This window comes from Heterodontus francisci, chromosome 11, assembly GCF_036365525.1.
Source record: "Heterodontus francisci isolate sHetFra1 chromosome 11, sHetFra1.hap1, whole genome shotgun sequence".
Taxonomy (NCBI): domain Eukaryota; kingdom Metazoa; phylum Chordata; class Chondrichthyes; order Heterodontiformes; family Heterodontidae; genus Heterodontus; species Heterodontus francisci.
Window position 1 is genome coordinate 31884576 of NC_090381.1, and position 72089 is coordinate 31956664.

General features: G+C 47.9%; 1 protein-coding gene across 4 annotated transcripts; it reads left to right on the forward strand.

Annotated features, from left to right (window-relative positions):
- The first annotated feature begins 309 nt into the window (after positions 1-309).
- klhl24a (kelch-like family member 24a) lies at positions 310-50760 on the forward strand. 4 transcript variants are annotated; one of them, XR_010975941.1, is made up of 7 exons: positions 310-641; positions 18699-19663; positions 20461-20645; positions 28009-28127; positions 36260-36448; positions 41341-41606; positions 42261-42343. XR_010975941.1 is itself a non-coding variant. In XM_068041932.1 (7 exons), exons 2-7 carry the CDS (start codon positions 18744-18746, stop codon positions 43749-43751), a joined length of 1800 nt encoding a protein of 599 aa, XP_067898033.1. In that variant the 5' UTR covers positions 310-641; positions 18699-18743; the 3' UTR covers positions 43752-50760. The 4 variants fall into 4 exon arrangements, 3 of the variants coding, with proteins under 3 accessions (XP_067898033.1, XP_067898035.1, XP_067898034.1); XM_068041932.1 differs by lacking the exon at positions 41341-41606 and adding an exon at positions 43554-50760 and having other exon boundaries at positions 42261-42449; XM_068041933.1 differs by lacking the exons at positions 310-641; positions 41341-41606 and adding exons at positions 18203-18287; positions 43554-50760 and having other exon boundaries at positions 42261-42449.
- The last annotated feature ends 21329 nt before the right edge of the window (positions 50761-72089 follow it).

Consider the following 72089-nt stretch of genomic DNA (forward strand, 5'->3'; position numbering starts at 1 on the left):
GAGTATTTCCAGCATTTCTTGTTTTTATTTCAGATTTCCAGCATCTGCAGTATTTTGCTTTTAATTAAGGCAGTGAATACTACTGCTCACGGCTCCAGGGGGCATGTAGCAACCAGCCAATCTGCAGACCTGACTCTCTGTGGCTAGACAGTGGCCTCCACACTTCTTTGCCTGATACCTGCAGGTAGGGAGCCTCGGCTGTGTATTGGTGGGGGAGCAGGCTCACCTATGTTGCCCGCTGGGATTTGTAGTCTTTAGCCATCTTTAGGCAAATGGGCGGGGTCGGGGGCGGCCCCAGTCTTGGGACTACAACTCCCAATTTGCGCTTGCTGATGCAATGTGTAGGTGCTGATGTTGCTGCTCTTTGTTCAGATTCAGAGTGAGAGCCGGGAATGGGAGAAGGGAATTGAGTAAGAGTGGCTGAAGCACTGTAACAACCGTAAATAGACTGTAACAACATCAAATATATATACACAAAGAGAGAAATCAACATTATACATAGTGGCACAATCTGTGAGTAAAGTGGATTAAAATTTCCGTTCATCTGGAAATCAACAAATAAGTACGAGGAAATTAAACAGGAAATTTATCACTGTCTGTTGGGGAGAGTGGTTTGTGGACGAGATCATCGCCCTTTATCGGTAAGAATTGGCTATTGTTTACAGATTTGGAATGTCTGATATCTACAAGTGAGTGAACGGTTTCAAAACACGAGGCGAGATTTTGTACATCGACTGGTTTGGGTTAGAACCGGGGGGTTGCGCAGAAATAAAGAAGGATTTTGTTCTCTCTCCAACACATGGAAACACATTGTTGTTACAAAAAAAAAAACGCAAAACAAACGAGAGCTTGTGAACGGTTTACCGGATCGTCGGTTCAGGAAATCCTGTTTGGACTGATTGCCGGCAGGAGAGAGAGCAAACATCTGATTGTATAAACCCTGAAGGTGACCCTCTCCAAGGGTCTGTCATTAATTGGGAATTGAGGACGGCGGTTTGTTTTGTGGAGCGTTTACCCACCTAGACACTGAGAGGAAAGACACACACAAGAAAGTAAAGATGGTGCTGACGCTGAATGTTATTGTTCCTTCCATGTGATCGGGGAGAGTTTTGTTTACATTGTGTTCAAGAACACGTTAAAAATGATTAAAGTCCCTGGATAAATAAAACTTTGGGGAGAAACACAAGCATCGAGGAGCACAGATTTTCCCTATAATGATCGTTTTATTCTTTTTGAAAATAATGTTAGTAGATAAACTCAAATTTTTAAAAAAACAAAGCGGATCTTTAGCTTGTGGCATTCCTGGGATGATCAAGAGAGGGCGCATAGTCTCTGCTGGAACTGGCATTGCTCTTTGTTTACCAGCTGACGCTCAGTTTCCAAACGGATGTGATGGGGTTTTTATGCCCTTTGCTGACTCGAACTCTCTCCCAAGTCCAGAACAGCTGATCCCTTCTCCCAGCTGGCGTCAGGCAAGCCTCCGGAGTTTATATGTCCCAGGAACTCCGCAGCCCCTCAGCCTCAGCGTGTGTCTCAGCATCGAGTTCGCTCCCTTCTTTCTTCAACTGATTTACCGGAGTAAGCCTTTTTGCACTGATCGAGTTGAGGGCCGGCAGTGCTGGAGGAATAATAAAAAAATCTGTGTAAAAAAATAAAATGCCGGTCTCCAAGAACTGGGCAGCAACGGATTAGTCAGACGCAGGGCCAGTCCTAATCTGAAGTTGACATTTGATGACAGTAAAGTTGAAACGTGGCTAATTCTGAACGTGTAGGAGAGGTACTGTTTAGGAAGCGTTTTTCCAAGAGGCATCGTTCTCCTGGTTGTCTGTTGCTGGGAGATTGATGCTTCCTGGGATCGGTGGTGCATGTTTTAATGCACCATCTATAAAAGCACGTATGTTTCTACTTACGTTGTTAAACATGTTAGGGGACCCTGCCTGACAGCAACAGGGAATTTCTAACCGTGAAATTGTTGTCAAATGTTGAGTGTCTAATTATGTTTATATGTGTGTAGTTCTGTGTGTAATTATGTTTGTGTGTCGTTCTGTGTAATGTTTGTGTGTTGTGCTGTGTGCAGGTCCATTCTGTGTGTAATGTTTGTGTGTAGTTCTGTGTGTAGGTCATTCTGTGTGTAATGTTTGTGTGTATTGTTTGGGTGGAGTTATGTTTGTATGTCGTTCTGTGTAATGTTTGTGTGTTGTGCTGTGTGTAGGTCATTCTGTGTGTAATGTTTGTGTGTTGTGCTGTGTGTAGGTCCATTCTGTGTGTAATGTTTGTGTGTATTGTTTGGGTGTAGTTATGTTTGTATGTCGTTCTGTGTAATGTTTGTGTGTTGTGCTGTGTGTAGGTCCATTCTGTGTGTAATGTTTGTGTGTATATACGTCATGTGATCAATTACTGGCTTGATTGATGCTGCAAGTCAACGGTGAAATTTACGCACGCCTTATGAAACACTCCCCTACAATATGACCGTAATTATAACTGAAATAACGAAAGTGCTCCCAATCCCACCCTTGTGGACCCCTGCAGATAGATAACATAAATGCTGTCACAAGAGTTCAACTGGGTCCTCGTGTATAGTAGTTCATTGTTAGGAAGCTTATGCAACATTTCCTTGTTTCGTAACAGCCTTGTTATTTTTCCTGTTTGGACTGATTTAAATCGCAGCAGTATCAATTCGTAAACCCCACCCCCAATACAGATATATATGCCTCTATTAAATTAATATATATGGCAACCTCCCCATATAAATACGGACAATGCATTAAACAAACTTAGAGCTCCCAGTAAAAATGAAATCACAGCTGCCCTCCCACAACTCAGCTGATATCATTGAACAGTGCATAACAAAAGGGTCCTGGGCAGTGTTCAATTAATTCATGGAATGTTATAGCACAGAAGGAGACCAGTCAGCCCATCATTTCTGTGCCAGCTCCTTGGCGGGTCCCACACCCATTCTCTTTCCCCATGGCCCTGTAAAGCTTTTCCCTTCGAGTATTTACCCAGTTCTCATTTGAAAGTTACGATTCAATCCACTTCTATCACCCTTGCAGGCAGTGCATTCCAGATCATAACGACTCGCTGTGTTTAAAAAAAGGTTCCTCCTGTTTGCCTCTGATTCTTTTGCCAATCACCTTAAATTTGTGTCCTCTGGTTGCCAACCCTTCTACCACTCCTCATTCTTCATACCAAAATTTATCTCAGCTGGGACAGTGGTGATGTGATAATTGGTCTCACTGCCCTGAGGTAGGAGAGAAAAATATACTGGACCACCAGCCTCTATTCAGAAACCAGGAAAATCTTCTGGAAATGGGACAGCATGGATTTAATGTGCCAAATTGCCTCTTCTGTGCCATAATGACTATAAGTATGGAATTTGGGCAACATTGTCCTATAAATCCAGCGGTCACCAGCTAGGAATACATTAACGCCCAGTGGAGTGAAAGGAGACCCGGTTACAGACATGGTGTGAGGCTACAGGCGGAATGGAGCATGCAGCAATAATCTGCTCAGCTCAATCATATGGCCACTCCCTGAAAAACCCATGAATCAGGGGGGTAACAGACAGGACAGAACCCAATGGAAAATCAGCTGCTCCAGGACTGTACTCATTAGAGAATCAGATCCTCCAGGACTGTACTCATTAGAGAATCAGCCCCTCCAGGACTGGACTCATTAGAGAATCAGATCCTCCAGGACTGTACTCATTAGAGAATCAGCCCCTCCAGGACTGTACTCATTAGAGAATCAGCCCCTCCAGGACTGGACTCATTAGAGAATCAGATCCTCCAGGACTGTACTCATTAGAGAATCAGATCCTCCAGGACTGTACTCATTAGAGAATCAGATCCTCCAGGACTGTACTCATTAGAGAATCAGATCCTCCAGGACTGTACTCATTAGAGAATCAGCCCCTCCAGGACTGTACTCATTAGAGAATCAGCCCCTCCAGGACTGTACTCATTAGAGAATCAGCTCCTGCAGGACTGTACTTATTAGAGAATCAACCCCTCCAGGACTGTACTCATTCGAGAATCAGCTCCTCCAGGACTGTACTCATTAGAGAATCAACCCCTCCAGGACTGTACTCATTAGAGAATCAGATCCTCCAGGACTGTACTCATTAGAGAATCAGCCCCTCCAGGACTGTACTCATTAGAGAATCAGATCCTCCAGGACTGTACTCATTCGAGAATCAGCTACTCCAGGACTGTACTCATTGGAGAATCAGCTCCTCCAGGACTGTACTCATTAGAGAATCAGATCCTCCAGGACTGTACTCATTGGAGAATCAGCTCCTCCAGGACTGTACTCATTGGAGAATCAGCTCCTCCAGGACTGTACTCATTAGAGAATCAGCTCGTCCAGGACTGTACTCATTAGAGAATCAGATCCTCCAGGATTGAACTCATTAGAGAATCAGCTTCTCCAGGAATGGACTCATTAGAGAATCAGCTTCTCCAATACTGTACTTATTAGAGAATCAGCTCCTGCAGGACTGTACTCATTAGAGAATCAGCTCCTGCAGGACTGTACTTATTAGAGAATCAGCTCCTGCAGGACTGTACTCATTAGAGAATCAGATCCTCCAGGACTGTACTCATTAGAGAATCAGATCCTTCAGGACTGTACTCATTAGAGAATCAGATCCTCCAGGACTGTACTCATTAGAGAATCAGCTCCTCCAGGACTGTACTCATTAGAGAATCAGATCCTCCAGGACTGTACTCATTAGAGAATCAGATCCTCCAGGACTGTACTCATTAGAGAATCAGATCCTCCAGGACTGTACTCATTAGAGAATCAGATCCTCCAGGACTGTACTCATTAGAGTATCAGATCCTCCAGGACTGTACTCATTGGAGAATCAGATCCTCCAGGACTGTACTCATTAGAGAATCAGATCCTCCAGGACTGTACTCATTAGAGTATCAGAGCCTCCAGGACTGTACTCATTAGAGAATCAGATCCTCCAGGACTGTACTCATTAGAGAATCAGATCCTCCAGGACTGTACTCATTAGAGAATCAGATCCTCCAGGACTGTACTCATTAGAGAATCAGATCCTCCAGGACTGTACTCATTAGAGAATCAGATCCTCCAGGACTGTACTCATTAGAGTATCAGAGCCTCCAGGACTGTACTCATTAGAGAATCAGAGCCTCCAGGACTGTACTCATTAGAGAATCAGATCCTCCAGGACTGTACTCATTGGAGAATCAGATCCTCCAGGACTGTACTCATTAGAGTATCAGAGCCTCCAGGACTGTACTCATTAGAGTATCAGAGCCTCCAGGACTGTACTCATTAGAGAATCAGAGCCTCCAGGACTGTACTCATTAGAGAATCAGATCCTCCAGGACTGTACTCATTAGAGTATCAGAGCCTCCAGGACTGTACTCATTAGAGAATCAGATCCTCCAGGACTGTACTCATTGGAGAATCAGATCCTCCAGGACTGTACTCATTAGAGTATCAGAGCCTCCAGGACTGTACTCATTAGAGAATCAGATCCTCCAGGACTGTACTCATTGGAGAATCAGATCCTCCAGGACTGTACTCATTAGAGAATCAGATCCTCCAGGACTGTACTCATCAGAGAATCAGCTTCTCCAGGACTGTACTCATTAGAGAATCAGCCCCTCCAGGACTGTACTCATTAGAGAATCAGATCCTCCAGGACTGTACTCATTGGAGAATCAGATCCTCCAGGACTGTACTCATTAGAGAATCAGATCCTCCAGGACTGTACTCATTAGAGAATCAGATCCTCCAGGACTGTACTCATTAGAGAATCAGATCCTCCAGGACTGTACTCATGAGAGAATCAGATCCTCCAGGGCAGTACTCATGAGAGAATCAGCCCCTCCAGGACAGTACTCATTGGAGAATCAGATCCTCCAGGACTGTACTCATTTTAGAATCAGCTCCTCCAGGACTGTACTCATGAGAGAATCAGCCCCTCCAGGACTGTACTCATGAGAGAATCAGCCCCTCCAGGACTGTACTCATTAGAGAATCAGATCCTCCAGGACTGTACTCATGAGAGAATCAGATCCTCCAGGACTGTACTCATGAGAGAATCAGATCCTCCAGGACTGTACTCATGAGAGAATCAGATCCTCCAGGACTGTACTCATTAGAGAATCAGATCCTCCAGGACTGTACTCATGAGAGAATCAGATCCTCCAGGACTGTACTCATGAGAGAATCAGATCCTCCAGGACTGTACTCATTCGAGAATCAGCCCCTCCAGGACTGTACTCATGAGAGAATCAGATCCTCCAGGACTGTACTCATTCGAGAATCAGATCCTCCAGGACTGTACTCATGAGAGGATCAGCTCCTCCAGGACTGTACTCATGAGAGAATCAGCCCCTCCGGGACTGTACTCATGAGAGAATCAGATCCTCCAGGGCAGTACTCATGAGAGAATCAGCCCCTCCAGGACTGTACTCATTGGAGAATCAGCTTCTCCAGGACTGTACTCATTAGAGAATGAGCTCCTCCAGGAGTGTACTCATTTTAGAATCAGCTCCTCCAGGACTGTACTCATGAGAGAATCAGCCCCTCCAGGACTGTACTCATGAGAGAATCAGCCCCTCCAGGACTGTACTCATTCGAGAATCAGCTCCTCCAGGACTGTACTCATGAGAGAATCAGCCCCTCCAGGACTGTACTCATTGGAGAATCAGCCCCTCCAGGACTGTACTCATTCGAGAATCAGATCCTCCAGGACTGTACTCATGAGAGAATCAGATCCTCCAGGACTGTACTCATTCGAGAATCAGCCCCTCCAGGACTGTACTCATGAGAGAATCAGATCCTCCAGGACTGTACTCATTCGAGAATCAGATCCTCCAGGACTGTACTCATGAGAGAATCAGCTCCTCCAGGACTGTACTCAAGAGAGAATCAGCCCCTCCAGGACTGTACTCATGAGAGAATCAGATCCTCCAGGACTGTACTCATTCGAGAATCAGATCCTCCAGGACTGTACTCATGAGAGAATCAGATCCTCCAGGACTGTACTCATTAGAGGTTCAGATCCTCCAGGATTGTACTCAGTAGAGAATCAGATCCTCCAGGACTGTAGTCATTAGAGAATCAGATCCTCCAGGACTGTACTCATTAGAGAATCAGCCCCTCCAGGACTGTACTCATTGGAGAATCAGCCCCTCCAGGACTGTACTCATTAGAGAATCAGCCCCTCCAGGACTGCACTGATTACAGAATCAGCTCCTCCAGGACTGTACTCATTAGAGAATCAGCCCCTCCAGGACTGTACTCATTAGAGAATCAGCCCCTCCAGGACTGTACTCATTAGAGAATCAGCCCCTCCAGGACTGTACTCATTAGAGAATCAGCCCCTCCAGGACTGTACTCATTGGAGAATCAGCCCCTCCAGGACTGTACTCATTAGAGAATCAGCCCCTCCAGGACTGCACTGATTACAGAATCAGCTCCTCCAGGACTGTACTCATTAGAGAATCAGCCCCTCCAGGACTGTACTCATTAGAGAATCAGCCCCTCCAGGACTGTACTCATTAGAGAATCAGCCCCTCCAGGACTGTCCTCATTGGAGAATCAGCCCCTCCAGGATTGTACTCATTAGAGAATCAGCTTCTCCAGGACTGTACTCATTAGAGAATCAGATGCTCCAGGACTGTACTCATTAGAGAATCAGCCCCTCCAGGACTGTACTCATTAGAGAATCAGATGCTCCAGGACTGTACTCATTAGAGAATCAGATGCTCCAGGACTGGACTCATTAGAGAATCAGCCCCTCCAGGACTGTACTCATTAGAGAATCAGATCCTCGAGGACTGTACTCATTTGAGAATCAGATGCTCCACGACTGTACTCATTAGAGAATCAGATGCCCCAGGACTGTACTCATTAGAGAATCAGATGCCCCAGGACTGTACTCATTAGAGAATCAGATGCTCCAGGACTGAACTGATTAGAGAATCAGATGCTCCAGGACTGTACTCATTGGAGAATCAGCCCCTCCAGGACTGTACTCATTGGAGAATCAGATCCTCCAGGACTGTACTCATTGGAGAATCAGCCCCTCCAGGACTGTACTCATTGGAGAATCAGCCCCTCCAGGACTGTACTCATTAGAGAATCAGCCCCTCCTGGACTGTACTCATTGGAGAATCAGCCCCTCCAGGATTGTACTCATTAGAGAATCAGCCCCTCCAGGACTGTAATCATTCGAGAATCAGCCCTTCCAGGATTGTACTCATTGGAGAATCCGCTCCTCCAGGACTGTACTCATTGGAGAATCAGCCCCTCCAGGATTGTACTCATTGGAGAATCCGCTCCTCCAGGATTGTACTCATTGGAGAATCCGCTCCTCCAGGACAGTACTCATTAGAGAATCAGATCCTCCAGGACTGTACTCATTAGAGAATCAACCCATCCAGGACTGTACTCATTGGAGAATCCGCTCCTCCAGGACTGTACTCATTAGAGAATCAGATCCTCCAGGACTGTACTCATTAGAGAATCAGATCCTCCAGGACTGTACTCATTAGAGAATCAAACCATCCAGGACTGTACTCATTGGAGAATCAGCCCCTCCAGGATTGTACTCATTAGAGAATCAGATCCTCCAGGACTGTACTCATTGGAGAATCAGCCCCTCCAGGACTGTACTCATTAGAGAATCAGATCCTCCAGGATTGTACTCATTAGAGAATCAGATCCTCCAGGACTGTACTGATTAGAGAATCAGCTCCTCCAGGACTGTACTCATTAGAGAATCAAACCATCCAGGACTGTACTCATTGGAGAATCAGCCCCTCCAGGATTGTACTCATTAGAGAATCAGATCCTCCAGGACTGTACTCATTGGAGAATCAGCCCCTCCAGGACTGTACTCATTAGAGAATCAGATCCTCCAGGATTGTACTCATTAGAGAATCAGATCCTCCAGGACTGTACTCATTGGAGAATCAGCCCCTCCAGGACTGTACTCATTGGAGAATCAGCCCCTCCAGGACTGTACTCATTAGAGAATCAGATCCTCCAGGACTGTACTCATTGGAGAATCAGCCCCTCCAGGACTGTACTCATTGGAGAATCAGCCCCTCCAGGACTGTACTCATTAGAGAATCAGATCCTCCAGGATTGTACTCATTAGAGAATCAGATCCTCCAGGACTGTACTCATTGGAGAATCAGCCCCTCCAGGATGTACTCATTAGAGAATCAGATCCTCCAGGACTGTACTCATTGGAGAATCAGCCCCTCCAGGACTGTACTCATTGGAGAATCAGCCCCTCCAGGACTGTACTCATTAGAGAATCAGCCCCTCCAGGACTGTACTCATTGGAGAATCAGCCCCTCCAGGATTGTACTCATTAGAGAATCAGATCCTCCAGGACTGTACTCATTAGAGAAGCAGCCCCTCCAGGACTGTACTCATTAGAGAATCAGATCCTCCAGGACTGTACTCATTGGAGAATCAGCCCCTCCAGGACTGTACTCATTAGAGAATCAGATCCTCCAGGACTGTACTCATTGGAGAATCAGCCCCTGCAGGACTGTACTCATTAGAGAATCAGCCTCTCCAGTACTGTACTCATTGGAGAATCAGCCCCTCCAGGACTGTACTCATTGGAGAATCAGCCGCTCCAGGATTGTACTCATTAGAGAATCAGCTCCTGCAGGACTGTATTCATTCGAGAATCAGCCCCTCCAGGACTGTACTCATTGGAGAATCAGCCCCTCCAGGACTGTACTCATTAGAGAATCAGCCCCTCCAGGACTGTACTCATTGGAGAATCAGCCCCTCCAGGATTGTACTCATTAGAGAATCAGATCCTCCAGGACTGGATTCATTCGAGAATCAGCCCCTCCAGGACTGTACTCATTGGAGAATCAGCCCCTCCAGGACTGTACTCATTGGAGAATCAGCCCCTCCAGGATTGTACTCATTCGAGAATCAGCCCCTCCAGTACTGTACTCATTGGAGAATCAGCCCCTCCAGGATTGTACTCATTCGAGAATCAGCCCCTCCAGGACTGTACTCATTGGAGAATCAGCCCCTCCAGGATTGTACTCATTCGAGAATCAGCCCCTCCAGGACTGTACTCATTGGAGAATCAGCCCCTCCAGGACTGTACTCATTCGAGAATCAGCCCCTCCAGGACTGTACTCATTGGAGAATCAGCCCCTCCAGGATTGTACTCATTCGAGAATCAGCCCCTCCAGGACTGTACTCATTGGAGAATCAGCCCCTCCAGGATTGTACTCATTCGAGAATCAGCCCCTCCAGTACTGTACTCATTGGAGAATCAGCCCCTCCAGGATTGTACTCATTCGAGAATCAGCCCCTCCAGGACTGTACTCATTGGAGAATCAGCCCCTCCAGGATTGTACTCATTCGAGAATCAGCCCCTCCAGTACTGTACTCATTGGAGAATCAGCCCCTCCAGGATTGTACTCATTAGAGAATCAGCCCCTCCAGGACTGTACTCATTGGAGAATCAGCGCCTCCAGGACTGTACTCATTGGAGAATCAGCCCATCCAGGACTGTACTCATTGGAGAATCAGCCCCTCCAGGATTGTACTCAATGGAGAATCAGCTCCTCCAGGACTGTACTCATTGGAGAATCAGCCCCTCCAGGACTGTACTCATTGGAGAATCAGCCCATCCAGGACTGTACTCATTGGAGAATCAGCCCCTCCAGGATTGTACTCAATGGAGAATCAGCTCCTCCAGGACTGTACTCATTGGAGAATCAGCCCATCCAGGACTGTACTCATTGGAGAATCAGCCCCTCCAGGATTGTACTCAATGGAGAATCAGCTCCTCCAGGACTGTACTCATTGGAGAATCAGCCCCTCCAGGACTGTACTCAATGGAGAATCAGCCCCTCCAGGACTGTACTCATTGGAGAATCAGCCCCTCCAGGATTGTACTCAATGGAGAATCAGCCCCTCCAGGACTGTACTCAATGGAGAATCAGCTCCTCCAGGACTGTACTCATTGGAGAATCAGCCCCTCCAGGACTGTACTCATTCGAGAATCAGCCCCTCCAGGATTGTACTCAATGGAGAATCAGCCCCTCCAGGACTGTACTCAATGGAGAATCAGCTCCTCCAGGACTGTACTCATTGGAGAATCAGCCCCTCCAGGACTGTACTCATTGGAGAATCAGCCCCTCCAGGACTGTACTCATTGGAGAATCAGCCCCTCCAGGACTGTACTCATTAGAGAATCAGCTCCTCCAGGATTGTACTCAATGGAGAATCAGCTCCTCCAGGACTGTACTCATTGGAGAATCAGCCCCTCCAGGACTGTACTCATTGGAGAATCAGCCCCTCCAGGACTGTACTCATTAGAGAATCAGCTCCTCCAGGACTGTACTTATTAGAGAATTAGATCCTCCAGGACTGTACTCATTAGAGAATCAGCCCCTCCAGGACTGTACTCACTAGAGAATCAGCCCCTCCAGGATTGTACTCATTGGAGAATCAGCCCCACCAGGACTGTACTCATTAGAGAATCAGCCCCTCCAGGACTGTACTCACTAGAGAATCAGCTCCTCCAGGACTGTACTTATTAGAGAATTAGATCCTCCAGGACTGTACTCATTGGAGAATCAGCCTCTCCAGGATTGTACTCATTGGAGAATCAGCCCCTCCAGGATTGTACTCATTAGAGAATCAGCTCCTCCAGGACTGTACTTATTAGAGAATTAGATCCTCCAGGACTGTACTCATTAGAGAATCAGCCCCTCCAGGATTGTACTCATTGGAGAATCAGCCCCTCCAGGACTGTACTCAATGGAGAATCAGCTCCTCCAGGATTGTACTCATTGGAGAATCAGCCCCTCCAGGACTGTACTCATTCGAGAATCAGCTCCTCCAGGACTGTACTTATTAGAGAATTAGATCCTCCAGGACTGTACTCATTAGAGAATCAGCCCCTCCAGGATTGTACTCATTGGAGAATCAGCCCCTCCAGGATTGTACTCATTGGAGAATCAGCCCCTCCAGGATTGTACTCATTAGAGAATCAGCCGCTCCAGGACTGTACTTATTAGAGAATTAGATCCTCCAGGACTGTACTCATTAGAGAATCAGCCCCTCCAGGACTGTACTTATTAGAGAATTAGATCCTCCAGGACTGTACTCATTAGAGAATCAGCCCCTCCAGGACTGTACTCACTAGAGAATCAGCCCCTCCAGGATTGTACTCATTGGAGAATCAGCCCCTCCAGGACTGTACTCACTAGAGAATCAGCCCCTCCAGGATTGTACTCATTGGAGAATCAGCCCCTCCAGGATTGTACTCAATGGAGAATCAGCTCCTCCAGGATTGTACTCATTGGAGAATCAGCCCCTCCAGGACTGTACTCATTCGAGAATCAGCTCCTCCAGGATTGTACTCATTGGAGAATCAGCCCCTCCAGGACTGTACTCATTAGAGAATCAGCCTCTCCAGGACTGTACTCATTATAGTATCAGCCCCTCCAGGATTGTACTCATTGGAGAATCAGCCCCTCCAGGATTGTACTCGTTAGAGAATCAGCCCCTCCAGGACTGTACTCATTAGAGAATCAGCCCCTCCAGGATTGTACTCATTGGAGAATCAGCCCCTCCAGGACTGTACTCATTAGAGAATCAGCCTCTCCAGGACTGTACTCATTAGAGTATCAGCCCCTCCAGGATTGTACTCATTGGAGAATCAGCCCCTCCAGGATTGTACTCATTAGAGAATCAGCTCCTCCAGGACTGTACTCATTAGAGAATCAGCCCCTCCAGGACTGTACTCATTAGAGAATCAGCTCCTCCAGGACTGTACTCATTAGAGAATCAGCCCCTCCAGGACTGTACTCATTAGAGAATCAGATCCTCCAGGACTGTACTCATTAGAGAATCAGCCCCTCCAGGACTGTACTCATTAGAGAATCAGATCCTCCAGGACTGTACTCATTAGAGAATCAGATCCTCCAGGACTGTACTCATTGGAGAATCAGATCCTCCAGGACTGTACTCATTAGAGTATCAGCTCCTCCAGGACTGTACTCATTCGAGAATCAGCCCCTCCAGGACTGTACTCATTCGAGAATCAGCCCCTCCAGGACTGTACTCATTGGAGAATCAGCCCCTCCAGGATTGTACTCATTAGAGAACCAGATCCTCCAGGACTGTACTCATTCGAGAATCAGCCCCTCCCGGACTGTACTCATTAGAGAATCAGCCCCTCCAGGACTGTACTCATTAGAGAATCAGATCCTCCAGGACTGTACTCATTAGAGAATCAGATCCTCCAGGACTGTACTCATTCGAGAATCAGCCCCTCCAGGACTGTACTCATTAGAGAATCAGCCCCTCCAGGACTGTACTCATTAGAGAATCAGATCCTCCAGGACTTTATTCATTCGAGAATCAGCCCCTCCAGGACTGTACTCATTGGAGAATCCGCCCCTCCAGGATTGTACTCATTCGAGAATCAGCCCCTCCAGTACTGTACTCATTAGAGAATCAGCCCCTCCAGGACTGTACTCATTAGAGAATCAGCCCCTCCAGGACTGTACTCATTGGAGAATCAGCCCCTCCAGGATTGTACTCATTCGAGAATCAGCCCCTCCAGGACTGTACTCATTGGAGAATCAGCCCCTCCAGGACTGTACTCATTAGAGAATCAGCCCCTCCAGGACTGTACTCATTGGAGAATCAGCCCCTCCAGGACTGTACTCATTCGAGAATCAGCCCCTCCAGGACTGTACTCATTGGAGAATCAGCCCATCCAGGACTGTACTCATTGGAGAATCAGCCCCTCCAGGACTGTACTCATTGGAGAATCAGCCCCTCCAGGACTGTACTCATTGGAGAATCAGCCCCTCCAGGATTGTACTCAATGGAGAATCAGCTCCTCCAGGACTGTACTCATTGGAGAATCAGCCCCTCCAGGACTGTACTCATCAGAGAATCAGATCCTCCAGGACTGTACTCATTCGAGAATCAGCCCCTCCAGGACTGTACTCATCAGAGAATCAGATCCTCCAGGACTGTACTCATCAGAGAATCAGATCCTCCAGGACTGTACTCATTAGAGAATCAGCCCCTCCAGGACTGTACTCATTAGAGAATCAGATCCTCCAGGACTGTACTCATTGGAGAATCAGCTCCTCCAGGACTGTACTCACTGGAGAATCAGCTCCTCCAGGACTGTACTCATTAGAGAATCAGATCCTCCAGGACTGTACTCATTGGAGATTCAGATCCTCCAGGACTGTACTCATTAGAGTATCAGCTCCTCCAGGACTGTACTCATTCGAGAATCAGCCCCTCCAGGATTGTACTCATTCGAGAATCAGCCCCTCCCGGACTGTACTCATTGGAGAATCAGCCCCTCCAGGATTGTACTCATTAGAGAACCAGATCCTCCAGGACTGTACTCATTCGAGAATCAGCCCCTCCAGGACTGTACTCATTCGAGAATCAGCCCCTCCCGGACTGTACTCATTGGAGAATCAGCCGCTCCAGGATTGTACTCATTCGAGAATCAGCCCCTCTGGGACTGTACTCATTCAAGAATCAGCCCCTCCAAGACTGTACTCATTAGAGAATCAGCCCCTCCAGGACTGTACTCATTAGAGAATCAGCCCCTCCAGGACTGTACTCATTGGAGAATCAGCCCCTCCAGGATTGTACTCAATGGAGAATCAGCTCCCCCAGGACTGTACTCATTGGAGAATCAGCCCCTCCAGGACTGTACTCATTGGAGAATCAGCCCCTCCAGGATTGTACTCATTGGAGAATCATATCCTCCAGGACTGTACTCATCAGAGAATCATATCCTCCAGGACTGTACTCATCAGAGAATCAGATCCTCCAGGACTGTACTCATCAGAGAATCAGATCCTCCAGGACTGTACTCATTAGAGAATCAGCCCCTCCAGGACTGTACTGATTAGAGAATCAGCTCCTCCAGGACTGTACTCATCAGAGAATCATATCCTCCAGGACTGTACTCATTAGAGAATCAGCTCCTCCAGGACTGTACTCATCAGAGAATCATATCCTCCAGGACTGTACTCATCAGAGAATCAGATCCTCCAGGACTGTACTCATCAGAGAATCAGATCCTCCAGGACTGTACTCATTAGAGAATCAGCCCCTCCAGGACTGTACTCATTGGAGAATCAGCCCCTCCAGGACTGTACTCATTAGAGAATCAGCCCCTCCAGGACTGTACTCATTGGAGAATCAGCCCCTCCAGGATTGTACTCATTAGAGAATCAGCCCCTCCAGGACTGTACTCATTGGAGAATCAGCCCCTCCAGGACTGTACTCATTAGAGAATCAGCCCCTCCAGGACTGTACTCATTAGAGAATCAGCCCCTCCAGGACTGTACTCATTGGAGAATCAGCCCCTCCAGGATTGTACTCATTCGAGAATCAGCCCCTCCATGACTGTACTCATTGGAGAGTCAGCCCCTCCTGGATTGTACTCATTAGAGATTCAGCCCCTCCAGGACTGTACTCATTAGAGAATCAGCCCCTCCAGGACTGTACTCATTAGAGAATCAGCCCCTCCAGGACTGTACTCATTGGAGAATCAGCCTCTCCTGGATTCTACTCATTAGAGAATCAGCCCCTCCAGGACTGTACTCATTAGAGAATCAGATCCTCCAGGACTGTACTCATTGGAGAATCAGCCCCTCCAGGACTGTACTCATTAGAGAATCAGCCCCTCCAGGACTGTACTCATTGGAGAATCAGCCCCTCCTGGATTGTACTCATTAGAGAATCAGCCCCTCCAGGACTGTACTCATTGGAGAATCAGCCCCTCCAGGATTGTACTCATTAGAGAATGAGATCCTCCAGGACTGTACTCATTAGAGAATCAGATCCTCCAGGACTGTACTCATTAGAGAATCAGATCCTCCAGGACTGTACTCATTAGAGAATCAGATCCTCCAGGACTGTACTCATTAGAGAATCAGATCCTCCAGGACTGTACTGATTAGAGAATCAGATCCTCCAGGACTGTACTCATCAGAGAATCAGCTTCTCCAGGACTGTACTCATTAGAGAATCAGCTTCTCCAGGACTGTACTCATTACAGAATCAGCTTCTCCAGGACTGTACTCATTGGAGAATCAGCCCCTCCAGGACTGTACTCATTCGAGAATCAGCTTCTCCAGGACTGTACTCATTAGAGAATCAGCTCCTCCAGGACTGTACCCATTGGAGAATCAGCCCCTCCAGGACTGTACTCATTAGAGAATCAGCTCCTCCAGGACTGTACCCATTGGAGAATCAGCCCCTCCAGGACTGTACTCATTAGAGAATCAGCTTCTCCAGGACTGTACTCATTAGAGAATCAGCCCCTTCAGGACTGTACTCAGTAGAGAATCAGCTTCTCCAGGACTGTAGCCATTAGAGAATCAGCTCCTCCAGAACTGTACCAGGTGGAGATTCAGCCCCCACTGGGCACTACCCAATGGACTATCAACTCATTCAGGACCCAATGGAAAATCAGCCCCTCCAGCCCTCTACCCAATGGGGAATCAGCTTCTCCAGTACTCTACCCAATGGAGAATGGGCCCCTCCAAGACTGTACCCAATGGAGAATCAGCATCTCCAGGACTGCACCCAATGGGGAATCAGCTCCTCCAGGACTGTACCCAATTGAAAGTCAGCCCCTCCAGGTCTCTATACAATGGAGAATCAATCCATCCAAGACTGTACCCAATGGAGAATCAGCCCCTACAGCACTCTATCCAATGGAGAATCAGACCCTTCAACACAGTACCCAATGGAGAATCAGCTCTTCCAGGACTCTACCCAATGGGGAATCAGCTTCACCAGGACTCCACCCAATGGGGAATCAGCTTCTCCAGTACTCTTCCCAGTGGAGAATGGGTCCCTCCAAAACTGTACCCAATGGAGAATCAGCTCCTCCAGGACTCTACCCAATGGAGAATCAGCTTCTCCCGGACTCTACCCAATGGGGAATCAGCTTCTCCAGTACTCTACCCAGTGGACAATCAGCTCCTCCAAGACTGTACCCAATGGGGAATGGGTCCCTCCAAGACTGTACCCAATGGAGAATCAGCTCCTCCAGGACTCTACCCAATGGGGAATCAGCTTCTCCAGTACTCTACCAAGTGGAGAATGGGCCCCTCCAAGACTGTACCCAATGGAGAATCAGCTCCTCCAGGACTCTACCCAATGGAGAATGGGCCCCTCCAAGACTGTACCCAATGGAGAATCAGCATCTCCAGGACTCTACCCAATGGGGAATCAGCTCCTCCAGTACTGTACCCAATTGAAAATCAGCCCCTCCAGGACTCTATACAATGGAGAATCAATCCATCCAAGACTGCACCCAATGGAGAATCAGCTCCTTCAGGACTGTATCCAATGGAGAATCCGCCCCTACAGCACTCTATCCAATGGAGAATCAGACGCTTCAAGACTGTACCCAATGGAGAATCAGACCCACCAGGACTGTACCCAATGGAGAAACAGCCCCTACAGCACTCTATCCAATGGAGAATCAGACCCTTTAACACAGTACCCAATGGAGAATCAGCTCCTCCAGGACTGTACCCAATGAAAAATCAAGAACTCCAGGACTGTACCTCGTAGAGACTCAGCTCCTTCAGGACTCTACCCAATGGGGAATCAGCTTCACCAGGACTCCACCCAATGGGGAATCAGCTTCTCCAGTACTCTACCCAGTGGAGAATGGGTCCCTCCAAAACTGTACCCAATGGAGAATCAGCTCCTCCAGGACTCTACCCAATGGGGAATCAGCTTCTCCCAACTCTACCCAATGGGGAATCAGCTTCTCCAGTACTCTACCCAGTGGAGAATGGGTCCCTCCAAGACTGTACGCAATGGAGAATCAGCTCCTCCAGTACTCTACCCAATGGAGAATCAGCTTCTCCAGTACTCTACCCAATGGGGAATCAGCTTCTCCAGTACTCTACCAAGTGGAGAATGGGCCCCTCCAAGACTGTACCCAATGAAGAATCAGCTACTCCAAGATTCTACCCAATGGAGAATCAGCTCCTGCAGGACTGTACTCACCGGAAAATCAGCTCCTCCAGGACTGGACTTAATGGAGAATCAGCTACTCCAAGATTCTACCCAATGGAGAATCAGCTCCTGCAGGACTATACTCACTGGAAAATCAGCTCCTCCAAGACTCTACCCAATGGAGAATCAGCTACACCATGACAGTACCCCATGAAGAATCAACATCTGAAGGCTAGAAAGTAATTGAAGGGAAAGAAGAAGGATAAAAGGTTTGCAGAAAACAATTTTAGTTGAGGAAAGATTTGAATGCTTTGAATATTAAGGAGATATTTCAGATTGCGCAGGGTTAAAAGGTGTCATATCAGGCAGCTGTTAAATGTTGCACCTGGACAAATACTATACCTATTTCTTTTAACATGCCTGGTTCCGTCTTAGAGCAATCCCTGCATCAGTGTCCACTTTCCCTGTGTACAGTATACAACAAGGATTGTATTATCCCATTACTCCAGATAACACTGCCCTTTGGTATTATTAGTATTATTATCCCTTTTCTGCTGATAACACTACCAACACGACCACTGTATACAGTACTGAAGAAGGGGAGAATTAATATCCTTTTTGTATAATGTGTAAATCTTGTCGTTTAAATTTTAATTGAATTTGTCCCTCTTCACTCCCAGGATAATACAGGAGTCTCTTGCTGCAGTGAGTGGCCGGATAAAGCCATGGTGCTGATCCTGGGACGGCGCATTAGCAGGGACGATAGCCATTTCCGTGACTCGCCCGTCACCAAACGCAAAGTCTTTGAAGTGGATCAGAAGCCCATGGTGAATCAAGACATTTTTGACTTCTCCTCAGGCCCATCCCATGCCGAGAGCATCCTGGAGATGCTGAACGAGTTCAGGGACAGCCGGCTCTTCACCGACGTGGTCATCTGCGTGGAGGGCCGTGAGTTCCCCTGCCACCGAGCTGTCCTCTCCTCCTGCAGCAGCTATTTCAGGGCCATGTTCTGCAATGACCACCGTGAGAGCAGGGAGATGCTGGTGGAGATTAATGGCATCTTCGCCGATGCCATGGACCAGTTCCTGCAGTATGTCTACACGGGAAAGGTGAGGATCACCACTGACAACGTGCAGTACCTCTTCGAGACCTCCAGCCTCTTCCAAATCAATGCAATCCGAGATGCCTGTGCCAAGTTCTTGGAGGAGCAGCTTGACCCCTGCAACTGCCTGGGCATCCAGAAGTTTGCAGACACCCACTCACTGAAGCCGCTACATTCTAAGTGCAGAGGATTCGGCCTGCAGACGTTCTCAGAGGTCACCATGCACGAGGAGTTCCTGGGACTGGAGAAGGACGAGCTTATTGACTACGTCTCCAGTGACGATCTGGTCATCAGCAAGGAAGAGACAGTGTACGAGTCGGTTATGCGTTGGGTCTATCACGACATTGACCGGAGGAGGCCCATGTTGAAGGAAATGCTGACGCACGTCAGGCTCCCCTTACTGCACCCCAACTACTTTGTGCAGACGGTGGAAGGGAACCAGCTGATCCAGAACGCTCCTGAGTGCTACCAGCTCCTGTATGAAGCTAGGAGGTATCACGTGCTTGGCAATGAGATGATGTCACCGCGGACTAGGCCTCGCAGGTGAGGAGACAAAGCAAAAACCTGACTTTATTATGTGAGTGTCCCCAAAGCTCTCTATGTCCTGTAACCTGATCAGCTGGCAGGAGACCTAACTGTGACAGAAAAACTTGGGTGGTCACTCGTTAGGTGGTGCAGTCCCATTTGCTGCTGGGGAATTGGACTGATAGTACCATTTTAACTGGCAGCTGTGGAGACCAAGTGGCAGTACTGAGCTACACGAGGTTAAACTGTTGTCAGTCTTGGCCCTGACACTTGACTCCATTCAGATCAGGTCCACTCTTACTGATTGACTGCAATTTGGTAACTCACTCCAAATGACATGTAGGTGGTAAATGGAGGGTTTGTGTTGGAATTGGGCCAGGAATGTTTAGACGACCTTGTATTGGGAATGTGGGCATCCCTGATCCTGCCTCCTATACCCATCTCAGTCACAAAGTGTGAAAGGACAGTGCTGCTCTCTGGAAAGGAGTGGCATGTGTTATTTAGTCAACTTATTATCGCTGCAGGTTGATGGGGATGTCTGGTGTAGAACAACTGAGATTTGTATTGAACAGAGACAGACTTTAACCAGGCTCCAAATTGTGGCTCCCAGACCTGTCAGTTGCCATTGTAACTGTGCCGCATCCCCTCCTTTCGATTGGCATGATGCCTGGCTCACTGATGGTACAATAGTGCAACTAGCCCCTTAGAGACATGGTAGCAGATACATGGCCACACTTGGCCAATCCATGTTTTGTAGTATTTTGCTATCCAGTGCGAGTACTCATGCTGCCTTTCTATTTTTTCCTTTCCTCCAGGTCCACAGGTTACTCTGAGGTTATTGTGGTGGTGGGAGGCTGTGAGCGAGTGGGAGGCTTCAATCTGCCTTACACAGAATGCTATGACCCAATGACTGGAGAGTGGAAGTCACTGGCCAAGCTCCCAGAGTTCACCAAATCTGAGTATGCTGTGTGTGCCCTGAGGAATGACATTCTCGTGTCAGGTAAGAGAATCCAAGCACAGAGAGATCGAGTACAGTGCGTCAGACACAGTCCTTTCACACTCTGGGACTGGGTGGCACAATGGGTTGGACACTGTCCTTTCACACACTGTGACTGTGTGTTACAGTGGGTCAGAGGTGCAGAACTGAGCTTGACGGATTGAAAGTACCTAACGATTCAGAGGTGGTTTAGTGAACAATGTTTGACTCTTTCTCACAGCTCTTTAGCACAGTCCATTAAATCACTGCTGAGACCTTATAGTTTCCTTCCTGATCGTCCCCTGTCCCATCAGGAAGTGTTGTGGAGGAGCTGTTAGCACACGGATGAGTGCCCTCCTTTCACTTTCAACCCCTTTATATCTATGTTAAACCCTTTTCACTCTCTCTTAGCACCCTTCTCTGTCTACCCTCTGATTTGGCACTTGCTCTCTCTGCCATTCACTGTCTTTGCCTCTCTCTCTGCCTGTCTGTCTCCCTCCCCCTCACTTGCTGTCCCCCTCATTCTCCCTCTTCCTCTGCCCACTCTCCTCCTTCCCACTGTCTCTGACCTTCACTTCCTCTTATCCTCACTCTTCCCTTTCCCGTGCCTCTCCATCTTCCATTCGTTCCCTCACTCTCATACCATCCAAGTATCCTAAGCAGGAACTGCTAAGAACTCACTATTACAGCAAAGACTTTCATGCCCAGGACTCATTTTCCAAGTGACCACGACCAGTGGGTTGGAGGTGGGCAGAGTGAGTCAGCTGCCTGTCGAATGGAACTGGTCGAAGGCCTGAACCGTTCTTGTGGTGGTATTCCATTTGCGTTGCATCAGCAAACCGCTCGGCAGAAGCAAGAAATTTTGTGACCGACCTGTGGCCCAGTTGGTGTCGGTTCATTGGAGACTTTGAGCGGGGGGGGAGTGGGGGGGGGGGTTAGCCAGTGTGGTACATAAAGGGATGGTGGAGGGGGGCCAGTCTTTGTGGGCAATTTAGGGGGATGGGGCAGACCTCTAGCCAGTGCAGATACATTGGGCTGAGGGAGGGATGTCCAGCCAGTGCGGGTCCGTTAGTGGGTGGCGGATGCTCAGCCTGTATGGGTATGTTAGTAGTGGGCGGGGCTGCCCAGCCACTGCAGATACATTAGCGGGTGGGGTGAAGAAGTGGTGATCCTGGGGGAGGGCTTTGCATTAAAATGCAGATTGATTTACTTACTGGAACATTAATGCTCCAACTGGCATGCAAATATCATTTTAAATCCTTTTTTTGAGCAGCTTCCAGTGATTTCGTTGAGGCATTTATACAGCAGTAGAGCCGTGTCTAGATTTTTGACCATGTGGATCATGGAAGCACATTTAGAGTTTAAATCCCAGTTCCCATGAAATAACTGTTATCTTTGATTGCTGCTCCCTGGTGCTTTGATTTACAGTGGATCCACAAATGAGGCAACAGTACTAAGAACAGTCATTTCCAAACCTTTAGGCCACACCAGTGAGTAAGAAATAGAAGTGCAAAATAGGACCGGGTTGGTGGGCTTCTGGGCTGAATTGGTGGCGCTCAGGAGTCAGAAGGCCTCAGGCCACAGAGTCGAGACCCCAATATGATGCAGTAAAACAGGAACAGGACCTAGGCCTGCTCCTCCATTCAATTAAATCATGGCTGAACTGTACCTCAATTCCACTTAGCCACCTTTGCTTCATATCCCTTAATACCCTTACCAATAAAGATCTTATCAATCTCAGTCTTGAAAGCTTCAATTGTTCCAGTGCCCACAACTTTTTGAGGAGAGAGTTCCAGATTCCTGCTACCTTTTGTGTGAAAAAGTGCTTCCTGATTTCCCTCTGAATGACCTAGATCTAATTTTAAGATTATTTCCTCTCACTTTTGAGTCCCCCAACCAGAGAAAATTGTTTCTCTGTATCTACCCTATCTAGTAATTGGCAGACCCTAGATATGTGGTCAGGTTCCATTTGTTTATGTGTGAGTTCAGACCAGTCTCAGAACCGATTAGTGTTCCTGGAATTGGGAGTGGTTTAGTTCTGAAGGAAGAGCCAATGATAGTTTTGTGACAGTTAGCATTTCTCAATCTGGTTTGCATAACAGTTTTTCAGCTCATTGAGGTAACAACATGAACTGTAGAATTTGCCTCACAGTTCTGCTGGAATTGGCACAGGACAGCAAGAGTTCACCAACTGATCTCCTCTGAGTCAGTGCCTTTATTTTTGCTTGTTTTTAATGTGTCCTTTTCCTCTTTCCTGGTTTTTGGGACAACAACAACTTGCACTACATACCACCTTTAATGTAGTAAGACATCCCAAGGTGCTTCACAGGTGCGTTATTAAACAAAATTTAACACCGAGCCACATGAGGTCGTATGGCCAAAAACCTGGTCAAAGAGGTAGGTTTTAAGAAGTGTCTTAAAGGAAGAAAGAGGGGTGGAGAGATGGAGAGGTTTAGGGAGGGAATTCCAGAGCTTAGGGCCAAGGGAGCTGAAGACACAGCCACCAATGAAAGAGCGATTAAAATCAGGGATGTGCAAGAGGCCATGATTGTAAGAGTGCAGATATCTCGGAGGGTTGCGGGGCTGGAGGAGGCTAGAGATAGAGAGGGGGCAAAGCCATGGAGGGATTTGAAAAAAAGGATGACAGTTTTTAAATCGAAGTGTTGCTTAACCAGGAGCCTGGGTAGGTCAGTAAGCACAGGGGTGATGAGTGAACAGGATTTAGTGCAAGTTAGGACACGGGCAGCAGAGTTTTGAATGACCTCAAGTTTATGGAGGGTAGAATGTGGGAGGCCAGCCAGGAGTGCATTGGAGTTGTCACATCTAGAGGTAACAAAGGCATAGATGAAGGCTTCTGCTGCAGGTGAGCTGAGGCAGGAGCTGAGTTAGGTGATACTACAGAGATGTAAGCAGGCTGTTTTGGTGTTAGAGTGTATATGTGGACAGAAGGTTATCTCAGGGTCAAATATGACACCAAAATTGTCAACAGTCTGGTACAGCCTCAGACTGTTGCCAAGGTGAGGATAGAGTCAGTGGCTAGGAAACAGAGTTTGTGGCAATGGTTTCAGTCTTCCCAATATTTAATTGAGGGATTTTCTGTTCATCCAGTACTGGATGTCAGACAAGCAATGCAGTAAAATAGAGACAATGGAGGGGTCGAGAGAGGTGATGGTGAGGGACAGCTGGGTGTCATCAAGTACACGCAGAACCTGATGTTTTTTCGGATGATGTTGCTGAGCGGCAGTATGTGGTTGAGAAATACGAGGAGACCAAGGATAGATCCATGGGGGGGGTCACCAGAGGCAATGGTGCTGGATGGAGAAGGGAAGCCATTGCAGGTAATTCTCTGACTACAACTGGAATAGAAAAGAATGGAAGCAGGCGAGGGCGTTCCCACCCAGCTGGACGACAGAGGAGAGGCGTTGGAGGAGGATGCTGTGGTCAACCATGTCAAAGGCTGTAAAGAGGGATGAGGAGGCATAGTTTACCATGGTCACAGTCACATAGGATGCCATTTGTCATTATGTTGAGGGCTTTTCTACTACTGTGGCGGGGCAGAAACCTGATTGGAGGGATTCAAACATGGGAGTTTCTGGGAAAGATGGGCACGGAATTGGGAGGCCACACCATGTTCAATGACTTTGGTGAGGATAGGGAGGTTGGAGATGAGAGGTTTTTTGCAAGGACTGAGGTGAGGGTTTTATGAAGAGGGGGTGATGATGGAAAATTTACAGAGCCTGGGACAAAGGGCATGGGGAGGGGAAGCTAGTTGCACAGCTTTAAATAGGAACGGATAGAACAATAATCATGTAAAGTAGCAGTGCACATAATGTCCCCATATTAATGTATTAACACCACCACTGTTCACAGGAACAGTCAGCTCCAATCATTCTGTAAGGATGTCAACAAATATGAGCCATGTATCTCCGATCTTGAATCAGATCCTGACATGATACGAATGGTTCACACTGCAGGGAGGGCATTTTGCCTTCCACAAGCAGGAAACATTTTGGAATCAGACAATAAGAATGAGGGTCCCAAATCCCACTTGCTACTTTTATCTCAGGACAGGAATCCCTGTAGAATCAGGAACACCACAAAGGAAATGTATAACATGGGAAAATAAAGTTGTGGGAAGGGCAGATTGTGCTCATCATTTTACACTCAGGCGCACAGATTACACACCAGAGTTAACAGCCTGGGAATTCAGGCCCCGTGGCCAGTCAGCCTGAGGCCCAGGGATACAGATAATACAAAATCTTACTCCAGGTCCCATCTCCAGTTAGACTGAGGTCCAGGGATTTGGAGAGAAATGTTATATTTCTATAACACCTTTCACATCCTCAAAAACATCCCAAAGTGTTCTACAGCCAAGGAGCTATTCTCCAGTCTCATTATTGTTGTTTTGTAAGCAAACAGGGCAATCAATTTACAAACATCAAGATTCTACAAATGGCAAATCTATGAATGACCATCGTCATTTGGTGATGTTCATTAAGGGAGGGATAATTAATATTAAAAATTATTAATGTTAGCCTTAATACATGCTAACTATTCAGCGTTTAACAGACATTTTGGGGGGAATGATGAGTATGTTAGCATTTGTTGAACAGATCAGTTCAACCAGGACCCATCAAGCCCCAGTCGCACTACACTGAATCTGTTGCTTAATAGACAGCTGCGCTTCTCCTCTTGGTACACTCCCAGTGCTAATGGCCTGGGCAGCCTTTTCTGATTGTCACCTCTGTGAACAGTATTGGAATCCCAACTGGAAATATACTGAGTGGAGTTGTGGGGCTTGTCTAATGCCTTACTCACCAGACATGGATAGGTGCAGCTGAGATGAAATGGATGCCAAGGGGAGGGGAGAGAATGCTTGTCAAGGTGACAAGGGATGTCGAGATCTGAGGGGATGAGGCATAATGCATTGCAAAGGGGTGAAGGGCAGATTTCATGACAAGGGGAAGAGGAAGTAGATGATAGTGAAAGGGACAGAGTCGGAAAGCAGTGAAGTGGAGATGAAGGGGGAAAATGCAAAGGAAAAGGAAGGGAGAAATCATTGACAATGAAAGGGGTAAATGGATGGCAGTATAGGGACCGGCACATGGATAAAAGGAAAGGGAGAGGGAAAGAGCCAGAAGCTGGGACAACATGATAGTGGGTACCCTCAATGTGAAGATGGGACTTCGTCTCCACCAGGACTGTGTGGTGGTCACTCCTACCAATACTGTCATGGACAGATGCATCTGCGACAGGTAGATTGGTGAGGACAAGGTCAGGTAGGTATTTCCCTCTTGTTGGTTCCCTCACCACCTGCCGCAGACTCAGTCTAGCAACTATGTCCTTTAGGACTTGGCCAGCTCGATCAGTGGTGGTGCTACCGAGCCAATCTTGGTGATGGACATTGAAGTTCTCCACCCAGAGTACATTTTATGCCTTTGCTACCCTCAGTGCTTCTTTCAATTGGTGTTCAACATGGAGAAGCACCCTTGCCCATGTTTGATCTGATGCCATGAGACTTCATGGAGTCTGAAGTCGATGTTGAGGACTCCCAGGGCAACTCCCTCACAACTATATACCCTGTGCCGCCACCTCTGCTGGGTCTGTCCTGCTGGTGGGACAAGACATACCCAGGGATGGTGATGGCAGTGTCTGGGACATTGTCTGTCAGGTATAATTCGGTGAGTATGACTAAGTCAGGCTGTTGATTGACTAGTCTGTGGGACAGCTCTCCCAACTTTGGCACAAGCCCCCAGATGCGAGTAAGGAGGACTTTGCAGGGTTGACAGGGCTAATTTTTGTGGGCCAGGAGACTGTCCTGGAGTTGTCAGTTTTTTGCAGTTGTTAGTCAGCATTTGTTCATTTTCTAGGTTAACATGTATGAAATTCTGACAAGAGTCTACATTCTCGAGGCCTGGAAAAACAAACTTACCATTTTCAGTGTATTTCAGAAAAGCAGTAAAGCCTTTTGCTCAGTGTGCTGATGGTTGGTGATAGCCTTTCCCAAGAATTCCTGATATTTTATTGATAATATAGCTCAAAATTGCATTTCACTAAGAATTTCCTAGCCTTGTAACTGAGTGTAATCCTTAAAAATAGTATACTGTTTCCTATTGTTACGACCCAGGCAGGAGTAATGCACTGTCAATTCAGTCCCACTACTCCACAGGTCACAGCGTATTATTAAAGTTTCCCACCTATCGGGAACGAGTCAAATTAAATACTTTATTAACCCTCAGAATAAACCACACCAAACCCAGGTTTCTTTAAACAACAACAGATTAACTATGTATTAATAAACTAAATCTTAAACACTATTGAGATAAATCTATATCTAAAAAGACTTTATCACTTCTTATTCCTCCTAACCCTCATGCACACACACACATACATTCAAAAACCAACGGTTAACCGGTTTTAAAAATTATGTTTTAAATCAGAGCTGTTTCTTAGGAATAATAAAATAACTGGGTTGTAAGTCCTGGTGGGTTGTTTTCCCGGTTCAGTGAGGTGTCCCAGAGGCCAATAGTCCAATGCCTCTAAGTCTCCAGGCGAATTTGATGAACGGTCTGTAATGGATAGGCGTTCAAGGCACTTCGGTTGCAGCAGGTATCACACAGCTCTTTCAACAAGGAGTATAGCAACAGGTCTATTTGGAGTTTGAATTTGCAGTCTAACAGTAGAAACTTTCCTGAGTTTCCAGAACTCCCAGTAACACAAAAGACAACAGAAAGTCACTCCTGAGGCAAAGACTTCTTAGAGACTGAAAGTAAAAAGGAATTTGTTACCTCCAACACTGCAAAGATTCCTTTCCAGGGGTCTTTTTCTCTTTAGGCAAAACACAGCATGTGGGCCAATGTAGATTTTCTGCTGAGAGAGACAAATCGTTCCTTCAGGGATAGCACACTTTGCTGGTCTGCCGGATAAAACCAGTTTTAGCCAGTATTACACAGTCAAACTGATAAAATATAGCATGTGACCTCTCTCTCTTGCTGTTGCCTAGGAACAGGCTTGTAGCTCATACACACTGTTCCCAGAGAGACAAACAACTTTCAGTCTTAAAGGCACATGGACCCCCCCCCCTTTAGTTTTTAAAACAGAGAAAAAAAACATTCCCATAATACCTATCAACTTCTTCACTTCCCCCACAGGTAATGGAGGCCTAACATAGGCTTCATCTGCAGTTCAGATGAGGTCCATGGAAACATTAAAAATCTGTCATAGGCCTATCTCCAGTCAGACTAAAGGTAGTAAAAATATATCATAGGCCCTGTTTACTGTCAGACTTTACTTGAAGGCTAAAGGTAATAAAAACATAGTATCGGCTCCATTTCCAGCCAAATCTCAAGCCTGGTGTTTAGTTTCTCTCTTTCTCTGTGTTTAACAGGTGGCAGGATCAATAGCCGTGATGTGTGGATGTACAACTCCCAGCTGAACATCTGGATGCGAGTAGCCTGTTTAAACAAAGGCAGGTGGCGCCACAAAATGGCCGTCCTTCTTGGCAAGGTAAAAAGAAATTTTAAACCAACTAGAATTTTTAACTCTAACTTAGCTAAACACTGAATAAAAGAACAAAAGCTTTTAAAACGCACCTGTCTTTTTGATGAATGAAATTTAAGAGTTCATTCAAAAGATGTGAGGATTCAAAAAAATAAATGTTGAAGTGAATAATTAATTGAACCTGTTTCTTTTAAAAACACCTGTGAACTAGCTCCTTTGATGACTAAGTGGGATGTGTGCAGATTAATGTGGTACAGATCAGCCGATTCCATGTTTGATTTTCAGTTTGTGTCTTACACCTCGCTATCTGCACAGCCTCCTCCAGTGTAAGAGTCCTCTGTTCCCTCCAAACTCTCTCTTCCACTGACTCTGACCTCTTGTGTAACCCCTCTTCTCCCATCATGGTAATGCCTTCAGAACCTAAACCCGTCTTTCTGGATTCCCTCTCTAAACACATTCACCTCCCTTTCATCCCTTAAAACTCACCTTTTTGACCAAGTTTGTGGTCATCCCTCCTAATTCCAGTTCAATGTAGGACAGTGGAGATTGGAACATTCCGATACTGGCCAATACCTTTGAGACTGGACACAGTTTTGACCACAAAAGCAAAAGGCATGCAACGTGCCAGCTGTTAGAATGGACAGAATAAATGAAGAGAAAATGTCAGGGAATGATTCCCCATGCGGTCCAAATCCAGGCATCAATTAGGAAGAGAACAGCACAGAACAAACCAATCTTTACAAATACTCACATGAACAGGCAACTCCTTGGAGTCCTCACTAACATTATGTCAGCTCTTAACAGTACAACAGATGCACTCGTGTGGTGTAGCCTGTGGGTATGATAATTCCATAGCATCGTTCATGTCCAAAGGACATCCCAAAGCATTCTACAACCAATGAAGTACTTTTGAAGTGTAGTCACTGTTGTAGGAAACGCAGCAACCAATTTGTGTACAAGATCGCAACAACAGCAATGTGTGATGTTGATTGAGGGATAAATATTGGCCAGGACACCGGGGATAACTCCTCTGCTCTTCAAAATAGTGCCATGGGATCTTTTATGTCCATTTGAGAGGGCAGACAGGACCTTGGTAAGACATCTCATCTGAAGGACAGTGCCTCTGACAGTGCAGCACTCGCTCAGTGCTGCAGTGGAGTGTCAGTCTTGATTTTTATGCTCAAGTCCTGGAGTAGGACATAGTGGTATGGGGAGGGGAAAGGGGCTTTTATACTGTAGGCAACATTTTTCAGATGGTGACAAAACAAAATTAACTGTGCACCACCAGTTTGAATCTGCAACCCATATGGTGAAGCTGCTCCCACGGTACTGATCAGTAGGGAGTTCCAGGATTTTCACCCAGCAACAATAAGGGAATGGTGATTTATGTCCAAGTCAAGATGGTGTGTCACTTGGAGGAGAACTTGGAGGTGGTGTTCCTATGCACCTGCTGCCCTTGTCCTTCCTTTTAGCTGGAGGAAGTTGCAGGTTTGAGAGGTGCTGTCAAAGAAGCCTGGGCAAGTTGCTGGAGTGCATCTTGTAAACAGATGTAGGAGGATCATGAATGTTTGAAATGACAGTCCTTGTTTTAGCTACAGAGTAGGGGAAAATAATTTTGTTTTGGACTAGGCTAACTTGTCATTCTTGTCAGAATAAGACAAGGTCATGCCTTTTATTAGTCCCTACTTTCTACTGCTCTCTCACAAGTAAATCCACTAAACCCATGTCACCATTAGGAAGCTGCATTGAAGGGAGAATCAGATCTTTGGCCAATGCTCCCTTTGAGTGCAGTTCCTCACTGTTAACGTGTGATTGGGATGGGTACTTTAACACAGTGGTTATGGGCCTGGACCTGCAACTCGTGAGATCCGCAAGTTAAATCCCACCCAGCAGAACTGTGAGATTAAGTATAAAGGTGTTAATTCATGGGCTGGCACCAGGAAAATAAATTATGAAAGCTGCCATTTTATCATTAAAACTCAACTGGCTCACTCATGTCATTCATCGAAAGGATCCTACCACCTCTACCTGGTCTGGCCAACATGTAACTCCACTCCTGCACTCTCTAATACCATCTGAATAGGCCAAGTAAGCCACTCAGTTGTAACACAATTGCTTAAGGGGAAGGCCCAACACCACCAAGGCAGCTTGCGTTGCTTGCAAAACTGGCCCCTTAGTCCCCAGTTTCTGTTGGGAAAATAAGATCAAGGAAGACCAAGCAGGCATTAAGTGGTTAATAGCCGAAACTGCTGTTGTGAAGCTGGACTCTGGAGCTGGCCATAAATCGAGCGGCCCTGCCTTCTCCACTGCTCCCAATTCACGGCCCTCCCCCTTCTGTTAACCTGCAACTTACCCACTTCCCTGTGCTGGTCTCAGTGTAAAAGGCAGCACCACGGTTCTCGCGGGTTGTCATGAGCAGGCTGATGCAGGTACCATGAGTAAGGAGGCTGCAGGTAATTAAGCTTTGAAGGGAAAACCTCAACACCGAGCAACAGGTATGCTAGAGACTCCCAGATAGGTTACGGCATCAGCCAATCGCATGTGCTAATCACCTGGAATATTCTTGGTCCTCGTAGCGACACTGGATATGTAAACCTGAAACACAAACTAGTCAAAACCGGTTACTGTGGCTTAAAAAAAAGATAATGATAGGTTTTTTGAAAAAAAACTTATGAATATCAAGGCAACATAACTATTTAGACAATAGCACACACATATTTATCCTTACCTGCCTTGTTCAGCATTGGCTGTCTTGTCAGACAGTACTCAGTCTATCTCTGCACTTTGTTGACAATACGTTATCTTTGTCTTTAGGGCATTGCTCAGGCCCTCATCTATCCTGTTGGTCCCGTCTCTGTCTTCAGTCCTCTGGTATTTCCTACTCCCTGATATACAGGGACAGTGTAGCAGGAGTTTTAGTCTGTATCTAACCCTTTTCTTTCTCTTTTTTTTCTTTTTTTTAATAAGTTGGCCTTTATACCTCAGGCCCCTTTTATATATTTTATGTCAAGGGGGCCTTTATTCCTCAGGCCCCCTTTATATACATATTTTTAAAATACGGGAAGCGAGGGAAGAGATTGCTGCGCCTTTGGCGATGATCTTTGCGTCTTCACTGTCCACTGGAGTAGTACCGGATGATTGGAGGGTGGCAAATGTTGTTCCCTTGTTCAAGAAAGGGAATAGGGATAACCCTGGGAATTATAGACCAGTCAGTCTTACGTCGGTAGTGGGCAAATTATTGGAGAGGATTCTGAGAGACAGGATTTATGATTATTTGGAAAAGCATAGTTTGATTGGAGACAGTCAGCATGGCTTTGTGAGGGGCAGGTCATGCCTCACAAGCCTTATTGAATTCTTTGAAGATGTGACAAAACACATTGATGAAGGAAGAGGAGTGGATGTGGTGTATATGGATTTTAGCAAGGCATTTGATAAGGTTCCCCATGGTAGGCTCATTCAGAAAGTAAGGAGGCATGGGATTCAGGGAAAGTTGGCTGTCTGGATACAAAATTGGCTGGCCCATAGAAGACAGAGGGTGGTAGTAGATGGAAAGTATTCAGCATGGAGCTCGGTGACCAGTGGTGTTCCACAAGGATCTGTTCTGGGACCTCTGCTCTTTGTGATTTTTATAAATGACTTGGATGAGGAAGTGGAAGGCTGGGTTAGCAAGTTTGCCGATGACACGAAGGTTGCTGGAGTTGTGGATAGTGTGGAAGGCTGTTGTAGGTTGCAACGGGACATTGACAGGATGCAAAGCTGGGCTGAGAATTTGTAGATGGAGTTCAACCTGGAAAAGTGTGAAGTGATTCATTTTGGAAGGTCGAATTTGAATGCAGAATACAGGCTTAAAGACAGGATCCTTGGTAGTGTGGAGGAACAGAGGGATCTTGGGGTCCATGTCCATAGATCGCTCAAAGTTGCCACCCAAGTTGATAGGGTTGTTAAGAAGGCGTATGGTGTGTTGGCTTTCATTAACAGGGGGATTGAGTTTAAGAGCCGCGAGGTTATGCTGCAGCTCTATGAGGCCCTGGTTCGACCACACTTGGAATATTGTGTTCAGTTCTGGTCGCCTCATGATAGGAAGGATGTGGAAGCTTTAGAGAGGGTGCAGAGGAGATTTACCAGGATGCTGCCTGGACTGGAGGGCATGTCCTACGAAGAAAGATTGAGGGAGCTAGGGCTTTTCTCATTAGAGCGAAGAAGGATGAGAGGTGACTTGATAGAGGGGTACAAGATGATGAGAGGCATAGATAGAGTGGATAGTCAGAGACTTTTTCCCAGGGTGGAAAGGGCTATCACCAGGGGGCATAATTTTAAGGTGATTGGAAGAAGGTTTCGGGGAGATGTCAGAGGTAGGTTCTTTACACAGAGAGTGGTGGGTGCATGGAATGTGCTGCCAGCGGTGCTGGTAGAAGCAGATACATTAGGGGCATTTAAGCGACTCTTGGTACATGGATGATAGTAGAATGAAGGGTAGGTAGTTAGCTTGATCTTAGAGTCGATTAATAGGTTCAGCACAACATCGTGGGCCGAAGGGCCTGTACTGTGCTGTACTGTTCTATGTTCTATATTCTGTGTTCTATAAATAAATAAAACAAAAACTCAAATTAAAATGCCATTCTTGGCGTCGACAAAGCAGTCCAGTCACTGCGGTGCCCACCGGTCGCAGAAGGCCTCAAGCGTACCGGCAGACACCACATGCTCCTTCTCCAGGGACACCTGGACACGAACGTAACCGCGGAAGAGGGGCAGGCAATCGGGAAGGACTGACACCCCGACGGCCTGCAGCCTGGACCTGTGAATTGCCACCTTGGCAGGGCCAAGAGCAGACCGATGAGGAGATCCTCCTCCAGGCCCACGCCCCTCCGCACCGGGTGCCCAAAGATCAGGAGCGTGGGACTGAAGTGCAGCCAGAACTTGAGGAGCAGCCCCTTCAAATACTCAAACAGGGGCTGCAACCTCGCACACTCCGTATATATGTGAAACACGGACTCGTCCAGGCCGCAGAACGTACAGGCGGCCTGGGAGTCCGTGAACCTACTTAAAAGTCTATTGCACGGGACTGCCCTGTGCAACACCCTCCACCCCAGGTCCCCGATGTAAAGGGGAAAAACTCCATCGGGGTTTCCCCTCGCCGCCAGATGGCAACGCGGACCACCAGGGCATGTCCGGCCGGCTGACGAGGGCGAGGAAGTGGAGAGTGTGCAGGAGCAGCCCGTACAGGAAACCCCTCCGCGCCGATTGGAATGGCACGGAGGGCATTTCCGGGAGGCGGCTCGGGTTGTGTGGGACCGGCTCTCGAGGAGTGTTTCGGGGCCTGGATCCGATGAGCAGTTCCGGCCGAACGGGGATCAGCTCGGCTGGGAGCGCTCAGCACTCCCGAGCCCCCTCGCCTACAGTACTGCAGCACAAGGCCCCCTCCCCAAGAGTACTAGAACACAAGCCCCCTCCCCAAGAGTAATAGAGCACAAGCCCCTCCCCAACAGTACTAGAACACAATGCACCTCGCCAACAGTACTAGAACACCAGCCCTCCTCCCCAACAGTACTAGAACACAAGCCCCCTCCCCAAGAGTAATAGAGCACAAGCCCCTCCCCAACAGTATTAGAACACCAGCCCTCCTCCCCAGCAGTACTAGAACACAAGCCCCCTCCCCAAGAGTAATAGAGCAGAAGCCCCTCCCCAACAGTACTAGAAAACAAGGCCACCTCCCCAATAGTACTAGAACACAAGCCCCTCCCCAACAGTAGTAGAACACAAGGCCACCTCCCCAAAAGTACTGGAACACAAGCCCCTCCCCAACAGTAGTAGAACACAAGGCTCCTCCCCAACAGTACTAAAACACAAGGCCCTCTCCAAAAGTACTGGAACACAAGCCCCTCCCCAACAGTAGTAGAACATAAGGCTCCTCCCCAACAGTACTAGACCACAAGGCCTCCTCCCCAACAGTACTAGAACACAAGCCCCTCCCCAACAGTACTAGAACACAAGCCCCTCCCCAACAGTACTAGAACAGAAGGCCTCCTCCCCAACAGTACTAGAACACAAGCCCCTCCCCAACAGTACTAGAACACAAGGCCCCTTCCCCAACAGTACTAGAACACAAGCCTCTCCCCAACAGTACTAGAACACAAGGCCTCCTCCCCAACAGTACTAGAACACAAGCCCCTCCCCAACAGTACTAGAACACAAGCCCCTCCCCAACAGTACTAGAACACAAGGCCCCCTCCCCAACAGTACTAGAACACAAGCCCCTCCCCAACAGTACTAGAACACAAGGCCTCCTCCCCAACAGTACTAGAACACAAGCCCCTCCCCAACAGTACTAGAACACAAGCCCCTCCCCAACAGTACTAGAACACAAGGCTCCTTCCCAACAGTACTAGAACACAAGGCCACCTCCCCAACAGTACTAAAACACAAGGCCCTCTCCATAAGTACAGGAACACAAGCCCCTCCCCAACAGTAGGAGAACACAAGGCTCCTCCCCAACAGTACTAGAAAACAAGGCCACCTCCCCAATAGTACTAGAACACAAGCCCCTCCCCAACAGTAGTAGAACACAAGGCCTCCTCCCCAACAGTACTAGAACACAAGCCCCTCCCCAACAGTACTAGAACACAAGCTCCTCCCCAACAGTACTAGAACACAAGCCCCTCCCCAACAGTACTAGAACACAAGGCCTCCTCCCCAACAGTACTAGAACACAAGCCCCTCCCCAACAGTACTAAAACACAAGGCCCTCTCCAAAAGTACTAGAACACAAGGCTCCTCCCCAACAGTACTAGAACACAAAGCCTCCACCCCAACAGTACTAGAACATAAGCCCCTCCCCAACAGTACTAGAACACAAGGCCTCCTCCCCAACAGTACTAGAACACAAGCCCCTCCCCAACAGTACTAGAACACAAGGCCCCTCCCCAACAGTACTAGAACACAAGCCCCTCCCCCACAGTACTAGAACACAAGCCCCATTTCCAACAGTACCAGAACACAATCCCCCTCCCCAAAGTACTAGAACACAAGCCCCTCCCCAACAGTACTAGAACACAAGGCTCCACGCCAACAGTACTAGAACACAAACCCCATTTCCAACAGTACCAGAACACAATCCCCCTCCCCAACAGTACTAGAACACAATCCCCCTCCCCAACAGTACTAGAACACAATCCCCCTCCCCAACAGTACTAGAACACAAGCCCTCTCCCCAACACTATTAAAACACAAGCCCCTCCACAACAGTACTATGTCTGGGCCCCTTTCCCAACTCTACCAGAACACGAGCCCCACCGATGGAATACTCTCCAATTGCCTGGATGGGTGCAGCTCCAACAACACTCAAGAAACTTGACACCAACCAGGACAAAGCAGCCCGCTTGATTGGCACCCCATCCACAAAAATTCACTCCCTTCACCACCGACGCACAGTGGCAGCAGTGTGTACCATCTACAAGATGCACTGCAGCAACTCACCAAGGCTCCTTCGACAGCACCTTCCAAGCCTGCGACCTCTACCACACAGAAGGACAAGGACAGCAGATGCATGTGAACACAACCACCTGCAAGTTCCCCTCCAAGTCACACACCATCCTGCCTTGGAACTATATCGCCGTTCCTTCACTGTCGCTGGGTCAAAATCCTGGAACTCCCTTCCTAACAGCATTGTTGGTGTAAATACACCACATGGACTGCAGCAGTTCATGAAGGCAGCTCACCACCACCTTCTCAAAGGCGATTATTAGATGGGCAATAAATGCTGGCCTGGCCAGCGACACCCACATCCCATGAACGAATAAAAAAAACTACTAGAACATGAACCCTGCTATCTGCAGTATGGGATCATAAGGTCCCTCTCCCACATTACTGGATAATTGGGGCCTGGCCATTGTAGCTGTGAAAAACACTTCCCTAAGTTTTCGCGTGCACCCAGCAGGAAATGTGGTTCATTTGCTGATTGCTGTAGGTTTCTAATACAAGATCCTTTTTAAATACTTGCGATCCCATGTGAAATAGGAGTCAGGATTTGAGGCAAAGAACCAAGACCTGGATTCCCTTTTTTTTCAGGGAGTCTGGTGAAAGCTACTTTGAAAAGTTCTCTGTTGACTAGAGCAGTTTTCCTTTACTCTGCCCTGCTCCAGGTATATGCCGTGGGGGGCTATGATGGTCAGAACCGACTAAGCAGTGTAGAGTGTTACGACTCTTTCTCTAACCGCTGGGTCGAGGTTGCGCCACTCAAGGAAGCGGTCAGCTCCCCGGCTGTCGTCAGCTGTGTCAGCAAGCTTTTTGTGATTGGAGGAGGGCCTGATGACAACACGTGCTCTGATAAGGTATGCATCAAATAGGGAGAGACTCACGGTTTAAAGAGTCATGCATGTCCGTGTATGAGCATGTGCATCTCATGGACTGGGTGTTCGATGTATCAATGTTTTATTTGTAATTTTAAAAATTTCATGCCCAAGTCTAGACTCACAAACACGCTCATCCTCACAAACACACTCACATGAATACACAGTTATACATATGCAATCGCACATACACACAAATACTTACGCACACATTCAGACATGCATAGATGTACGGTCTCACACAAATACTCACACTCATACATTGATGCTTACCCACATATTCACAGGCATGTGCATGCACGTTCATACACAGTCTCACACCCAAACCCATGCACAATGTTTACCAGGAGAGACAGTGATCAGGGATTGGCAATTCTGCCTGACTTTTAACAACACCAGAATTAGGAGCAGGAGTCAACCACACGTCCCCTTGAGCCTGCTCTACCATTCAACACAATCATGGCTGATCTTCTGTCTCAACTCCACTTCCAGTCTCCAAGGATAATGAAGCAAATTGTAATGTGCTTACTGCTATGATCAGCTGAGATCTGTAGACTCATTAAAGACCAGGATGAAACCAGTGACCTTGTGCTCTTTTTAGCTCACTCCTGTAATAGATTCTATTATCAACTCTCTATTATTCCTGTCATTTGAATGTGCGGACTAGTGCTGTTTTTTCCTCCATTATCCCTTCAGTAATTTCTCACAGTCACTGGAGCTGACTTTCCAAGTTTGCACTGTTGCCTGTGAGCCTGAGCTGCTTGCTGTACTGATCAGGAAATCGCAGGACACCAACTTTGAGCTTAAAATCCATTCATGAAAAGAAAATCATGAGTACTGGTAATTACCAGCAGTTAAAGAACTACAAAGGAATTCTATGATGTTAGTACTGGGGTTATGATAGCATAATGTATATGTTACTGAACCTGTAATCCAGAGGCCTGAACTAATGATTCAGAGACATATTCAAATTCCATTATGGCAGCTGGGAAATTTAAATTCTGTTAATTAAATAAATCTGACATAAAAGTTATCAATTAAACTACCAGATTGTCATAAAAATCCCTCTACTTCACTAATGTCCTTTAGGGAAGGAAACATGGTGTGGCCTATGTGTGACTCCAGACCCACAGCAATGTGATTGACTCTTAATTGCTCTCTGAAGTGGCCTAGCAAGCCACTCAGTTGCATTCAAGAAGTCCGCTCACCACCAGCTTCTCAAGGGCAATTAGGGATGGGCAATAAATATTGGCCTTGCCAGTGATGGTACTGAATTGAAAGGCCAAGAGCACCCCAGGTTTCATCCCCACTTTCTATTGTTAGCCAGTCTGAGCATGGGCGGCTACAGTGGGGACACTACAATTGGCCTCAATGCCCTTAGTCTATTAGTAGAGAATCAGCCAGTATTCCTATTCCTGATCACTATCCAGTGTGTCATGCTGCAAAGTGCACCAATTGCAAAATGAAGTGTTGCAGTATGCATTCATAATTTGCTGCTATACCTATGTAAATATTAATGGGTGATATTTAATGGAAGTGGCAGGGGTCTCACCCGCTGGTTGAAGAGCCAGCGAGAGCCCCACGTCACCTCTTTTCAGGAAGGTCCGCTGCATTATGTGCCAAACAGGCACTTAACTGGCCAACAGTGGACATTCTTCGAGATTAAGGACCCTGGGGATGGAAGTCCTGTCCGCTGAGAACTGCCAGCCAATCAGAGGCCGGCAGCTCGTTTCCTCAGCAGTTCCACTGCGGAGGCGGTGGCTGCTGCTAGTAATGCAGCTATCTGAGACCCAGGATCATTGGTGGACCCAGGATATAGGTGAACAATGGCAGGAGGAGTTTTGCGGGGTGAGGGCTGCAGGGAAAGGGGTGAAGGGGGGGGGGGTGGCTGCCAGTGGGGCCCCCCCTTCCCTATGCTGCGCCCCTCGAACAGGCACTAAGTGCCTTTGAACGAGGGACCTCCCCCCGAGAGCTGCAAGCAACCCGCACAGGTTTAATCGTCATGCTCCCTGCATAGTGACAGGCCCAACCGCCGCTGAGCTAATACCAGCTGTGGCAGGAAGAGGCCCTTAATTGGGCATTAATTGTCCACTTAAGGGCCTCAATTGGCAGGGTGGAAAGGACATCCATGGGCTTTCTCACCACAGACTTAATTGGGGTGGAGGTGGGAAGGTGGCTGGGTCCCCTGATTAGTTGGACTATGCTGAGGATAAACGTTTGGACCCGAATGCAATTGGTTTGCCATCCTGTAGAATGTATGCTCCTCGCCCTTTCTGTGAGGTATCAACTTCCAGGTTTGTATTCTTCCTCGGATCATAGTACTAAGGGTACAGGTTTCTGCTGACAATGCTTGTTTGAGAGACTCAAACATATATTGATGGTCCTCCTGCCATACATATGGTATGTGTTTCTTTAAGAGCTCTCCCAGCGATGATGCTTTGTCAGAAAAATTAGGAATGTATGGTGCCAAGAAGCTGAAAAATCCAAGGCATCTCTGTAGATTTTCCTTGTCTTGTGGGGTTGGCATATGGCTTACATCTTCGACTTTGCCTGGGTCAGGACAGATTCCGCAAGCGGAATAGATGGAGTCAAAGAAATTGATCTGGCTTTCATTCACCTGGCATTTCTTGCTGTTAAAAACGAGCCCTTTGCGACGAGCTACTGCCATCAGTGAATGGAGATTTTGATCATGTTCTTCTTTGGTTTTGCCAATTACTACAATGTCATCGATAATGCATATGCAGCCAGGCACGTTTTCTATAATTCTGTCCATATGCTGCTGAAATAGATCTTGACTGACAGATAAGCTGAAGGGAAGTCTCTGGAAGCAATATCTTCCAAATGGTGTCCTGAAGATGGTGACATCTTGAGATTCCTTAGTTAGGTGTACTGACCAATATCCATGTTTAGCATCCAACTTGGAGAAGAATTTGGCTCCTGTGAACTTGAGATTCAATTCCGCTAGTGTTGGAATCTTGTGGGAGCATCTCTTTAGGGACAGGTTCAGATGCCTCGAATCTAGACATACCCTGATTGCTCCATCCTTCTTCAGTACACAGCTAATTGAGCTGCACCAGTCTGTGTGATGATGCACGCGATGGATGATGCCATTGCGTTCCATGTCATCTAACTCACGCTTAAGCCTTTCTTGTATGTACACGCTGCACTTTCTGGGAGGGTCGATTGATGGATTTGCATCCTCTCTGAGGTGCAGTACGGGATCGCCGTTGAAATTTCCTATGGCGTCGGACATGTTCTGGTACATTTGTTGTAGGTCGTGGACTGACTCAATGCGGTTACCCTTGGTCTCTTCTGCTGTAACGGGTACCTTGGTGACCTCATGGATGGTCACAATGTTGAGGTCCTTACATGCCGGTAGTCCTGCCACTGCTGGTCTGCTCATGTCTACTAGGTAGAATATTTATGGTTTCCATGCTGACTTGCCATAGCTGCATTGTATTGTTAGTGTGCCACTGAAGGGAATGGGTGACCCGTTGGATGCAGAGAGCTTGGCAGTTGTCAGTTGTATCATTGATTTCCAATGACTCCGGTACATATCCTTCAGGATTCGGACTGGTAGGATATTTGTACTCGCGCCGATGTCAATCTTGACCCTGAGTGCATGTTTGCCAACTTTCTTTGGGCACATGATGTTAATAGTGGCGAAAGCTTCCAGTTGTTTGACCTCGTCAACAATTTGGAATGCTTGCTCATCTTCTGACTGAGAACTACTTGTGTCTGAGTCTTGTCTCAGGTTTGTTTCACTGTGGACTTTGTGTATCGGCTTGCGTTTACGCAGGTCTCTGGTGCTTTCCTTGCTGCTGTTGCCCTGTGCTGCACTGGTCTTCTGTTTGCTTGTGTCCTATTGTGACTTCCGGCTGCGTCTTTGGAGACAGAATTCCTGCATAGGCGGGCCTTTTGCACTGCACGACTTGCACAGGTCTTGAAATCCAGAACAACTAAGCTGTGAGTGGGACAAACCACACTTACCACACGGCTTGCTTGCTCTTTTCGACCTGATTGTCGCGCTGATACTGTTCGCTGCACCTGTAGCAGCTACAATGGCTTCATATTTCCTTCCATCTTCCAGCAGTCCATCAATGCTGTGACCTTTCTTTTTCTCCAAGAGGTCTTTCTAGAATGCTTCAATGGGTGTTGATACAATCACCAGCTCTATTATTTGGTCTGACAGCTCAGCTTCTGAAAAATCGCATTTGTTGCCCTTGCTACGACATCTGATGGACTGGTCTATTGATTCCTGTGGCTGTTGTCTGTACGACATCAATTCCAGGCAATGAATTCTAAAATTCACTCATAATCGGAGTTGATCTTCCAACACTTTCCATTTCTTTGTACGATGTTTCTGGTCCTCGTCAGATAAGCCTGAGGTATTAATTCTGTGTAATCATTATTTTTACAGTCTGTTTTTCTGGTTCTGTAATTACTTGGTCTGTAAGGTATAATTGTATTCTCTGTTTGAAAAGTTTGAGCTCGGATAGGATATCCATGGCCTTCCAGTTCATGCTGGGAAATTTTGTATCCATTCTTCTGCTGTTATTTTGCTTTAAAACTTGCTTTAAGACTTGTTCTATGGCTCTGCACTGCATTCCCTTTAAAAAAAAACTTAGTTGCTTTGATTGACAGGAGCAGATGTTTAGCAGTGCTTGTCTGTTTACCGTGCTTCCAGTACTCCAGTCTGTCTGTTTACACAGTTGTGCAATAGGCATTTCTAGTGCTTTTTTCTCTCTGCTAGTTTGTTTATACAGCTGTTCAATAGGCAACTCTTCACACTTGAGTGGTTTTAACAGATTTTTTAAACTTTGACTGAGTGAAAACTCTTCGTGCTAGAGTGGTTTAATGGTTTATTTTTATAGCTTTAGCTGCGAGCTGCATGAATGGAGGATTCCTGTGCTTTTTGCTGTCGGACACCTCCTGTAATGGCACCGACTTCAATCAGCCTGGGAGGGATCGGATTTCTCTGTTTTTTTTCTACAAAGCCCTTGAGAAAAATCAACTATTAAAGCACTTTAAAGCTGTTTTTTTAAAAACTTGGATCTCTCGACTGTTAGAACAATGACTCACCAACCGCAGTGATTGATTTGCCGCCTGTCGTTCAGTGCTCTGTCTTCTGCAGCTTGAGGCAAGTTTTTTCTTCTTTCCCTGTTTGGGCGAGTGTTTCTTTTTAACTTTCTCTCCTCTAGCTGTAGAAAAATAGTTTTTAAAGCTGTTTTACCCATGGTCTTCAATGTTGGATTCTGTCTTCTCACCACAGCTGCCACCATGTAATAAGTTCTTTTATGTTGTCTGATACAACATAAATGAGATGCGTGGAGTCCAGTTAGGTGAAGATCTCAAAACAGGTTTATTAACAGCTAGCAAATATATACAGTGCAGAGCAAACTATTTACAGAACCTTACTCAAGGTGTTACAGTTACAGACTGACTCTGATCTCTGAGTTACATGACTACATCCCGGTACTTAGCTCATTAGCATACTAAGATCTTAAAGGGATATCACTCTTAAAGGCAATCATATAATACCTGCCTCCAAACTCACCATGGGGAGAGCATAAAATCCTGGCTAATGTGTTTGTTACAATGTCTGTGTATGTTTTCACATGTTTGTTACCCTTTGCCTACATGCACTTACACATTTGTTACAATGCCTGTGTATATTCATGTTTGTTACATGCCCATGTGTTTATTACAATAGCTCGAAATGTATTTGCAAGTTTGTTGTGTTATCCAAACATGTACCTGCGTTTTATTGACTTCCCTGTTGGTCTCTTGACAGGTTCAGTGTTATGATCCATCCACTAATGTTTGGCTGCTGCGAGCGCCCATTCCTGTTGCTAAACGATGCATCACTGCAGTGTCCCTGAACAACCTTATGTATGTGGCCGGTGGTCTGACCAAGTCCATCTTCTGCTATGATCCAGTGGAGGACTATTGGATGCACGTGGTGAATACTTTTAGCAGACAGGTAACAATGTCAACCCCTCCTCAGCACCTGCAGTGTGAAAGTTACACCATGTTACCGGATCTCACTGTTCCTAAAATTATCAGAAATAGAAAAGTACAGCTGCTCTGTACAGGGTGGAATGGTCTCAGTTCTATCTTCCTTCCGTGATGAATTAGCTGGTTGAAGGGTGATAGAATTGGGTTTGATGGATGGCTTTTTCTGCTTCTGGGAATCCTGGGAGCGAAAAATAGGAAAATTGGGACCTCCTGCCTGTGATTTTCCAACTATTTCTTTCAACACGAAGAATATCTATTGCTGGGGGTTGCAGAGTTTCCCAATATTTGCACCCATTGCGTGCCAAGATCGCCGAAGCAGGAAATTTCAGCCCAAATTCCTGAGTTAGGGAGCAGAAAATCAGCCACGGCGCCATTGATCATGAACCAGGGATCCATGCTGGAGGATGCGAATGTGCAATGAGGGTAAGATCAGGCTAGACCTCAGTCAATCAGTCTGTAACCATTGACTGTCTATCTGTTATATTTGTGTGAGGGACAGTGCATAAGACAGAGGAATGGACAGACAAACAGATGGTCAGAGGTCAGATAGAGAGAGAGAGAGAGAGACAGTGAGGAATGCCTTCAGTAGCAACTAGAACCAGCTTGAAGAGCTGCAGTGAATTGTTAATGCCTCTCTCATCCTGTTCTATATTTTTCCTTCTATTCAATTTTCTTTGAATATATTTGTTTTGATTGTTTTACTGAGCCCAGTGTGGGACTAAGTTGCTGCAGTTGAACATCTCTGTATCTCTACTGATTTTAATCCAGCTCCCTCACACTGTCATTCAGTAACCCCTCCCCAGCGCCCTGTGTTACTGACTGTTTCTACTGATACTGTCTGGCTCAGGAACTCCAATTCCCAGTTGGGGGTTAGTTACTGCAATAATGTGAATCAAGAATTAATCTTACAGAAAGATAGGATGATAAGAAATGCTGTTAAAATCAGACTGTGACTGTTATCCTGTTGACTCCTTCACTGTTCCCCAGTAACAGATAGTGCAGAAACCAAAAGGTCCTGGTCTGTTATATGCCTGATCCTGATGCAAGTTCTTTTTTCTGTGTCACGCAGGAGAGTTGCGGCATGTCTGTGTGTAACGGAAAGATCTACATTCTAGGTGGAAGAAAGGAAACTGGAGAGGCCACTGACACTATCACGTGCTATGACCCAGCCACCGGAATCATCACAGCAATGGCCGCCATGCCCAGACCCATCTCCTACCACGGCTGTGTGACAATCCACAGATACAATGAGAAATACAGGCCCTGAGCCAGGGATCTCCAGCACCCACCCAATGCTAAGTGGCAAAGAGACACAACCACACTATAACTTCCTGTGGAGTCACAGAGTTGACTTCTGCAGGTTCTATATTAGACAATCGTTTTATTGTAGCATACTCTTCAAAACATCGAGCCTTGTTTTTTAAACTTTTATTACGATAGAATAATAGATCAACAATCTCTTCCTGTGTAACGTTGAGGTCCCAGTGATAAGCATACCAAAGCTGTGGCATTACAGGCAATGTTATGCCATTTGCAAATATTCCTGCATCCCTCAGATAACCATGGCTAGGTACTGGACTGCCGGTGGTGTGTTTAGTGCTACAACGTAATACCTTAGGATCCAATATCATCTATCCTCCAGAAGGTTAAAGTTTTAAATTATGCAAAAAAAACTTCACTTTCTGGGTTAGCTAGAGGTTCATGAAACAAAGTTCAGAAGTGGGAAATCCAAGTGGAAACCTTCTGTTTGATTTGGTCAGAGGGACCTTGGAATCATAGAGGCCGAGGCCCTGTCCAAGTGCGGGATTGAGGCCTTCATATCAAAGTGTCTATGTCACTTTGATGCTAATCAATGGCTGCTATGTGGCCTCACTCTAGTAAAGTAGAACTGTGTCATGGAATTTGTGAAAGGGCCCCTAGATAATGTTCTCCTCATTCATCACTTAGTCTTTATTGAGCCCTTTGAGGAGCAAACACTTTAACTCCATGACTCAGTAGAATTCAATGATATAGACTGCATGAGACCTCAGTACTGGTTGCCTTGAGTCACAATGAGCATCAGGGCCAGAGGCCAGGTGAGATGTGATCCCATGTATTGAGACCAGAAAGCAATCCTACCAGTTCGTAACTCTTGTGTTTTTCATGTTCTCGAGCGCACTACAACAGTCTTTGCTTTGTTAAGAATGAGTTTTCCAATTTCTGGTATGTGTCTCTGACCACAGATGCACCACACCAAATGCATCAGGGATTGCTGCAATTTCGTTCTGGAATATATCAGCCTCTGACAGGAGTGGCAGTGGGTGGGTTTGTCATTCATCCGTGTAAGGGGGCTGCCTGCTGTCACTTCGAACAGCTTGTATTATTACGCAGGGCCTGTGCCTTCTGGGTTTCATTGTCTTAATATTGGTGCTAATAGAATTTGTGCAGGCAGTTTGGATACATGCACTGTTCAGTCAATCACACCTGTGTAGTCAACGAGTTGACTTTCCAGCCAGAGACTATGAGAGTGGATTTAAAGTTATTGGACTGGTCAGATCACAGTGTAATGAGTGCTGCCGCAGTGTTGATATTCACAACGAATGTCCCATGGGCTGTATCTCAGCTGCTTCACTTTGACCCCACCACCCACCGTTACACTTGTGGAAATTGAATTGGGAGGTCAAACTGGACTTTTGGCTTCAGATAATAGATCCAACAGTGATTAAGTTCATTGAGGTACATGTATATGGGTTATTTCCTGTACAATGTGGAGTCCGAGTTGGTTATATACTGTGTATATATACCCCACTGAGTGGGTTATAGCCCAGTAATATATATACAGTGTGTGGTTTATATATACCATGTATATGTACCCTTGCTAGATACTGTGTGAATTATTCCCCAGTAATGTGTATAGTATGTAACAGGACATACTAATGGGATGAGAGATAAAAGCTTTCGAAATTATAAAGGAAATGGGACAGGTGCAGAGCTGACAGTCAACTCTTGAATTTCAGATTCTGCACTTAGACCCTGTGTCACTGCATGAGTGAGCTGTAATCCTCTGGAATATTAATGTAAGATGTGAATGTCTCTTGGAGAAGAACATTCCATTCTTGCATTTCCTAATTTCCTAAATTGTGTCCCTTTCACTTCTAAAGGTTTCACCCTTTGTCTCCTGAAAGCACTAACTCTGGGTGTGGGGGGGGGGTGTGGGGGGGGGTGGTCGTGGGTGGGTAACGCAGGTACCAGTAGCCCTGTGGCATCCCCCAATGGGCCATTCTTCATGTATCATCAACTAAGACAGTAAGTGTTGGCAGACCATGGATGGGTGTGTTATAGCCAGGCCTGGCTCACATCTACACATATTTGGGGTAGATCTTGACTTTGTGTGATTTTGTGAAACAGATGATAGTGAGTCACCAACCATTTTCTATGTCTCCATCGTTTTATCTTCATTGAAGTCAATGAAAACTAAAAGTAGTGAATAATGTAAACAGGCTGCTGATTCTCTCTCACTTGTTTTGCACTATTGTACAAAGTCACGATCTACCCCCAAAGACATTGCAGCACTTCAACATAGTAGAAGACATAATAGCAGGGTAATTTTGCAATAATGTTTAAATGTTGAGAGGTTTGAGGAAATTAAAGGATTAATGATGCTGTATGGATTACGTCACTTGGTGATCTAATATATGGTATCTCAATCAAACCTAACTCATTTCAATTTGTTCCAAATCATTCAATTTTTCATTCAATTTCCTGACCCTGGATGGGAGGTTTTTTGGGGGGAAAAAATTAAAATTACAATCAAGTTTGATAAAATTCAGCATCACCGTGAACTTTAGAATGATTGCAGGTCTGGAACTCAGATTGATAAAACCAGGACATTACGAGTTGAAAAGTGATTCAAGGGGTTTATGTGTTTAAAAGTTGGATGAAAATAGGTGGACTCCAAAGTGATCAGAGTGGGGTGGATGAGCGTTAGAATAGACATTGGCACCCCTGGTTTGTGCCCGGATTTATTTTTTTTAAAAAGCATCTTTATTTTTCAAGCTATTTCTTCTGTTAAATGAGATTAATTTAACATTGGGAAGCAAGGATGCGCCAAAAAGTTAGGAATTAGGAAAACATCAACAAATCTTGGATAATCCAGTCAGTCTGTCCTCCCAGCCAGCCCAGAAAGCTTACGTAGCTCCTGCACATTCTCTGCGACTGTGAAATGTTTAAAATGTCCCCTGCCGATCTAAAACATGTAAGGCAGAAAGCTTTACCCATGGCAGAAACCTTGCCGAGTTAATGTCTGTGTTTATCTGAGTGGATTACTTTGTGCCTGCAACCAGCAGGAAGTGCGTGTCCTGGCCTTCACTCCATGACCCAGCATCCTCCTGCCCTTTTCCCCAGCCCTCCAGTTCGGTCAAAGAAACACCGGGAATGCACTTTGTTGGGTTTGTTGGTGACTTCAGTTTTTTTTGCTCTTCATCTGAATAATTATTTGGTGCATTTATATGTAATAGTTTCAATTTTTTTTATCATGTCAAGTTCAAGGACTGTTTTGTTGCAAATAATATGTCCCGCTGTCTATTCCTATGTCCCTGTATTTCACTGTTATCAGTGAGCAGTGTTGGCTGAGAGTGTGGGGGTTGGAGAGCTGACACAGCCCACAGTTCTTAGTGAGGAGGTACAATTGACAGGGTTCTGAGAGCTGGCTTCAGTATAAGCATTACACTGATATGTAAAGGACAGAAGCTAGAGGATGAGAGGTCATGAGGGCCAATTGGAAATGCCATCCTTGAGAGACAGCAGCCACGGCAAGCAGCCTGTCTTGCCACCGTTACCTTTCTGTTCACCAAAGAAGTCATGTGAGGAACCAATTCCTGAATAGGAATAAAATGCCCATTTCATTAGTAGGAGGGTCCCTTGGTTCAGACAAGGAGCCAATCAGATGGGTCCCTCAGCCCAGATGATCAACCAATCAATGGGGTGGGTCCCTCAATACAGATGAGCAGCCAATCAGTGGGGTGCGTCCCTCAATGTCGATGAGGAGTTGGACAGAGCCTGGGACCCTGGATGCAGCAGGACAGCCAATTAGTGGCATGCATGGGGCTGTGACAGGATAGACAAATAGGTTATAGAGGGCTATATAGGATAAGAATATGGAGCTGAAAGCACTAGGCAATAGAGACAGAGAAAGAAATGCTGTAATGTTATTCACGTGCCAGGGATCTGCTTTGTTTCTGACCTCAAAGATAGATACTAGCTCATCCTAGGCCTCATGGATTTAATGAGGGGCTTTCACTGCTTCTCAAAATGCTGGGATGCTTCCATAAGACATTGATTTCTCTTGCTTACCAGTGAGAGAAAACTCTTGGAATTCCCATAGCCAGACAAGTGCTGAGGTGAATGAGAAAGAGAACAAGACAGAAAAAGGGAGATAGACAGAAAGAAAATGGACAAGAAAAGGGTGACATTAATGCCACTTAGTCAACATTGTAGCCCCTGTGACTGTCACAGTGAGATGCTTTTAATCATGTTTTTGTTCCTGGTGTAATCCAATGGCTCGGATATTTAGCTTGTTGAAAATCTTCCAGTGAGGTGGCTCTCAGTGTTCCTCACATCCACCAATGTCAGAGCAAAGGTCAAGGTGAGAGCGTGAACTCTGCTGCAGTTAAACTCTCCATGGAGCGGTGCGACAGAAAAGTATTACTAAGATCTCACCACAATTTCTTTGTCAGGCGATGAGATGTGGTGAAAGAGGTTTTACTCATGGACCCTGAGACAGCCAGAGTCTGACTAATGACTGCAGTCACCCAGCACTGTTGGGACCTGAACTGAGAACAGATGTACCAAGGCTAACAGGGATACCAGCCCTTGTGTGAACAGCCATATTTATCACCAACTCAGGATTGCATGGGATTATTAATTATTTATAAGTTTTTGTTGTAAGCTATGCCTTTATAAACAGATCTATTTATTCTTTTGAGTATGTTCTTCAGCATTGTCGTGCAGAGTGTATGTTGCCACCTTTTTGAGGTTTGCTGTAAAGCAGTCGTACAGGAGGAGAGGATGTTGGGGTGGTGGGGAAACCCCCTTCTGCTCACCGTTGTCAGGATGTGAACAGTAATTGCTGTGTGCATTCTGCCTACTTGATGCATGATCTACAAGGTGAATCGACTATTGCAATGATTGACTGTCATTGACACATAGTGCAATTGTAGCCACCAGACCTGTGACCAGATTGTCTGGTACATTATTTGAAAACACAAAGTTAAAACAGTGTGTGTTGTAGACACAGCGGAACCAGCTGCTTTTAAAGCTGTGACCCCAATCAAAGAGGTTTAGAAACACTCTGGCTCCTTGTTTATTATAAAACCCAGACCCCTCGATTAGATTCCAGCCTGTAACCTACTCCCAGCTATCCATTTTTTAAAAATATAAAATACCCAAACCCCTTGGTTAGATTTCCACCTGTAACCACCTACCGCCTTAATAGTGGCTATGCTCTGCATGGAGCAGACACATCTGCACAGTGAGTGGAATCGTTCAGTGGGGACCAGACCTGCTTCGCGGAAGGGAAGCAGCAGTTTGTACGTCAGGAGCAGTGAGTGAATGATTTTCAGTCTGGATGAGAATTTTAATTAAGTAGCTGGCATACCTTTTTTGTAATTAAATAATTGTAAAGTGGTTGTGTTATTTTTGTAATATTTGGGTTGTCCTGGAGACAGAAGAATGCTTTACTTTTGTTATATGCTTACGTTGTATAGTGCGAGCTGGCTATAAACAAACTGTATTTGAATCCAGGGTGGTGTAGCATTTTTTAAACTTGGTCAGAACTATGAAATGTATAGAAAACTTGATTTAAATGATAACTTACCACTATATGAAATTCTTACAGTGTTCCTATGGTGGGTTGAGCTATCTAACTGTGTGGTTTCTGCTGTTCTTTCAGTTGTCTAAGCCCTAAGCTCCAGAATTTCATCTCTGTCTCTCCACCTCTCCATTTCTCTCTCCTCCTTTAAGACTCTACTTAAAATCTACCTCTTTGACCAAGCACTTGGTCACCTGCCCTAATGTCTCCTCCTTTGGCTTGGTGCCAATTCTTTGATTACACTCCTGTGAAGCGCCTTGGGACATTTTACTATGGATGCTACATAAATGCAAGTTGTTGTTGTCTTTGGGCATCACTGATGCCAGACAGCAGGTCTTGAGACAGTTAACAGACCCAACACGGGACTGGCCACTGGGGACAGTGCGCACTGTGGAAGTTCTTGTATGGAATGCAATGACGATAGTTGACTTAATCACATTTGATCTTCATTTTAAAATATTACTTTAAAACAAAATCTGCAGTTCACAATTATGAGGGGTTTTGATAGAGTGAATAAGAAGAAACTGCTTCCATTGGCAGGAGGGTCTGTAAGAAGAGAACACAGATTTAAGATAATTGGCAAAACAGCCAGAGTGCGGGGGCAGTTGAGCAGCTTTTTAATGCAGTGAGTGGTTTTTGTCTGGAATGAACTGCCTAAAAAGATAGTGAAAGCAGATTCAGTTGTAACTTCCCAAAGACAATTAGATATATACATTAAAAGGAAACATTTGCAGGGCTATGGGGACGGGACAGGACAGGGAAATGGGACTAATTGGATAGACACAATGCCCGATTGGCATCCTGCTGTGCTGTATTATTGTGTGAGTTGTAGTAAGTGAAACAAAGAGCTTCCTGATGAAGAGAAAATGATGGTGGTCAAGTCAGCCCAAGCAAACTCTTGAATGACTCCAGGCAGAACTGTGCCTGCCAAGCCCTGGCCAACTTGTCTAGGCTATCCTGTAGTGCGAGTGACCCAACTAGGCAGATGAGCGAAAGCAAATTACAAAGAGAGAGAGAAATCGGAAAAAGGATTATTACATTCAAATTGTTGACACATGAATTTCCTGATTTGAACCCCTTTCCTTCAGTGCCTGCCAGTCTTTCTCTCTCTTGTCCTGAAATTATTGCCACAAGCTGGATTTTTCAACCCACTCAAAATGTACTTATTGTGATTTTCTTTCCTTCTGAGTTGGTTGTTATGGGAGAGTCCTTCTCTGAACCCAGAAGAAGGTGTGTTTGGAGGGCTGCCCCGAATGTTTCATCAGTTCACCAAATGGCAGCTCTCACCAAGTATTGAGATGATAGTACCCGCTGTGATTCACAGCACAATTCTGTGTGTAATAACAGATTGTTACATATAAGTTACTTTTTATTGTGTGTTTGTGATGTAGGTTAGTGACTTTTAATAAAAAAACTCTGTTCTCATCAAGCTGTTTGTTGTACTTCCTACATTTGTGTGAATATGAGTACTGTATTGTATAATGTATGCATTTTGTCTGTTCACCTCTTTTTCTGTAGCTGTTGACTGAGACTGAGGTTTGGTTCAACAGATGCCCTCCAGTAGCTCAACCACAGACAGCATAAAGGGAGCCTTATGTTGTACCTAATCTGTGCTGTACCTGATCTGGGAGTGGTTTATGGGGCAGTGTGGTGAGACGTTTACTCTGCACCTAAGAAGAAAGAAAATGTACAACATAGAAGGCGACCATTTGGACCATCATGTCTGTGCCAGCCGAAAAAGAGCTATAAAGCCTAATCCCACTTTCCAGCTCTTGGTCCGTAGCCTTGTAGATTGCAGCACTTGCAATCCATATTGAAGTGTTTTTAAATGCGATGAGGGTTTCTGCATCTACCACCCGTTCAGGCAGTGAGTTCCCTACCATACTCTGGGTGACAAGATTTCTCCCCAAATCCCCTCTAATCCTTCAGTCAGTTACTTTAAATCTATGTCCCCTGGGTATTGACCTCTCTGCTAAGGGAAATTGATCCTTTCTACCTATTGTATCTAGGTCCCTCATAATTTGATACACCTCCATTAAATCTCCCCTCAGCTTCCTCTGCACCAAAGAAAACAACTCCAGCCTATCCAATTTTTCCTCATACCAAGCAGTTAAAACAATCCTGGCCTCACATCAGCGTGCCAGGATGAGCTTGGTGCTTGTTAAAATCACGCATTGTTCATGCGACCAGCCAAACAGACTTGAGTCGTTTTTAGTCCTTAATGTATTCATGTTCCTATGATAGGTAGATAGTTCATAATTTGTGGACAGAGCAGAGTTGGTGGGTCAAATGGCCTTTTCTTATTCCAGGCCCTCTTGTATTCTTACATACAGGCATCCTTATAGACAACCCAACAGGGCCATTGCAGACAATGTCTTCGTGTCAGAGGCCTCTCACTGACAGTGTCATCCTGTTACAGGCCGCTCACAGACAGTGTTATCGTGTTACAGGCGTCTCACTGACAGTGTCATCGTGTTACAGGCCTCTCACAGACAGTGTCATCATGTTACAGGCCGCTCACTGACAGTGTCTTTGTGTTAGAGGCCGCTCACTGACAGTGTCTTCCTGTTACAGGCCGCTCACTGACAGTGTCATCGTATTAGAGGCCGCTCACTGACAGTGTCATCCTGTTACAGGCCGCTCACTGACAGTGTCATCGTATTAGAGGCCGCTCACTGACAGTGTCATCCTGTTAAAGGCCTCTCACTAACAGTATCATCGTGTTACAGGCCTCTCACTGCTGAGAGTGTCATCATGTTACAGGCCTCTTACTGACAGTGTCACCATGTTAGAGGCTGCTCACTGACAGTGTCATCCTGTTACAGGCCGCTCACTGACAGCGTCAACCTGTTAGAGGCCTCCCACTGACAGTGTCTTCATGTTCGAGGCCGCTCACTGACAGTGTCATCGTGTTGCAGGCCTCTCACAAACAGTGTCATCCTGTTACAGGCCTCTCACTGACAGTGTCATCGTCTTACATGTCGCTCACAGACAGTGTCATCGTATTAGAGGCCTCTCACTGACAGTGTCATCGTGTTAGAGGCCTCTCACTGACAGTGTCATCCTGTTACAGGCCGCTCACTGACAGCGTCAACCTGTTAGAGGCCTCTCACTGACAGTGTCTTCATGTTCGAGGCCGCTCACTGACAGTGTCATCGTGTTGCAGGCCTCTCACAAACAGTGTAATCCTGTTACAGGCCTCTCACTGACAGTGTCATCGTCTTACATGTCGCTCACAGACAGTGTCATCGTATTAGAGGCCTCTCACTGACAGTGTCATTGTGTTAGAGGCCTCTCACTGACAGTGTCATCCTGTTACAGGCCGCTCACAGACAGCGTCATCGTATTAGAGGCCTCTCACTGACAGTGTCATCGTGTTCGAGGCCTCTCACTGACAGTGTCTTCATGTTCGAGGCCTCTCACCGACAGTGTCATCCTGTTAGAGGCCGCTCACTGACAGTGTCATTGTGTTACAGGCTGCTCATTGACAGTGTCATCGTGTTAGAGGCCGCTCACTGACAGTGTCATTGTGTTACAGGCTGCTCATTGACAGTGTCATCGTGTTAGAGGCCTCTCACTGACAGTGTCTTCATGTTCGAGGCCTCTCACCGACAGTGTCATCCTGTTACAGGCCGCTCACAGACAGCGTCATCGTATTAGAGGCCTCTCACTGACAGTGTCATCGTGTTAGAGGCCTCTCACTGACAGTGTTTTCATGTTCGAGGCCTCTCACTGACAGTGTCATCCTGTTAGAGGCCGCTCACTGACAGTGTCATCCTGTTAGAGGCCGCTCACTGACAGTGTCATCGTGTTACAGGCTGCTCACTGACAGTATCATCGTGTTAGAGGCCGCTCACTGACAGTGTCATTGTGTTACAGGCTGATCACTGACAGTGTCATCGTGTTACAGGCCTCTCACTGACAGTGTCATCGTGTTAGAGGCTGCTCACTGACAGTATCATCGTGTTAGAGGCCGCTCACTGACAGTGTCATCGTGTTAGAGGTTGCTCACTGACAGTGTCATCGTATTAGAGGCCGCTCACTGACAGTGTCATCGTGTTACAGGCCTCTCACTGACAGTGTCATCGTGTTAGAGGCCGCTCACTGACAGTGTCATCCTGTTACAGGCCACTCACTGACAGCATCAACCTGTTAGAGGCCTCTCACTGACAGTGTCTTCATGTTCGAGGCCTCTCACTGACAGTGTCATCGTGTTAGAGGCCTCTCACTGCTGACAGTGTCATTGTGTTACAGGCCGCTCACTGACAGTGTAATCCTGTTACAGGCCTCTCACTGACAGTGTCATCGTGTTAGAGGCCTCTCACTGACAGTGTCATCCTGTTACAGGCCGCTCACTGACAGTGTCATCGTGTTAGAGTCCTATCTCTGACAGTATCATCGTGTTAGAGGCTGCTCACTCAGTGTCATCCTGTTACAGGCCGCTCACTGACAGTGTCAACCTGTTAGAGGCCTCTCGCTGACAGTGTCTTCATGTTCGAGGCCGCTCGCTGACAGTGTCATCGTGTTAGAGGCTGCTCACTGACAGTGTCATCCTGTTACAGGCCGCTCACTGGCAGTGTCATCCTGTTACAGGCCGCTCACAGACAGCGTCATCGTATTAGAGGCCTCTCACTGACAGTGTCATCGTGTTCGAGGCCTCTCACTGACAGTGTCTTCATGTTCGAGGCCTCTCACCGACAGTCAACCTGTTACAGGCCGCTCACAGACAGCGTCATCGTATTAGAGGCCTCTCACTGACAGTGTCATCGTGTTGGAGGCCTCTCACTGACAGTGTCTTCATGTTCGAGGCCTCTCAACGACAGTGTCATCCTGTTACAGGCCGCTCACTGACAGTGTCATCGTGTTAGAAGCCTCTCACTGACAGTGTCATCCTGTTACAGGCCGCTCACTGACAGTGTCATCGTGTTAGAGGCTGCTCACTGACAGTGTCATCGTATTAGAGGCCGCTCACTGACAGTGTCATCGTGTTAGAGGCCGCTCACTGACAGTGTCATCCTGTTACAGGCCACTCACTGACAGCATCAACCTGTTAGAGGCCTCTCACTGACAGTGTCATCGTGTTAGTGGCCTCTCACTGCTGACAGTGTCATTGTGTTACAGGCCGCTCACTGACAGTGTAATCCTGTTACAGGCCTCTCACTGACAGTGTCATCGTGTTAGAGGCTGCTCACTGACAGTATCATCGTGTTAGAGGCCGCTCACTGACAGTATCATCGTGTTAGAGGCTGCTCACTGACAGTGTCATCGTATTAGAGGCCGCTCACTGACAGTGTCATCGTGTTACAGGCCTCTCACTGACAGTGTCATCGTGTTAGAGGCCGCTCACTGACAGTGTCATCCTGTTACAGGCCACTCACTGACAGCATCAACCTGTTAGAGGCCTCTCACTGACAGTGTATTCATGTTCGAGGCCTCTCACTGACAGTGTCATCGTGTTACAGGCCTCTCACTGCTGACAGTGTCATTGTGTTACAGGCCGCTCACTGACAGTGTAATCCTGTTACAGGCCTCTCACTGACAGTGTCATCGTGTCAGAGGCTGCTCACTGACAGTATCATCGTGTTAGAGGCCGCTCACTGACAGTGTCATCGTGTTAGAGGCTGCTCACTGACAGTGTCATCGTATTAGAGGCTGCTCACTGACAGTGTCATCGTGTTAGAGGCCGCTCATTGACAGTTTCATCCTGTTACAGGCCACTCACTGACAGCATCAACCTGTTAGAGGCCTCTCACTGACAGTGTCATCGTGTTAGTGGCCTCTCACTGCTGACAGTGTCATTGTGTTACAGGCCGCTCATTGACAGTGTAATCCTGTTACAGGCCTCTCACTGACAGTGTCATCGTGTTAGAGGCCTCTCACTGACAGTGTCATCCTGTTACAGGCCGCTCACTGACAGTGTCATCCTGTTACAGGCCGCTCACAGACAGCGTCATCGTATTAGAGGCCTCTCACTGACAGTGTCATCGTGTTCGAGGCCTCTCACTGACCGTGTCTTCATGTTCGAGGCCTCTCACCGACAGTGTCATCCTGTTAGAGGCCGCTCACTGACAGTGTCATTGTGTTACAGGCTGCTCATTGACAGTGTCATCGTGTTAGAGGCCGCTCACTGACAGTGTCATTGTGTTACAGGCTGCTCATTGACAGTGTCATCGTGTTAGAGGCCTCTCACTGACAGTGTCTTCATGTTCGAGGCCTCTCACCGACAGTGTCATCCTGTTACAGGCCGCTCACAGACAGCGTCATCGTATTAGAGGCCTCTCACTGACAGTGTCATCGTGTTAGAGGCCTCTCACTGACAGTGTTTTCATGTTCGAGGCCTCTCACTGACAGTGTCATCCTGTTAGAGGCCGCTCACTGACAGTGTCATCCTGTTAGAGGCCGCTCACTGACAGTGTCATCGTGTTACAGGCTGCTCACTGACAGTGTCATCGTGTTAGAGGCCGCTCACTGACAGTGTCATTGTGTTACAGGCTGCTCATTGACAGTGTCATCGTGTTAGAGGCCTCTCACTGACAGTGTCTTCATGTTCGAGGCCTCTCACCGACAGTGTCATCCTGTTACAGGCCGCTCACAGACAGCGTCATCGTATTAGAGGCCTCTCACTGACAGTGTCATCGTGTTAGAGGCCTCTCACTGACAGTGTTTTCATGTTCGAGGCCTCTCACTGACAGTGTCATCCTGTTAGAGGCCGCTCACTGACAGTGTCATCCTGTTAGAGGCCGCTCACTGACAGTGTCATCGTGTTACAGGCTGCTCACTGACAGTATCATCGTGTTAGAGGCCGCTCACTGACAGTGTCATTGTGTTACAGGCTGATCACTGACAGTGTCATCGTGTTACAGGCCTCTCACTGACAGTGTCATCGTGTTAGAGGCTGCTCACTGACAGTATCATCGTGTTAGAGGCCGCTCACTGACAGTGTCATCGTGTTAGAGGTTGCTCACTGACAGTGTCATCGTATTAGAGGCCGCTCACTGACAGTGTCATCGTGTTACAGGCCTCTCACTGACAGTGTCATCGTGTTAGAGGCCGCTCACTGACAGTGTCATCCTGTTACAGGCCACTCACTGACAGCATCAACCTGTTAGAGGCCTCTCACTGACAGTGTCTTCATGTTCGAGGCCTCTCACTGACAGTGTCATCGTGTTAGAGGCCTCTCACTGCTGACAGTGTCATTGTGTTACAGGCCGCTCACTGACAGTGTAATCCTGTTACAGGCCTCTCACTGACAGTGTCATCGTGTTAGAAGCCTCTCACTGACAGTGTCATCCTGTTACAGGCCGCTCACTGACAGTGTCATCGTGTTAGAGTCCTATCTCTGACAGTATCATCGTGTTAGAGGCTGCTCACTCAGTGTCATCCTGTTACAGGCCGCTCACTGACAGTGTCAACCTGTTAGAGGCCTCTCGCTGACAGTGTCTTCATGTTCGAGGCCGCTCGCTGACAGTGTCATCGTGTTAGAGGCTGCTCACTGACAGTGTCATCCTGTTACAGGCCGCTCACTGGCAGTGTCATCCTGTTACAGGCCGCTCACAGACAGCGTCATCGTATTAGAGGCCTCTCACTGACAGTGTCATCGTGTTCGAGGCCTCTCACTGACAGTGTCTTCATGTTCGAGGCCTCTCACCGACAGTGTCAACCTGTTACAGGCCGCTCACAGACAGCGTCATCGTATTAGAGGCCGCTCACTGACAGTGTAATCCTGTTACAGGCCTCTCACTGACAGTGTCATCGTGTTAGAGGCTGCTCACTGACAGTATCATCGTGTTAGAGGCCGCTCACTGACAGTATCATCGTGTTAGAGGCTGCTCACTGACAGTGTCATCGTATTAGAGGCCGCTCACTGACAGTGTCATCGTGTTACAGGCCTCTCACTGACAGTGTCATCGTGTTAGAGGCCGCTCACTGACAGTGTCATCCTGTTACAGGCCACTCACTGACAGCATCAACCTGTTAGAGGCCTCTCACTGACAGTGTATTCATGTTCGAGGCCTCTCACTGACAGTGTCATCGTGTTAGAGGCCTCTCACTGCTGACAGTGTCATTGTGTTACAGGCCGCTCACTGACAGTGTAATCCTGTTACAGGCCTCTCACTGACAGTGTCATCGTGTCAGAGGCTGCTCACTGACAGTATCATCGTGTTAGAGGCCGCTCACTGACAGTGTCATCGTGTTAGAGGCTGCTCACTGACAGTGTCATCGTATTAGAGGCTGCTCACTGACAGTGTCATCGTGTTAGAGGCCGCTCATTGACAGTTTCATCCTGTTACAGGCCACTCACTGACAGCATCAACCTGTTAGAGGCCTCTCACTGACAGTGTCATCGTGTTAGTGGCCTCTCACTGCTGACAGTGTCATTGTGTTACAGGCCGCTCATTGACAGTGTAATCCTGTTACAGGCCTCTCACTGACAGTGTCATCGTGTTAGAGGCCTCTCACTGACAGTGTCATCCTGTTACAGGCCGCTCACTGACAGTGTCATCCTGTTACAGGCCGCTCACAGACAGCGTCATCGTATTAGAGGCCTCTCACTGACAGTGTCATCGTGTTCGAGGCCTCTCACTGACAGTGTCTTCATGTTCGAGGCCTCTCACCGACAGTGTCATCCTGTTAGAGGCCGCTCACTGACAGTGTCATTGTGTTACAGGCTGCTCATTGACAGTGTCATCGTGTTAGAGGCCGCTCACTGACAGTGTCATTGTGTTACAGGCTGCTCATTGACAGTGTCATCGTGTTAGAGGCCTCTCACTGACAGTGTCTTCATGTTCGAGGCCTCTCACCGACAGTGTCATCCTGTTACAGGCCGCTCACAGACAGCGTCATCGTATTAGAGGCCTCTCACTGACAGTGTCATCGTGTTAGAGGCCTCTCACTGACAGTGTTTTCATGTTCGAGGCCTCTCACTGACAGTGTCATCCTGTTAGAGGCCGCTCACTGACAGTGTCATCCTGTTAGAGGCCGCTCACTGACAGTGTCATCGTGTTACAGGCTGCTCACTGACAGTGTCATCGTGTTAGAGGCCGCTCACTGACAGTGTCATTGTGTTACAGGCTGCTCATTGACAGTGTCATCGTGTTAGAGGCCTCTCACTGACAGTGTCTTCATGTTCGAGGCCTCTCACCGACAGTGTCATCCTGTTACAGGCCGCTCACAGACAGCGTCATCGTATTAGAGGCCTCTCACTGACAGTGTCATCGTGTTAGAGGCCTCTCACTGACAGTGTTTTCATGTTCGAGGCCTCTCACTGACAGTGTCATCCTGTTAGAGGCCGCTCACTGACAGTGTCATCCTGTTAGAGGCCGCTCACTGACAGTGTCATCGTGTTACAGGCTGCTCACTGACAGTATCATCGTGTTAGAGGCCGCTCACTGACAGTGTCATTGTGTTACAGGCTGATCACTGACAGTGTCATCGTGTTACAGGCCTCTCACTGACAGTGTCATCGTGTTAGAGGCTGCTCACTGACAGTATCATCGTGTTAGAGGCCGCTCACTGACAGTGTCATCGTGTTAGAGGTTGCTCACTGACAGTGTCATCGTATTAGAGGCCGCTCACTGACAGTGTCATCGTGTTACAGGCCTCTCACTGACAGTGTCATCGTGTTAGAGGCCGCTCACTGACAGTGTCATCCTGTTACAGGCCACTCACTGACAGCATCAACCTGTTAGAGGCCTCTCACTGACAGTGTCTTCATGTTCGAGGCCTCTCACTGACAGTGTCATCGTGTTAGAGGCCTCTCACTGCTGACAGTGTCATTGTGTTACAGGCCGCTCACTGACAGTGTAATCCTGTTACAGGCCTCTCACTGACAGTGTCATCGTGTTAGAGGCCTCTCACTGACAGTGTCATCCTGTTACAGGCCGCTCACTGACAGTGTCATCGTGTTAGAGTCCTATCTCTGACAGTATCATCGTGTTAGAGGCTGCTCACTCAGTGTCATCCTGTTACAGGCCGCTCACTGACAGTGTCAACCTGTTAGAGGCCTCTCGCTGACAGTGTCTTCATGTTCGAGGCCGCTCGCTGACAGTGTCATCGTGTTAGAGGCTGCTCACTGACAGTGTCATCCTGTTACAGGCCGCTCACTGGCAGTGTCATCCTGTTACAGGCCGCTCACAGACAGCGTCATCGTATTAGAGGCCTCTCACTGACAGTGTCATCGTGTTCGAGGCCTCTCACTGACAGTGTCTTCATGTTCGAGGCCTCTCACCGACAGTGTCAACCTGTTACAGGCCGCTCACAGACAGCGTCATCGTATTAGAGGCCTCTCACTGACAGTGTCATCGTGTTGGAGGCCTCTCACTGACAGTGTCTTCATGTTCGAGGCCTCTCAACGACAGTGTCATCCTGTTACAGGCCGCTCACTGACAGTGTCATCGTGTTAGAAGCCTCTCACTGACAGTGTCATCCTGTTACAGGCCGCTCACTGACAGTGTCATCGTGTTAGAGGCTGCTCACTGACAGTGTCATCGTATTAGAGGCCGCTCACTGACAGTGTCATCGTGTTAGAGGCCGCTCACTGACAGTGTCATCCTGTTACAGGCCACTCACTGACAGCATCAACCTGTTAGAGGCCTCTCACTGACAGTGTCATCGTGTTAGTGGCCTCTCACTGCTGACAGTGTCATTGTGTTACAGGCCGCTCACTGACAGTGTAATCCTGTTACAGGCCTCTCACTGACAGTGTCATCGTGTTAGAGGCTGCTCACTGACAGTATCATCGTGTTAGAGGCCGCTCACTGACAGTATCATCGTGTTAGAGGCTGCTCACTGACAGTGTCATCGTATTAGAGGCCGCTCACTGACAGTGTCATCGTGTTACAGGCCTCTCACTGACAGTGTCATCGTGTTAGAGGCCGCTCACTGACAGTGTCATCCTGTTACAGGCCACTCACTGACAGCATCAACCTGTTAGAGGCCTCTCACTGACAGTGTATTCATGTTCGAGGCCTCTCACTGACAGTGTCATCGTGTTAGAGGCCTCTCACTGCTGACAGTGTCATTGTGTTACAGGCCGCTCACTGACAGTGTAATCCTGTTACAGGCCTCTCACTGACAGTGTCATCGTGTCAGAGGCTGCTCACTGACAGTATCATCGTGTTAGAGGCCGCTCACTGACAGTGTCATCGTGTTAGAGGCTGCTCACTGACAGTGTCATCGTATTAGAGGCTGCTCACTGACAGTGTCATCGTGTTAGAGGCCGCTCATTGACAGTTTCATCCTGTTACAGGCCACTCACTGACAGCATCAACCTGTTAGAGGCCTCTCACTGACAGTGTCATCGTGTTAGTGGCCTCTCACTGCTGACAGTGTCATTGTGTTACAGGCCGCTCATTGACAGTGTAATCCTGTTACAGGCCTCTCACTGACAGTGTCATCGTGTTAGAGGCCTCTCACTGACAGTGTCATCCTGTTACAGGCCGCTCACTGACAGTGTCATCCTGTTACAGGCCGCTCACAGACAGCGTCATCGTATTAGAGGCCTCTCACTGACAGTGTCATCGTGTTCGAGGCCTCTCACTGACAGTGTCTTCATGTTCGAGGCCTCTCACCGACAGTGTCATCGTGTTAGAGGCCGCTCACTGACAGTGTCATTGTGTTACAGGCTGCTCATTGACAGTGTCATCGTGTTAGAGGCCTCTCACTGACAGTGTCTTCATGTTCGAGGCCTCTCACCGACAGTGTCATCCTGTTACAGGCCGCTCACAGACAGCGTCATCGTATTAGAGGCCTCTCACTGACAGTGTCATCGTGTTAGAGGCCTCTCACTGACAGTGTTTTCATGTTCGAGGCCTCTCACTGACAGTGTCATCCTGTTAGAGGCCGCTCACTGACAGTGTCATCCTGTTAGAGGCCGCTCAGTGACAGTGTCATCGTGTTACAGGCTGCTCACTGACAGTATCATCGTGTTAGAGGCCGCTCACTGACAGTGTCATTGTGTTACAGGCTGATCACTGACAGTGTCATCGTGTTACAGGCCTCTCACTGACAGTGTCATCGTGTTAGAGGCTGCTCACTGACAGTATCATCGTGTTAGAGGCCGCTCACTGACAGTGTCATCGTGTTAGAGGTTGCTCACTGACAGTGTCATCGTATTAGAGGCCGCTCACTGACAGTGTCATCGTGTTACAGGCCTCTCACTGACAGTGTCATCGTGTTAGAGGCCGCTCACTGACAGTGTCATCCTGTTACAGGCCACTCACTGACAGCATCAACCTGTTAGAGGCCTCTCACTGACAGTGTCTTCATGTTCGAGGCCTCTCACTGACAGTGTCATCGTGTTAGAGGCCTCTCACTGCTGACAGTGTCATTGTGTTACAGGCCGCTCACTGACAGTGTAATCCTGTTACAGGCCTCTCACTGACAGTGTCATCGTGTTAGAGGCCTCTCACTGACAGTGTCATCCTGTTACAGGCCGCTCACTGACAGTGTCATCGTGTTAGAGTCCTATCTCTGACAGTATCATCGTGTTAGAGGCTGCTCACTCAGTGTCATCCTGTTACAGGCCGCTCACTGACAGTGTCAACCTGTTAGAGGCCTCTCGCTGACAGTGTCTTCATGTTCGAGGCCGCTCGCTGACAGTGTCATCGTGTTAGAGGCTGCTCACTGACAGTGTCATCCTGTTACAGGCCGCTCACTGGCAGTGTCATCCTGTTACAGGCCGCTCACAGACAGCGTCATCGTATTAGAGGCCTCTCACTGACAGTGTCATCGTGTTCGAGGCCTCTCACTGACAGTGTCTTCATGTTCGAGGCCTCTCACCGACAGTGTCAACCTGTTACAGGCCGCTCACAGACAGCGTCATCGTATTAGAGGCCTCTCACTGACAGTGTCATCGTGTTGGAGGCCTCTCACTGACAGTGTCTTCATGTTCGAGGCCTCTCAACGACAGTGTCATCCTGTTACAGGCCGCTCACTGACAGTGTCATCGTGTTAGAAGCCTCTCACTGACAGTGTCATCCTGTTACAGGCCGCTCACTGACAGTGTCATCGTGTTAGAGGCTGCTCACTGACAGTGTCATCGTATTAGAGGCCGCTCACTGACAGTGTCATCGTGTTAGAGGCCGCTCACTGACAGTGTCATCCTGTTACAGGCCACTCACTGACAGCATCAACCTGTTAGAGGCCTCTCACTGACAGTGTCATCGTGTTAGTGGCCTCTCACTGCTGACAGTGTCATTGTGTTACAGGCCGCTCACTGACAGTGTAATCCTGTTACAGGCCTCTCACTGACAGTGTCATCGTGTTAGAGGCTGCTCACTGACAGTATCATCGTGTTAGAGGCCGCTCACTGACAGTATCATCGTGTTAGAGGCTGCTCACTGACAGTGTCATCGTATTAGAGGCCGCTCACTGACAGTGTCATCGTGTTACAGGCCTCTCACTGACAGTGTCATCGTGTTAGAGGCCGCTCACTGACAGTGTCATCCTGTTACAGGCCACTCACTGACAGCATCAACCTGTTAGAGGCCTCTCACTGACAGTGTATTCATGTTCGAGGCCTCTCACTGACAGTGTCATCGTGTTAGAGGCCTCTCACTGCTGACAGTGTCATTGTGTTACAGGCCGCTCACTGACAGTGTAATCCTGTTACAGGCCTCTCACTGACAGTGTCATCGTGTCAGAGGCTGCTCACTGACAGTATCATCGTGTTAGAGGCCGCTCACTGACAGTGTCATCGTGTTAGAGGCTGCTCACTGACAGTGTCATCGTATTAGAGGCTGCTCACTGACAGTGTCATCGTGTTAGAGGCCGCTCATTGACAGTTTCATCCTGTTACAGGCCACTCACTGACAGCATCAACCTGTTAGAGGCCTCTCACTGACAGTGTCATCGTGTTAGTGGCCTCTCACTGCTGACAGTGTCATTGTGTTACAGGCCGCTCATTGACAGTGTAATCCTGTTACAGGCCTCTCACTGACAGTGTCATCGTGTTAGAGGCCTCTCACTGACAGTGTCATCCTGTTACAGGCCGCTCACTGACAGTGTCATCCTGTTACAGGCCGCTCACAGACAGCGTCATCGTATTAGAGGCCTCTCACTGACAGTGTCATCGTGTTCGAGGCCTCTCACTGACAGTGTCTTCATGTTCGAGGCCTCTCACTGACAGTGTCATCGTGTTAGAGGCCGCTCACTGACAGTGTCATTGTGTTACAGGCTGCTCATTGACAGTGTCATCGTGTTAGAGGCCTCTCACTGACAGTGTCTTCATGTTCGAGGCCTCTCACCGACAGTGTCATCCTGTTACAGGCCGCTCACAGACAGCGTCATCGTATTAGAGGCCTCTCACTGACAGTGTCATCGTGTTAGAGGCCTCTCACTGACAGTGTTTTCATGTTCGAGGCCTCTCACTGACAGTGTCATCCTGTTAGAGGCCGCTCACTGACAGTGTCATCCTGTTAGAGGCCGCTCAGTGACAGTGTCATCGTGTTACAGGCTGCTCACTGACAGTATCATCGTGTTAGAGGCCGCTCACTGACAGTGTCATTGTGTTACAGGCTGATCACTGACAGTGTCATCGTGTTACAGGCCTCTCACTGACAGTGTCATCGTGTTAGAGGCTGCTCACTGACAGTATCATCGTGTTAGAGGCCGCTCACTGACAGTGTCATCGTGTTAGAGGTTGCTCACTGACAGTGTCATCGTATTAGAGGCCGCTCACTGACAGTGTCATCGTGTTACAGGCCTCTCACTGACAGTGTCATCGTGTTAGAGGCCGCTCACTGACAGTGTCATCCTGTTACAGGCCACTCACTGACAGCATCAACCTGTTAGAGGCCTCTCACTGACAGTGTCTTCATGTTCGAGGCCTCTCACTGACAGTGTCATCGTGTTAGAGGCCTCTCACTGCTGACAGTGTCATTGTGTTACAGGCCGCTCACTGACAGTGTAATCCTGTTACAGGCCTCTCACTGACAGTGTCATCGTGTTAGAGGCCTCTCACTGACAGTGTCATCCTGTTACAGGCCGCTCACTGACAGTGTCATCGTGTTAGAGTCCTATCTCTGACAGTATCATCGTGTTAGAGGCTGCTCACTCAGTGTCATCCTGTTACAGGCCGCTCACTGACAGTGTCAACCTGTTAGAGGCCTCTCGCTGACAGTGTCTTCATGTTCGTGGCCGCTCGCTGACAGTGTCATCGTGTTAGAGGCTGCTCACTGACAGTGTCATCCTGTTACAGGCCGCTCACTGGCAGTGTCATCCTGTTACAGGCCGCTCACAGACAGCGTCATCGTATTAGAGGCCTCTCACTGACAGTGTCATCGTGTTCGAGGCCTCTCACTGACAGTGTCTTCATGTTCGAGGCCTCTCACCGACAGTGTCAACCTGTTACAGGCCGCTCACAGACAGCGTCATCGTATTAGAGGCCTCTCACTGACAGTGTCATCGTGTTGGAGGCCTCTCACTGACAGTGTCTTCATGTTCGAGGCCTCTCAACGACAGTGTCATCCTGTTACAGGCCGCTCACTGACAGTGTCATCGTGTTAGAAGCCTCTCACTGACAGTGTCATCCTGTTACAGGCCGCTCACTGACAGTGTCATCGTGTTAGAGGCTGCTCACTGACAGTGTCATCGTATTAGAGGCCGCTCACTGACAGTGTCATCGTGTTAGAGGCCGCTCACTGACAGTGTCATCCTGTTACAGGCCACTCACTGACAGCATCAACCTGTTAGAGGCCTCTCACTGACAGTGTCATCGTGTTAGTGGCCTCTCACTGCTGACAGTGTCATTGTGTTACAGGCCGCTCACTGACAGTGTAATCCTGTTACAGGCCTCTCACTGACAGTGTCATCGTGTTAGAGGCTGCTCACTGACAGTATCATCGTGTTAGAGGCCGCTCACTGACAGTATCATCGTGTTAGAGGCTGCTCACTGACAGTGTCATCGTATTAGAGGCCGCTCACTGACAGTGTCATCGTGTTACAGGCCTCTCACTGACAGTGTCATCGTGTTAGAGGCCGCTCACTGACAGTGTCATCCTGTTACAGGCCACTCACTGACAGCATCAACCTGTTAGAGGCCTCTCACTGACAGTGTATTCATGTTCGAGGCCTCTCACTGACAGTGTCATCGTGTTACAGGCCTCTCACTGCTGACAGTGTCATTGTGTTACAGGCCGCTCACTGACAGTGTAATCCTGTTACAGGCCTCTCACTGACAGTGTCATCGTGTCAGAGGCTGCTCACTGACAGTATCATCGTGTTAGAGGCCGCTCACTGACAGTGTCATCGTGTTAGAGGCTGCTCACTGACAGTGTCATCGTATTAGAGGCTGCTCACTGACAGTGTCATCGTGTTAGAGGCCGCTCATTGACAGTTTCATCCTGTTACAGGCCACTCACTGACAGCATCAACCTGTTAGAGGCCTCTCACTGACAGTGTCATCGTGTTAGTGGCCTCTCACTGCTGACAGTGTCATTGTGTTACAGGCCGCTCATTGACAGTGTAATCCTGTTACAGGCCTCTCACTGACAGTGTCATCGTGTTAGAGGCCTCTCACTGACAGTGTCATCCTGTTACAGGCCGCTCACTGACAGTGTCATCGTGTTAGAGGCCTCTCACTGACAGTGTCAGCGTGTTAGAGTCCTCTCACTGACAGTATCATCGTGTTCGAGGCTGCTCACTCACAGTGTCATCCTGTTACAGGCCGCTCACTGACAGTGTCAACCTGTTAGAGGCCTCTCGCTGACAGTGTCTTCATGTTCGAGGCCGCTCACTGACAGTGTCATCCTGTTACAGGCCGCTCACTGACAGTGTCATCGTGTTAGAGGCCGCTCACTGACAGTGTCATCCTGTTACAGGCCGCTCACTGACAGTGTCATCGTGTTAGAGGCCGCTCACTGACAGTGTCATCCTGTTGCAGGCCGCTCACTGACAGTGTCTTTGTGTTCGAGGCCTCTCACTGGCAGTGACATCCTGTTATAGGCCTCTCACTGACAGTGTCATCCTGTTACAGGCCTCTCACTGACAGTATCATTGTGTTACAGGCCGCTCACTGACAGTGTCATCCTGTTACAGGCCGCTCACTGACTGTGTCATCCTGTTACAGGCTGCTCACTGACAGTGTCATCGTGTTACAGGCCACTCTCTGACAGTGTCATCGTGTTAGAGGCTGCTCACTGACAGTGTCATCCTGTTCGAGGTGTCTCACTGCTGACAGTGTCATTGTGTTACAGGCCGCTCACTGACAGTGTAATCCTGTTACAGGCCTCTCACTGACAGTGTCATCGTGTTAGAGGCCTCTCACTGACAGTGTCATCCTGCTACAGTCCGCTCACTGACAGTGTCATTGTGCTAGAGGCCTCTCACTGATAGTGTCAGCGTGTTAGAGTCCTCTCACTGACAGTATCATCGTGTTCGAGGCCGCTCACTCACAGTGTCATCCTGTTACAGGCCGCTCACTGACAGTGTCAACCTGTTTGAGGCCTCTCGCTGACAGTGTCTTCATGTTCGAGGCCGCACACTGACAGTGTCATCGTGTTAGAGGCCGCTCACTGACAGTGTCATCCTGTTACAGGCCACTCACTGACAGTATCATCATGTTAGCGGCCGCTCACTGACAGTGTCATTGTGTTACAGGCCGCTCACTGACAGTGTCAGCCTGTTACAGGCCGCTCACTGACTGTGTCATCCTGTTACAGGCTGCTCACTGACAGTGTCATCGTGTTACAGGCCTCTCACTGACAGTGTCATCATGTTAGAGGCTGCTCACTGACACTGTCATCGTATTCGAGACCGCTCACTGACAGTGTCATCCTGTTACAGGCCGCTCACTGGCAGTGTCATCCTGTTACAGGCCGCTCACAGACAGCGTCATCGTATTAGAGGCCTCTCACTGACAGTGTCATCGTGTTCGAGGCCTCTCACTGACAGTGTCTTCATGTTCGAGGCCTCTCACCGACAGTGTCATCGTGTTACAGGCCTCTCACTGACAGTGTCATCGTGTTAGAGGCCGCTCACTGACAGCGTCATCCTGTTACAGGCCACTCACTGACAGCATCAACCTGTTAGAGGCCTCTCACTGACAGTGTCTTCATGTTCGAGGCCTCTCACTGACAGTGTCATCGTGTTACAGGCCTCTCACTGACAGTGTCATCGTGTTAGAGGCCGCTCACTGACAGTGTCATCCTGTTACAGGCCACTCACTGACAGCATCAACCTGTTAGAGGCCTCTCACTGACAGTGTATTCATGTTCGAGGCCTCTCACTGACAGTGTCATCGTGTTAGAGGCCTCTCACTGCTGACAGTGTCATTGTGTTACAGGCCGCTCACTGACAGTGTAATCCTGTTACAGGCCTCTCACTGACAGTGTCATCGTGTCAGAGGCTGCTCACTGACAGTATCATCGTGTTAGAGGCCGCTCACTGACAGTGTCATCGTGTTAGAGGCTGCTCACTGACAGTGTCATCGTATTAGAGGCTGCTCACTGACAGTGTCATCGTGTTAGAGGCCGCTCATTGACAGTTTCATCCTGTTACAGGCCACTCACTGACAGCATCAACCTGTTAGAGGCCTCTCACTGACAGTGTCATCGTGTTAGTGGCCTCTCACTGCTGACAGTGTCATTGTGTTACAGGCCGCTCATTGACAGTGTAATCCTGTTACAGGCCTCTCACTGACAGTGTCATCGTGTTAGAGGCCTCTCACTGACAGTGTCATCCTGTTACAGGCCGCTCACTGACAGTGTCATCCTGTTACAGGCCGCTCACAGACAGCGTCATCGTATTAGAGGCCTCTCACTGACAGTGTCATCGTGTTCGAGGCCTCTCACTGACAGTGTCTTCATGTTCGAGGCCTCTCACTGACAGTGTCATCGTGTTAGAGGCCGCTCACTGACAGTGTCATTGTGTTACAGGCTGCTCATTGACAGTGTCATCGTGTTAGAGGCCTCTCACTGACAGTGTCTTCATGTTCGAGGCCTCTCACCGACAGTGTCATCCTGTTACAGGCCGCTCACAGACAGCGTCATCGTATTAGAGGCCTCTCACTGACAGTGTCATCGTGTTAGAGGCCTCTCACTGACAGTGTTTTCATGTTCGAGGCCTCTCACTGACAGTGTCATCCTGTTAGAGGCCGCTCACTGACAGTGTCATCCTGTTAGAGGCCGCTCAGTGACAGTGTCATCGTGTTACAGGCTGCTCACTGACAGTATCATCGTGTTAGAGGCCGCTCACTGACAGTGTCATTGTGTTACAGGCTGATCACTGACAGTGTCATCGTGTTACAGGCCTCTCACTGACAGTGTCATCGTGTTAGAGGCTGCTCACTGACAGTATCATCGTGTTAGAGGCCGCTCACTGACAGTGTCATCGTGTTAGAGGTTGCTCACTGACAGTGTCATCGTATTAGAGGCCGCTCACTGACAGTGTCATCGTGTTACAGGCCTCTCACTGACAGTGTCATCGTGTTAGAGGCCGCTCACTGACAGTGTCATCCTGTTACAGGCCACTCACTGACAGCATCAACCTGTTAGAGGCCTCTCACTGACAGTGTCTTCATGTTCGAGGCCTCTCACTGACAGTGTCATCGTGTTAGAGGCCTCTCACTGCTGACAGTGTCATTGTGTTACAGGCCGCTCACTGACAGTGTAATCCTGTTACAGGCCTCTCACTGACAGTGTCATCGTGTTAGAGGCCTCTCACTGACAGTGTCATCCTGTTACAGGCCGCTCACTGACAGTGTCATCGTGTTAGAGTCCTATCTCTGACAGTATCATCGTGTTAGAGGCTGCTCACTCAGTGTCATCCTGTTACAGGCCGCTCACTGACAGTGTCAACCTGTTAGAGGCCTCTCGCTGACAGTGTCTTCATGTTCGTGGCCGCTCGCTGACAGTGTCATCGTGTTAGAGGCTGCTCACTGACAGTGTCATCCTGTTACAGGCCGCTCACTGGCAGTGTCATCCTGTTACAGGCCGCTCACAGACAGCGTCATCGTATTAGAGGCCTCTCACTGACAGTGTCATCGTGTTCGAGGCCTCTCACTGACAGTGTCTTCATGTTCGAGGCCTCTCACCGACAGTGTCAACCTGTTACAGGCCGCTCACAGACAGCGTCATCGTATTAGAGGCCTCTCACTGACAGTGTCATCGTGTTGGAGGCCTCTCACTGACAGTGTCTTCATGTTCGAGGCCTCTCAACGACAGTGTCATCCTGTTACAGGCCGCTCACTGACAGTGTCATCGTGTTAGAAGCCTCTCACTGACAGTGTCATCCTGTTACAGGCCGCTCACTGACAGTGTCATCGTGTTAGAGGCTGCTCACTGACAGTGTCATCGTATTAGAGGCCGCTCACTGACAGTGTCATCGTGTTAGAGGCCGCTCACTGACAGTGTCATCCTGTTACAGGCCACTCACTGACAGCATCAACCTGTTAGAGGCCTCTCACTGACAGTGTCATCGTGTTAGTGGCCTCTCACTGCTGACAGTGTCATTGTGTTACAGGCCGCTCACTGACAGTGTAATCCTGTTACAGGCCTCTCACTGACAGTGTCATCGTGTTAGAGGCTGCTCACTGACAGTATCATCGTGTTAGAGGCCGCTCACTGACAGTATCATCGTGTTAGAGGCTGCTCACTGACAGTGTCATCGTATTAGAGGCCGCTCACTGACAGTGTCATCGTGTTACAGGCCTCTCACTGACAGTGTCATCGTGTTAGAGGCCGCTCACTGACAGTGTCATCCTGTTACAGGCCACTCACTGACAGCATCAACCTGTTAGAGGCCTCTCACTGACAGTGTATTCATGTTCGAGGCCTCTCACTGACAGTGTCATCGTGTTACAGGCCTCTCACTGCTGACAGTGTCATTGTGTTACAGGCCGCTCACTGACAGTGTAATCCTGTTACAGGCCTCTCACTGACAGTGTCATCGTGTCAGAGGCTGCTCACTGACAGTATCATCGTGTTAGAGGCCGCTCACTGACAGTGTCATCGTGTTAGAGGCTGCTCACTGACAGTGTCATCGTATTAGAGGCTGCTCACTGACAGTGTCATCGTGTTAGAGGCCGCTCATTGACAGTTTCATCCTGTTACAGGCCACTCACTGACAGCATCAACCTGTTAGAGGCCTCTCACTGACAGTGTCATCGTGTTAGTGGCCTCTCACTGCTGACAGTGTCATTGTGTTACAGGCCGCTCATTGACAGTGTAATCCTGTTACAGGCCTCTCACTGACAGTGTCATCGTGTTAGAGGCCTCTCACTGACAGTGTCATCCTGTTACAGGCCGCTCACTGACAGTGTCATCGTGTTAGAGGCCTCTCACTGACAGTGTCAGCGTGTTAGAGTCCTCTCACTGACAGTATCATCGTGTTCGAGGCTGCTCACTCACAGTGTCATCCTGTTACAGGCCGCTCACTGACAGTGTCAACCTGTTAGAGGCCTCTCGCTGACAGTGTCTTCATGTTCGAGGCCGCTCACTGACAGTGTCATCCTGTTACAGGCCGCTCACTGACAGTGTCATCGTGTTAGAGGCCGCTCACTGACAGTGTCATCCTGTTACAGGCCGCTCACTGACAGTGTCATCGTGTTAGAGGCCGCTCACTGACAGTGTCATCCTGTTGCAGGCCGCTCACTGACAGTGTCTTTGTGTTCGAGGCCTCTCACTGGCAGTGACATCCTGTTATAGGCCTCTCACTGACAGTGTCATCCTGTTACAGGCCTCTCACTGACAGTATCATTGTGTTACAGGCCGCTCACTGACAGTGTCATCCTGTTACAGGCCGCTCACTGACTGTGTCATCCTGTTACAGGCTGCTCACTGACAGTGTCATCGTGTTACAGGCCACTCTCTGACAGTGTCATCGTGTTAGAGGCTGCTCACTGACAGTGTCATCCTGTTCGAGGTGTCTCACTGCTGACAGTGTCATTGTGTTACAGGCCGCTCACTGACAGTGTAATCCTGTTACAGGCCTCTCACTGACAGTGTCATCGTGTTAGAGGCCTCTCACTGACAGTGTCATCCTGCTACAGTCCGCTCACTGACAGTGTCATTGTGCTAGAGGCCTCTCACTGATAGTGTCAGCGTGTTAGAGTCCTCTCACTGACAGTATCATCGTGTTCGAGGCCGCTCACTCACAGTGTCATCCTGTTACAGGCCGCTCACTGACAGTGTCAACCTGTTTGAGGCCTCTCGCTGACAGTGTCTTCATGTTCGAGGCCGCACACTGACAGTGTCATCGTGTTAGAGGCCGCTCACTGACAGTGTCATCCTGTTACAGGCCACTCACTGACAGTATCATCATGTTAGCGGCCGCTCACTGACAGTGTCATTGTGTTACAGGCCGCTCACTGACAGTGTCAGCCTGTTACAGGCCGCTCACTGACTGTGTCATCCTGTTACAGGCTGCTCACTGACAGTGTCATCGTGTTACAGGCCTCTCACTGACAGTGTCATCATGTTAGAGGCTGCTCACTGACACTGTCATCGTATTCGAGACCGCTCACTGACAGTGTCATCCTGTTACAGGCCGCTCACTGGCAGTGTCATCCTGTTACAGGCCGCTCACAGACAGCGTCATCGTATTAGAGGCCTCTCACTGACAGTGTCATCGTGTTCGAGGCCTCTCACTGACAGTGTCTTCATGTTCGAGGCCTCTCACCGACAGTGTCATCGTGTTACAGGCCTCTCACTGACAGTGTCATCGTGTTAGAGGCCGCTCACTGACAGCGTCATCCTGTTACAGGCCACTCACTGACAGCATCAACCTGTTAGAGGCCTCTCACTGACAGTGTCTTCATGT

Excerpts from the sequence above, each read along its gene's own strand:
- klhl24a (XM_068041932.1), top strand. The coding sequence starts at position 18,744 with ATGGTGCTGATCCTGGGACGGCGCATTAGCAGGGACGATAGCCATTTC. Across the intron at positions 36,449-42,260 it reads ACAACACGTGCTCTGATAAG|GTTCAGTGTTATGATCCATC; the intron begins GTATGCATCAAA and ends GTCTCTTGACAG. Across the intron at positions 42,450-43,553 it reads TGAATACTTTTAGCAGACAG|GAGAGTTGCGGCATGTCTGT; the intron begins GTAACAATGTCA and ends TGTGTCACGCAG.